Source organism: Anomaloglossus baeobatrachus, chromosome 4 (assembly GCF_048569485.1).
Source record: "Anomaloglossus baeobatrachus isolate aAnoBae1 chromosome 4, aAnoBae1.hap1, whole genome shotgun sequence".
Classification (NCBI taxonomy): Eukaryota; Metazoa; Chordata; class Amphibia; order Anura; family Aromobatidae; genus Anomaloglossus; species Anomaloglossus baeobatrachus.
This window is the reverse complement of record NC_134356.1, coordinates 195,100,868-195,172,956: the sequence shown is the minus strand read 5'-3', so window position 1 is coordinate 195,172,956 and position 72,089 is coordinate 195,100,868.

Here is a 72,089-nt window from a genome sequence, read left to right as displayed (position 1 = left end):
ACGATGGGCTCCAGACGATTCTGGATAGTCGGCGGTCACTGCCGGTGCCAGTGAAAGTCTTTCTAGAGAAATGTCCCTCGGTTGCTATCCGGAACCCGGGCTGAGCCTTCAGCTCCAAGCCACAGGCTCAAGTAGAGAGAGGAGCGCACAACTTCCATTGTCTGTGTCAGATGTTGCCCAAGCTGTGCCCGGGAAAGACTGCTCTAGTGAGATGGTTGCGCCTTCTTCTCACCCCAAGTGGTGCCCACCCCCAGTGGTTGTCCTAGCGACTGGGGATGTCCCATGCTTCGTGATGGCCAACTACCCTATCTGCCCTAGTCCACCACCCTGTGGGAAGCACCTTATTGTTTTGTGTGTGGTTTTGTGAAGGCATCGACAGTTAACCCCCTCCTAACTCGGGATGGATATTACCCCTTAAAAGTGGTGTAACACTCTGTGGCGCCTGAAGCCCAGGGGTGCCACACTCTGACTCTAAGGTCGCTGCTGGGAACAATGTTATCAGAGTTTTAGGGTACATGCTCATGTTGAAGATTTGGATGTAGAAATTTTTGCACCATTTCTGCGTCTCTTAGCAGACAAAACACAGTGGAAGCAACACGCGTTTTGCCATGTTTTAGATAGATAGACAGATAGATAGAGACATACAGACATGTAGACTGACATAATTCTACAACCCCCAACACATAATAAGCTTATTGGGCAGCTTTTTATATTTAATAAATAAATAAAAACATAAATGAATGGAAAAAAAATAGGTGTTGCCCCCCTTATCTTTAACCCCTTTACGACCGCCGATACGCCTTTTAACGGCGGTAAATAAGGGTACTTTTTCCGATCCGCCGCTTTTTAACGGCGGTCGGAAAAAAGGGTCTAGCGCCCCCCAGAGTCAGAAAATTTCCGGGGTCTCAGCTGCCGGGGGTAGCTGAGACCCTGGAGATCATGATTCGGGCCGGTTTTTCCGGTCCCCGCTCACCTGATGACCGGTATACACCGTATACCGATCATCAAGTTATAGTAAATGACCGCGCCGGTAAAAAATGATTTATCTCCCATCTGGCATGATCAAACATGCCAGATGGGAGATAAATCTTTTTCCCGGTTCCCTCCGGTCCCCCGGTATCCCCAAAGTGCCCCCCCCGACCCCCAACCCCCTCCCGAAAATCCAAGATGGCCGCGCGCACCGGCGATCACAGCAGCGCGCCGGCCGCATTTCCACTGTTCCTATGGTTTCTGTCGTATGTGCCATAACACATACGACAGAAACCTGCTCCCTAGGCCCTGCCGGGTCCCCCCCTACCCCCCCTGGTGTTCCCCGGTGTCCCCCGGTGTCATACATACCTGTCGCAGCTCTGATCCCCCGCGGCCCCCTCCTCCGGCTCCTTCTCTGCAGACTCCGGTCACATGAGCAGAGCGCAGCTGTCAGCTTCCTGTGCTCAGTGTGAGCTGTGCTGGCTGCTCGCACTCTGCAGCTGTGACCCAGGGAGGGTGGGTGGGTGCAGATTCTTTGCACCCACTCTCCTAAAATGGAGGGTCTGCCCTCCTAGAAAATGGGGGATACGTTCCCTGAACGTGTCCCCCATATTCTAGAAGGTCCAGAGGCGACGTGGGACATCCAAATGGATTATTGTGGATTTTTTTTTTCTTTTCAATAAATTGGTCAATCAGGGAATGTTTGGGGGAGTGTTTTTTCAAATAAATTTTTTTTTGTTGTCAATTTTTTTTTTATTACTGTCAATTAGTTATGTCGGGTATCTGATAGACGCCGTGACATAACTAATTGCTGGGCTTGATGCCAGGTGACATTACACACCTGGTATCAACCCCATTCATTACCCCGTTAGCCAACGCACCAGGGCGCGGGATGAGCTGGGGCGAAGCGCCAGAATTGGCGCATCTAATGGATGCGCCACTTCTGGGGCGGCTGCGGCCTGCTATTTTTAGGCTGGGAAGAGTCCAATAACCGTGGCTCTTCCCATCCTGAGAATACCAGACCCCAGCTGTCAGCTTCACCTTGGCTGGTGATCTAATTTGGGGGGACCCCACGTTTGTTTTTTTTTTTTAATTATTTATTTATAAATAATTAAAAAAAAAAAACAGCTTGGGGAGCCCTCCAAATTGATCACCAGACAAGATGAAGCTGTCAGCTGTGGTTTGCAGGCTACAGCTGTCTGCTTTACCCTAGCTGGCTATCAAAAATAGGGGGGACCCCACGTCATTTATTTTAATTCTTTTTTTTTTTTTTTTGGGCTAAATACAAGGCTAGGCATCCTTTAGTGTCACATGAAAGGCAGGTAAGGGGAGCTTCCTCGTTCCTGCGGCGTCACACATAGCGATGTGTGCTGCCGCAGGAGCGACGAACTACATCGTTACTGCTGCAGTAACGATAATCGAGAATGGACCCCCATGTCACCGATGAGCGATTTTGCACGTTTTTGCAACGATGCAAAATCGCTCATCGGTGTCACACGCAGCAACATCGCTAATGCGGCCGGATGTGCGTCACCAATTCCGTGACCCTAACGACTCCGCATTAGCGATGTCGCAGCGTGTAAAGCCCCCTTAACAGTGAGAAATTTTTTGATACAGCAACAGTTTTGTGAAGTACCTGTGGATTCAAAATGTTTACTATACTCCTGAATAAAATCCTTGAGGGGTCCAGTTTCCAAAATGAGGTCACTTGTGGGGGGTTTCTGATGTATAGGTGCCCAAGGGGCCCTGCTAATGTGACATGGTGCGCGCAATTTACTTCAACTTTTCCAAAATTCAAATGGTGCTCCTTCCATTCCAAGCCCTCCCATTTATCCAAACAAAGGTTTTTGGCCACATGTGTGGTATCCCTGCGCTCACAAGAAATTAGATAACAACCTGTGGGGTACACGTTTTGTTGTTGCCTCTTGAAAAAGTGAAAAATGTGTCGCTAAATCAACATTTTTGTGAAAAAAATGAAAATTTCAATATGGCAACCTAAGCTTATCAAATTCTGTGAAGTATTCGTGGATTCAAAATGCTCAATATACACCTAGATTAAAGCCTTGAGGGGTCTTATTTCCAGAATGGGGTCACTTGTGGGGGACCTCCACTGCTTAGGCACCTCAGGGGTTCTCCTAATGCAACATGGCGTCCGCTATTGATTCCAGCCAATTTTGCAGTCAAATTGCACTCCTTCTCTTCTGAGCCCTGTAGTGTGCCCAAACAGTTGATTTCCACCACATACAAGATATCAACAAACTCAGGAGAAATTGCGCAATAAATTTCATGGTGATTTTTTTCCTGTTACCCTTGTGAAAAAAAAAGCTACCTGGTTGAAGTAACAATTTTGTGGTAAAATTTTATTTTTTTATTTTCATGGCTCAACGTTATAAACTTCTGTAAAGCACCTGAGGGTTCAGGGTACTCACCAAACATCAAGATAAATTCCTTGAGGGGCCTAGTTTCCAATATGGGGTCACTTGTGGTGTTTTTTTGCTGTTTACGTACCTTAGGGGTCCTCCAAATGCGACATGGTGCCCGCAATCTTTTTCAGCCAAATTTCCTTTCCAAAATTCAAATATTGCTCCTTCCGTTCCAAGCCCTCCCATTTCTCCAAACAAAGGTTTCAGACCACAAGTGAGGTATCACCGCGCTCATAAAAAAGTGGGTAACAAACATTGGGGTCACATTTTTGGAATTACCTCTTGAAAAAGTGAAAAAATTGATGCTAAACAACATTTTTGAGAAAAAAATGAAAATTTTCAATGTGACAACGTAACGTTATCAAAATCTGTGAAGTACCTGTGGATCCAAAATGCTCACTATACCCCTAGATAGAAGCCTTAAGGGGTCTAGTTTCCAAAATGGTGTCACTTGTAAGGGGTTTCTGCTGTTTAGGTACCTTGGCGGACATGTAAATGCAACATGGTGCCCGCAATCTATTTCAGCCAAATTTGCTTTCCAAAATTCAAATATTGCTCCTTCTGTTCCGAGCCCTCCCATTTGTCCAAACAAAGGTTTCTGACCACATGTGGGGTATCGGCGCGTTCATAAGAAAGTGGGTAACAAGTTTTGGGGTTCATTTTGTTGTGTTATTTCTTCTAAAAGTGAACAAATTTGGGGTAGAGCAACATTTTAGGTAAAATTTTATTTTTTGCTTTTTTTCATTCCACTTTGCTTTAGTTCCTGTGAAGCACCTGAAGGGTTAATAAACTTCTTGGATGTGGTTTTGAGTACTTTGAGGCGTGCTGTTTTGAGAATGGTGTCACTTTTAGGTATTTTCTGTCACTTAGGCCTCTCAAAGTCACTTCAAATGTGATGTGGTCCCTAAAAAAATGGTTTTGTGAATTTTGTTGAAAAAATGGGAAATTGCTGATGAACTTTGACCCCTTCTAACTTCCTAACCCCAAAACATTTTGTTTCAGAAATTGCGCTAATGTAAAGTAGACATGTGGGAAATGTTATTTATTAACTGTTTTGTGTGACATAACTCTCTGGGTTAAGGGCATAAAAATTAAAAGTTTGAAAATTGCAAAATTTTCAAAATTTTCATCAAATTTCCGATTTTTTCACAAATAAAAGCAAAAAATATCGTTCTAAATTTATAACTATCATGAAGTACAATATGTCACGAAAAAACAATGTCAGAATCACCGGGATCCGTTGAAGCGTTCCAGAGTTATGACCTCATAAAGTGACACTGGTCAGAATTGCAAAAAATGGCCTGGTCATTAAGTACAAAACTGGCTTCGTCCTTAAGGGGTTAATAACCAGAAAAGGTAAAGAAGACAGCAGTGTGTGGGTTGATATTATCAGGCTGGGATTATCCATGGTTATTGGGTCCTTACCAGCCTAAAAAAAAGCAACATCCCCATAAGTGGCACATCATATTATATGTGTCAATTCTGGGGTTTCGCCTCAGCTCTACTTGATTGCCCTGGGGCGTTGGCAATCAGGGTAATACAACCCCTGGCAAAAATTATGGAATCTCCAGGCTCTGAGGATGTTCATTCAGTTGTTTACTTTTGTTTAAAAAAAGCAGATCACAGACATTGCACAAAACTAAAGTCATTTCAAATGGCAACTTTCTGGCTTTAAGAAACACTAAAAAAAAAATCATGAAAACATAATGTGCTAGCCAGTAACGGTTACTTTTCAAGACCAAACAGGGGGAAAAAAATTATGGAATCACTTAATTATGAGGAAAGAATTATGGAATCACCCTGTAAATTTTCATTCCCAAATGTAACACCTACATCAAATAAGATCTGCTCGTTAGTCTGCATCTAAAAAGGAGTGATCACACCTTGGAGAGCTGTTGCACCAAGTGGACTGTCATGAATCATGGCTCCAACACAAGAGATGTCAATTGAAACAAAGGAGAGGATTATCAAACTCTTAAAAAGATGGTAAATCATCAGACAATGTTGCAACAGATGTTGGTTATTCACCTTCAGCTGTGTCTAAAATCTGGACCAAATACAAACAACATGGGAAGGTTGTTAATGGCAAACATACTGGTAAACCAAGGTAGACATCAAAGCGTCAAGACAGGAAACTTAAAGCAATATGTCTCTAAAACAGGAAATGCACATCAAAACAAATGAGGAACGAATGGAAGGAAACTGGAGTCAATGTCTGTGACCGGACTGTAAGAAACTGCCTAAAGAAAATGGGATTTACATACAGAAAAGCTAAACAATAAAAAAATGACTGCTTGAAGAGAACATGTAAATTTCCACAGTCATTGATGATATGGGGCTGCATGTCAGGTGAAGGTATTGGGGAGATGGCTGTCATTACATCTTAAATAAATGCCCAAGTTTACATTGACATTTTTGACACTTTTCTTATCCCATCAATTGAAAGGATGTTTGGGGATGATGAAATAATTTATCAAGATGATAATGCATCCTGCCATAGAGCAAAAACTGTGAAAAAATTCCTCGAAAAATGACACCATATAAGGTCAATGACATGGCCTGCAAATAGTCCGGATCTCAATCCAATTGAAAATCTTTGGTGGAAGTTGAAGAAAATGGTCCATGACAAGGCTTCAACCTGCAAAGCTGATCTAACAACAGCAATCAGAGAACGTTGGAGCCAGATGGATGAAGAGTACTGTTTGTCACTCATTAAGTCCATGCCTCAGAGACTGCAAGCTGTTATTGAAGCCAGAAGTTGTGCAACAAAATACTGGTGATGTATTGGAGTATTCTTTTGTTTGTTTGATTTTCATGATTCCATAATTCTTTCTTTATAATTGAGTGATTCCATATTTTTTTCCCCTGTTTGGTCTTGAAAAGGAACCGTTACTGGCTAGCACATTATGTTTTCATGATTTTTTTTCAGTGTTTCTTAAAGCCAGAAAGATGCCATTTGAAATAACTTTAGTTTTGTGCCATGTCTGTGATCTGCTTTTTTTAAACAAAAGTAAACAACTGAATGAACATCCTCAGAACCAGGTGAGTCCATAATTTTTGCCAGGGGTTGTAGTTTCTGAGGTTTAAGTCAACACTCAACAGTGTAGTGTCAGCTGGCATTAAGCCCTTGTGTTAGCAATTAAGAAGCGTCTACCTGACACCCCCATTACTAATCCAGTAAGTAAAAAAAAACACACAGAAATACTTTCTTTTCAAAAACACATCCAGACTCTAGCACTGGTTCACCAATTTATTAAAGAACAACAAAAAAAGCAATGCATATCCTAAGTAGTCCACCAAATCAGACATAATACAGAAATGGAAACCTGTAAAACATAAAAAGAGAGAAAGACAAGACACTGTAACTGTTCACCAATTTATTATTAAAAAATTAATCCCTGCAGCTCCAATGTAGTTCATGGCATTGCCACAACATCCATTGATTCTGTAGTACCACCTATGGAGTCACATTATGATAGTGACACTTCATAGGTCACTCCCAGTCAGGCTGCGATACCCTGTGACTGTGATGAGTGGTGATTACGTCAGTAAAGTTACTGCTCATCAGTGGTCTCGCCAGGCCATACAGAAAGCAATACGAGACCCGGAAGTCGCGTGAGCGGTGATGTTACTGAGCTACTGATGTCACAGCTTCTGAGACAGTCTCGTGCTGCCCTGTGTGTGACCTGGCAAGAGCAGTAATGTAACATTCCTGTCATGATGACTCCTTTTAGGATACCCCTAATGTTGGGGATGCCTGAGTCTCCTTCCTTCCGCTGCTCCTGATCAGTTCTGAAATGTTTCCCCCTCTGCCTCTCCTCAGGGATGGGACAAGAGTGTATTGAAAGTCACAGATATAGATAGACAAGGGAAAACCAACACTCTGTCGCAGAGCAAGTACACAGATAGGTAAAGACAATAAGAGAGTCAGAAGGAAACACAAGAGAAGAAAGCTACAAAAAACAGGGTTAAACCTCCACAACCGCAACAAGCAAATAGCACAATTTTCCCCAGAATAAACTGATATACCACATCTCACAGACCAATATAGAAACTATAGCTTGCATGAGTAGAAGATTTCATCTAGCTTAAATAGAAGGGGAGCAGATGTGACAGGCCTCCCCACCATATGTGATCAAATGAATCTGATAAGCAAACTAGCAGAAATTAACTCTTGTTAGTCTGCTTATGATTCAGCACACAGCAGGCCGAAGCCCAAATCTTTCTGTGTTGATCCCAGACATCACAGAAACCATTGGGCGAAGTGTCAGAATCTGCAATCTGAACAGAGCCCGATGCCACCATGACAGTCAGCAAAGATTGTGCAAGACTCTGTTTGGCAGTTACTGACATCATCACTGCTCATCACAGATTTGAGGGACAACATGGGTATGCTATGGATTGTGAGGTTTATTTTTTTTTATAATAAATCGGTGAGCGAGGTACTGTCTCTTGTTTTTATTTTTGTATCTTTCTCTTTTTATGTTTTTTAGGTTTCCACTTATGGACTATGTCGAATTTGGGGCAATACTTGGGATCTTCATGGTTTGGTTTTTATTGATAAATTGGTGAACCAGGGCAAGAGTTAGTCAAGGAGTTTTTTTAAATAATATATTTTTGTGTGTGTTTTAATATCTTTATTCTTACTGGGTTAGTAATGGGGGTGTCTGATTTATGTCTCTCCATTATTAACAAAAGAGCTTGATGTCAGCTAACACTACACAGCTGATATGAGCCCCAAGCATCATTACCCCGATTGTCACTGCACCAAGATCTAATGTGATGTGTCACTTCTGAGGCAGCTGCGGGCTGCTATGCTTAGGCTGAAAAGGGTCAAGTAACCATAGATCTTCCCAGCCTAATAATATCAGCCCGCAGCTGTCTGCTGGTTATCAAAAATAGGGGGGAACCCATGTGTTTTTTTTTTTATTTTTAAATGTATTATTTACTATCCCTCCTCTACTAGTTATACCTACACTCAATACAGGTAACAGCAGTTTTATTAGAGAAAGGTCAGTATTTAGCCCTGAAAAGTACTTTTGTTTTAATAAAGCAGCAGTGGTATACAATTAAACACTGCCAATATGCCTTCTCTAATCAAAGCTTCCAGGGGACAGTGTGCCAAGCATTGTGTTACTGGCTCCCTTATAGGGACCCGATGATGCTATGTGGCCAGAGATTCACAGTAATGCCAATGTGGCAACAGCATTACCGTTTATAACATGCAATCCCAGCATGTTGATTGGCTGTCGAAGAGCTGCAAAACTTGAGTGATGGGGACTCGAGCATGGTGCTTGATACTAGATAAAGTAACGAGCATACACAAGCACCTCGATGCTTGATAGAGTATTGAGAAGTGGCAAGCGCCTTCACTCATCACTAGCTTCAATATGTTCTATACTATATAACTGAGCCAAAAATCTTCATGGATTTTTTTCTGTGAAGAAATAAAACAAGGCTTAATCTTTTTGGGCCAGGATCAGCAGTATTTCTGCATTCGGAAGAATGAAGATTGAAACATATGCTGCATGTGAAGCATGGTTGGGACTTGGTCATGATCTAGGCTTGCTTTGGGGTTTCTGGCATTGGAAACCTGCAGCAAATGGAGACCAGTATGGATTTAATCAAGTATTAAAAAATCCTAGAAAACATCATGCCTTCTGTAAGGATGCTGTAGTTTGGTGTCATTGGACTTTACAACAGGACAACGATCTTAAGCATAACTCAAATTTCACAAAGACTTGTTTTCAGAAGAAGGCCTGGAAGATTTTGGAGTGGCCGTCAGATTCCTGACTTAACTCCATAGGAAATTTTTGGTGGGATTTAAAGAAGGCCATTTCAGCAGATGAATCCCAAGAATATTTGTGAACTAGAGGCCATTGTCCTTTAGGAATAGGCTAAAATTCTGCAGAAAGTTTGCTATCATGTTTGCCCCAGGTCTTAACAGCCAATGGGTGCTCTGCAATAGAGATGCTTGTTTATGGAGGGGATTAATATTTTGTGTCTTATTGGTTATTAAAGTAGCATTTGGTGTGGAATTTAGAAAAACTTTAAATGCAGCTATAATCCTATTTTAATGCAAATAATTTGGCTGCATTTAATAACATTTAACAATAGTTTTTGTGATAATTTATGATTATTTCAATTTCCTGTAATCCGAATACTGATTATTGAACCACGGCAGTTCAGATTTCATAGCTTACAGTCAATCGCTGCTGCCCAGTAGCACAAGTTTATACTGTGTATACAGGGATTTAGCAAATTATAAATTGACACTTTGTATGTTATGCTAATATGATGCAACAAGCAGTTTCAATACCTTTCCTTTGTTAAATGGCAAATTAATGTTTTTTGTATTTCGGTATTTTGTTGCATCATAGTAGGCCATACAAAATGCAAGAAACATTAATTTGCCATTTAACAATGGCTATTGAAACAACTTATTGCATCATTGTAACACCAGCGCCAATGCCGACATATTCACCGCCACGGCTGGCCTGCGCTCTCCCCCGCTTCTCCTGCTGTCTCCTGCTCCCAGGGCCTGTGCATACTGCTGCACAGGTCGCCTGGGAGTGCGCTTTCGGCACGCATGTGCCTTCCCAGCTCTTAAAGGGCCAGTGCACTATTACCTGAAAATGTCTCTCAGCCTATTGCTGTAGCGCACTAGGTTAGTGGAAGTGCCTGAGCAACGTATTTAGTTAGTCAGTTACCCGCTTGCTAGCTAGTTGTCAGGTACCATTCCCCGGTGTCCGTTACTGCTTCCTGTGCTCGCCTTCATATACCTGTCAACATCTGCCATACTCTTCGAACCTGCCTGTGTCAGCCATCTTGTCTGCTTCAGCTGTCCTGGGTGCATATATCTGCACGAGAGACTGTACCTGTCTGCTCCTGAGCCTGTCCCTGCATGCGTTACTGCAGGGGTCAGCTGCCACAGCCCCAGACACTGCCCTGGAAGTGGCACCTGGCGTCCATTGGCAGACAAGCCCATTCTCATCATCAGAGGCTCTTGCAAATACCCGGTGGGTTAATATTGACCATTGGCTGTATCTTTGTACACTTAGATTTCTCTAAAATCTCTGAATCTTTTGATAAATTATGTACTGTACATGCTAGGATATTCTAGGATAAGTCTTTGCAATTTCTGAAAATTTTTCTGAAATTGTTCCATGATGTTATGACCATGTTGTTCACAGATTGGTAAACATCTGACTATCTTTGCTTCTTAGAGACTCTGCCTTTATAACATGCTCTCTTAATACAGTCATGTGGTTTAGTTCAAATTTACCTTACAGATCTTTTTCGTTAGTACCACTAGCCTTCTGTTAACTTAATTCCAACTTTTTGAGATGTATTGCTGCCATCAGTTTTTAAACTAGTTAATTTTGTTTTTTTGTATTTACATTTAATTCATCCAGATTGCAAAGTTTCAGTTTGCATAATGAAACCTTTTCCCACTTAGTATACTTTTATATTTCTCCATTTACAGTACATGTGATGTAACTGGTAGTCTTATGTCTCTCCAAAAACTTAGTAACAGCAATAAATACCACTATTTTTCCAATTAATTTGACAGCATCCTTATGCAGTTGATACAATTCCTTTGTGCAAAACATTCTGTATTGTTCTGCTATGCTCTCTAGCATAATCGGTATATGTTGCCTATGGTGCAGAGCGTTTTGCAAGATGAATGCTCTGCTGGTTGTTTCACAGCATTGGGTTCCACGCTGGTCTTGGGAGGTGCTCACGTTGATGCTTCTCAATCCCGGTGATTACTCTGCTTCATTAGGGAGCATGTTAAATCAGGACATCACCAGTCGTACTTCCTATTTACAGTATTGCTTTTGGCTCCCATGGTGCTCAGTGTTCAGAGCTTGGCCTTTCAACTCTGAACTGTTGTTGACCCATCTCTGCCTGTCTCCCCCTGGTTCTGTTGTGACTTGCCGGCTTCTGACCTCGGACTTCTTCCTGACCACGTTCCCACCTGCTCTCTGTATTTTGTACATACTCTCCTTGAACCCTGACCTTAGACTTGTATTTTGACCTCATCTCTGTGTGCCCCCATGTATTGTCATGCCCTCCTGGTTTATGACCTTGGCGTGTCTGACTACCTCTCCATTTACTGCATGCAAGTAGTGTCTAGCGTCTCCTTGTGATAGTCATCACATTATCCCTATTGATCTGTAAAAAAAATATTTAGAGCTTTTGAGTAAGCACAATAGTGATAAGAAATAATAGAAATGAAGGCTTTTCTTTTTTTTTAAAAAACACATATACGGAATGTTGACCTATTAGTGAAAAATGTAAATATTCCATTAAACTAAAGTCTTTAATATGTTCCATTTAAAAATTCTAATCTCACTTTATTCAGTTTCATAAACATTTCCAATGGTTATGTTTCTTACTTCTCAGTTTCCTGGATTTTCTCATACTATGGTTAGAAGGAGGAATGCAGGAGGTGACCAGATATCAAGATTGTGTCTTATGAGGCCTTGCTTCTGTGTGGACAGTTCGATGTCTGGCAGCCAGGAAAAACAACAAATAGCAACAGATTGCATCCGTAGCACATTAGAATTCTCAGAAAGGCCAATAAACAAACTGTATCACACTACACTCCCTGGTCAGAAACTAGAGACTCTCTCTGGGAGGTTCAATGCATGAATGGTAAGTGGACTGTACATCAGATATTTTAGAATGGAATGTACGCTCACCATTCACTTACTCATCATGTTTTCTGCTTGTATGTTTCTGTGACCTTTGGCTGCACTACTATTATGCTGAAGCTTTGCCGTAGAAGATAAAGATAAGTCAGTAACAGTAGTTAACCGTGGATGAAGATGGTGTTATTATTTTAGTAATTATTATTCTTTTTAAGTATTGACTTGGAATATTTGCATTAATAAGAAACATTAAAACCTTCTCAATAAGCCTCTATGTCCCCTGTTAAATACAGTTATACAAGTTTTGAGTTTTGAGAGAAAACTCAATTTCAAATCACTAAAGAGGTGTTCTGAATAGTGGTGGGTGCACCTGCAGATATTCATAGGAGGAGTTCATAAGAGTCCAACTGATTTTTTTTTTTAAAGAAAAAAACTTGGTTTGGACCCAGTATTCATCCAGGATATCTGCCCGAATGCTAATCCCCGTGTAAGTCTATGTGGACCTGAAACAGGCACTTGGTGATAGAAGGGATAGGGGGATTAGTGCAGAAGCATTATACTTACCAGTCTCCCGAATGATGGTAACACTACTTCTGGGGCCACTCATTAACTTCATGCATATGCACTGCTTTCCCTGCCCACCGGCAGTCCCAGCATTTCTGATTGGTTGCAGTCAGGTGACAGCGTGTCTGACAACTTGCAATCACACATGCTGTCTGTGTATCTACATTGGTGTAAAAATAAATAAATACATTTAAAAAATTGGCGAAGACTCCCCCATATTATGATACTCAGCACAGATAAAGCATATGGCTACAGGCTGCAGCCTCCAGCCATGTATTTATCTTGGCTATGTATCAAGATAAGAGGGACCCAATGCTGTTTTTTTTTTTAAATAATTCAACTACTCATTTTTAAAAATGGCATGTGGTTCTCCCATTTTGACAACCAGCCATGATAAAGTGACAGCTGGGGGCTGGTATTTTCCGGCTGTGGAGACCCATGGTTATTTGCCTCTAAGCCCTAGATTAGTAATGGGAGGTGTCTATGAGATTGCCCTCATTACTAATCTGTAAGTGAAAAGAAATAAACACAAAGAACAAAACAAAAAAATTGGCATACACTCCCTCCATATTATGATACTCAGCACTTATAAAGCATATGGCTATAGGCTGCAGCCCCCAGGCATGTGCTTTCTTGGCTGTGTATCAAAATAAAAAGAAACACCTTTATATTTAAATTATTTAAATAAATAATTTTAAAAAACCGTGTGCCATCCCCCTCAATTTTGACTCCCATCCATAATTATTGAGCCCCCCCATCTTAAAATAGCAGCCTGCAGCCGCCCAGAATTGCCCCATCCATTGGATGTGACAATTCTGGCACTTTACCCGGCTCTTCCCTATTGCCCTGGTGCAGTGGCAATAAGGGTAATAAGGGGTTAATGTGAGCTCACAGCAACCAACCAATCACAAACGTTGTCTGGGAGTAGGCTTTGACTGCATCCAATCAGAGATGGCAGTGAGAGGGTAAAGCAGTAAATATTTATGAGGAATAATGAGTGGCTCCAGAAGCAGCATTACAGCTGTGGGAGATGGTACAGCCGCACCGGAAACTCGGTAAGTATGTCCTGCTTTATTCCTTCCTTCCTTTCTTTCTTTTACATCCCTCCTACACCCTTTTACAACACATAAGTTAGGCCTCCCATTAAATTCAATGGGTTTGGTATGTTTGCCAATCTGTTCGTCGAACAGTTCAGCAAACACCGGGAAGCTCGGTAAAAATCGTCGAACCAAACGCTGAAAGATTCGTTCATCTCTAATGATGGTGCTGATGCTTGCAGCTCTATCATGCTTATTGCCATTTCCCAGGGTATGATGTTTTGCTTTCTTTTCCATAAAAACTACAATTGCTTTTGCCATGCTTTATTCTTACCATACATTTGTCATACACTATAATAAACATTTGTCAATGTATTCAACCACAATTCCACCAAAAAGGAGTGAACAAATGTTTGTCATCTGTCCAAAAAACAGCTGTGACGGGCCACAATTTTCAAAAAATATATATGCACTAGCGGCCCTTATAATTTAGTAAAAAAAAGGTTCAAAGCAGATCGCAGCAAGATGAGCCAAGGACACTGCAGTATTTATTCAAAACAACCATTTAGCTACCAAATTCTGCCAAAAGCCGGTAAACTCCAATAGTTTTTTGAGTCAATAGCTGTCATCTCCTAATTTGATGTCCTAATATACTAACGAGACAGTATATGCGAATACAGCGTAATTGTACCAATGTAGAAGTCTTCATGGACAAGGCAACATTTCTGAAGGAACAATTTAAAAAATGGGAATTCTTGAACAAGACTGTGAAAACAACTTTGCCCATGCAAAGGGACCCCTGATTAATAAGCATGCAATACAGAAAACAATGGATCCTAGTGCCCATGAAATGTGGCCTAATTCTTCAATATAACTCCCAAATGGGACTTTTTAAAAGATTATTTCAGAAATTCTGGCCCATAATTAAACATGACCCAGTGGTGGGAAATACCTACTGAACCAGACTAGGTTTCTACTCTGGAGAGCACATAATCTTGGGCTGGCTATTGCCCTCTCAGTAAAAAATGTTCACTGATCAGGTACCGTGCAAATAGCAGGGTCATTTCAAGTAACACCATATTTTGCGACTGTCTAGGGACCCTCTAAAAGAGTTCTCTAGATGTGGAATATGTTATGGGTGTAAATTAACATCTAATATCATTAGATATATATAATAATATAAGAAAATTTAATTCCATTGAAAACCCTAATGGTGAGGGTTCAATTCCTCTCTTAGGATATACACTGGAGATCAAAATTAGGGAACAACACACAATTTCCTAAATGATGGTGATTGTGTAGTCCTATGTGATTATATCCTAAAGCCAGCTTTACACCTTACAATTAGGTGTGCGATCTCGTATGCGATGTGACACGCCCAGGTTGCATATGCGATTGAATGAGATTGCATGTAGGTCGTTCATTTGCTGTCACACGAGCGTTAGTAGTCTATGTTAAATTGATCAATTTTGTGTGCGATCCTTTAGATCATGTGTTCTGTGACGTATGCATTGGGCACCCTTTTTTTTTTTATTTATTGACTTGCCAAGCGTGTGTAATGTGTAGGGATGCGTTTTTACTATGTCATCTGCCATTCAGCTCTGCTACATGACCGCTGACAGCAGACACAGACAGCCATGCAGCAGCGGTGAATGGCAGATGACAGCAGACACAGACAGAGCCGCACTGTCAGAATGAACTCGGGTGAACCTCACCCGACTTCATTGTCATGCTGCGGCTCTGTCTGTGCCGCGTCCTGATTAGCGGTCACCTGTGAAGGGCTCACCGGTGACCGCTAATCTCCTGAGTAACTGAATTGAGCAGCCCTCTCTCATACTCACCGATCCCCGATCCCCGGCGCTGCACGGCATTCACACTGCTCCGACGGCTTGTACTGTTTTGAAAAAGCCGGCCGCCCATTAAACAATCTCGTATTCCCTGCTTTCCCCGCCCACCGGCGCCTATGATTGGTTACAGTGAGACACGCCCCCACGCTGAGTGACAGGTGTCACACTGCACCCAATCACAGCAGCCGGTGGGCGTGTCTATACTGTGCAGTGAAATAAATAATTAAATAATTAAAAAAAACGGCGTGCAGTCCCCCCCAATTTTAATGCCAGCCAGATAAAGCCATACGGCTGAAGGCTGGTATTCTCAGGATGGGGAGCTCCACGTTATGGGGAGCCCCCCAGCCTAACAATATCAGTCAGCAGCCGCCCAGAATTGCCGCATACATTAGATGCGACAGTTCTGGGACTGTACCCGGCTGTTCCCGATTTGCCCTGGTGCGTTGGCAAATCGGGGTAATAAGGAGTTATTGGCAGCCCATAGCTGCCACTAAAACCTAGATTAATCATGTCAGGCGTCTCCTTGAGAAACCTTCCATGATTAATCTGTAAATTACAGTAAATAAACACACACACCAGAAAAAATCCTTTATTAGAAATAAAAACACAAACATATACCCTGGTTCACCACTTTAATCAGCCCCAAAAAGCCCTCCTTGTCCGGCGTACTCCAGGATGATGCAGCGTCGCTTCCAGCGCTGCTGCATGGAGGTGACCGGAGCCGCAGCAGACACAGCCTCTCCGGTCACCTCCACACAGCAAATGAAGACAGCCGCGCGATCAGCTGAGCTGTCAGTGAGGTTACCCGCTGTCACTGGATCCAGCGGTGGATGCAGCGGTGGCCGCGGGTAACCTCAGTGACAGCTCAGCTGATCGCGCTACTCACCGCTGCTCTTCTCACCTCCACGCAGCAACTGAGGTGAGTAGCGCGATCAGCTGAGCTGTCACTGAGGTTACCCGCGGCCACCGCTGGATCCAGTGACAGCGGGTAACCTCAGTGACAGCTCAGCTGATCGCACGGCTGTCTTCAGTTGCTGTGTGGAGGTGACCGGAGCGGCTGTGTCTGCTGCAGCTCCGGTCACCTCCATGCAGCAGCGCTGGATGCGACGCTGGACCATCCTGGATTCCGCCGGACATGGAGGGCTTTTTGGGGCTGATTAAAGTGGTGAACCAGGGTATATGTGTGTGTTTTTTATTTCTAATAAAGGATTTTTTCGGGTGTGTGTGTTTATTTACTGTAATTTACAGATTAATCATGGAGGGTGTCTCATAGACGCCTGACATGATTAATCTAGGACTTATTGGCAGCTATGGGCTGCCAATAACTCCTTATTACCCCGATTTGCCAACGCACCAGGGCAAATCAGGAAGAGCCGGGTACAGTCCCAGAACTGTCGCATCTAATGTATGCGGCAATTCTGGGCGGCTGTTGGCTGATATTGTTAGGCTGGGGGGCTCCCCATAACGTGGAGCTCCCCATCCTGAGAATACCAGCCTTCAGCCGTATGGCTTTTTCTGGCTGGTTTTAAAATTGGGGGGGACCGCACGCCGTTTGTTTTAATTATTTAATTATTTATTTCACTGCACAGTATAGACACGCCCACCAGCTGCTGTGATTGGGTGCAGTGTGACACCTGTCACTCAGCGTGGGGGCGTGTCTCACTGTAACCAATCATAGGCGCCGGTGGGCGGGGAAAGCAGGGAATACGAGATTGTTTAATGGGCGGCCGGCTTTTTCAAAACAGTAAAAGCCACCGGAGCAGTGTGAATGCCGTGCAGAGCCGGGCCGGGGATCGGAGATCGGTGAGTATGAGAGAGGGGGTAAGAGGGATAGACTGACATGGACAGAGAGAGAGGGACAGAGATAGTGACGGACTGACAGAGATTAGTGAATGACAGACATTGTGAGGCGCTTCAGAACGCAGCTTTTCAGCTGCGCTCTGAAGCAGACCTTTTTTAAGCTACGGTGCAGAGCGCACACCTGCGCACATAGCATCAGACACCAAAATCGTATGAGGGATGTCACACGTTACAATTGACTAGGTTCATACAACAAAACGTCCAATGTATGAGGAATAAACGACATGTATGCGATCACCGTATTTTCGTTCAATCTTGATCGCACGTAGGTGTCACACGCAAATACGTCACGTACGATGCAGGATGTGCGTCACTTACAACTTGACCCCGATGACGGATTGAAAGATTTATTGAAGCGTGTAAAGCAGGCATAACATGAGTAAATTATCAGTATTTTAAGCTTATTTCATAAATTGAATTTGTCAAGTACATAATAAAAATGTAAATGAGATAAATGAAAAAGAACACTGATCAAAATTAGAGAACCCTTTCAGATACCTGCATGTTATTGGTATTAATTTGGCAACTGGCACTAATTTCCTTAATTATCTGACAAACCCTATGTAACTGGTAGCCCTAGGGGTACTTTGCACACTACAACATCGCAAGCCGATGCTTGCGATGCCAAGCGCGATAGTCCCCGCACCCGTCGCAGCAGTGATATCTTGTGATTGCTGCCGTAGCGAACATTATCGCTACTGCACCTTCACATGCACATACCTGCCCTGCGACGTCGCTCTGGCCGGCAAACCGCCTCCTTACTAAGGGGGCGGGTCATGCGGTATTACAGCGACGTCACACGGCAAGCGGCCAATAGAAGCGGAGGGGCGGAGATGAGCGGGACGTAAACATCCCGCCCACCTTTGTCCTTCTGCATAGCCGGCGTGAGCCATGGTGTCGCAGGTAGGAGATGTTCCTCGCTCCTGCGGCTTCTCACACAGCGATGTGTGCTGCCGCAGGGGAACGAGGAACAACATTGTACCGTCGCTGCAGCGACATTATAGATATGTCAGACACTACACCGATGATACGATTACGACGCTTTTGCGCTCGTTAATCGTATCATAAAGTATTTACACACTACGATATCGACAGCGACGCCGGATGTGCGTCACTTTCGATTTGACCCCACCGACATCGCACCTGCGATATCGTAGTGTGCAAAGTACTCCTAAGTTTCCAGTTTGCACCGACTTTGCAAAAATGGTGTGCCGTTACAAAGTGACTGAAACCCTCTGGCAGCAGGTTGTCCAGATGAAGACGAAAAGGGTGACCCTATTAGCCATAGCAAGAGATGTTGGTCATTCCAAGTCTGTAATTTCGAGAATATTGCTTCTTTACAACATCACAACCTCCTTCAAGTCCCCCAAGAAGGCTGGTTACCCTCAAAAGACAAATGCAAGAGAGGACAGGATATTTCAGAGAATTTCCATGGCTAATTGTTTCAACACTGCAGCTGGAATTGCTCCGCAGTTCAGCACTGAACAGGGTAAGGATCTGTCTCGTCATACAGTGTCACAACGTTTAAGAGCATTTGGATTGAAAGCCCACTCTGCAATGACCAAACCTTTCATTAGCAGAAAGAATCAAAAGGAGCATGTTATGTGGACAGAGAAGAAGTGGTCCACAGTTCATTTTGGTGATGAAAGCAGGTTTATTTTTTTGGAGTCTGATGGAAAACATTATGTTCAATGACTAACTGGGGAAAGACTGAACCTAAAGTGTGTGAAGAAGTCGGTGAAAGGCGGTGGAGGAAGTGTTATAGTTTGGGGAATGTTTTCTGCAACACGAGTTGGACCTCTCATACAGATACATGGCAGAGTGAATACAAGTGTGTATCAGAATCTTCTTTAACAAAACATAGTTCTTTACTTACATTCATCACTCAACCAGCCAGTAATTTTCATGCAGGACAATGCCCTCTGTCACACAGCAAAATGAATAAAGCAGTTACTTGAAACAGAAAACATTGAAACAATGAAATGACCAGCCCTGAGTCCTGATCTGAACCCAATAGAAAACCTCTGGAAATCCTTGGTGACAAAGTTATGGCCAAAACACCCCACAACTAGTGATGGGCGAACCCCCGATGTTCGTGTTCCGGAGACTCACCTGAGATATTTGTAAAGTTTTAGTTCGGGTTCTGAGATAACATGAACTTGCGCCCGAACCCTGAACTTGAACTTTATAGTTATGTGATGGGGTGGGGGGGCTGTAAAGTAAAGAATATATTTTATAATAAACATTGTCATTATGCTTAAAGGTCCCGCGACGCGTCCTGCTTCCGCGTCCGATCATTGCTTTGCCCCCGGGTAACTACAACTGAAGACAGGACTTTCTATGACATCATAGCCATGTCACAAGTCTGGTGTGAATGTTGTACTGACATTGGCTTAAAGACTGGTCACATGGCTATGACATCATGGAAGGTCCTGTTAATTTCCAGTGGTATTCATGCACTGGCATCAGGAACACGGTCGAAAACAGCCAAAGACTGCTGAGTGACGAGCAGTACAGTGAATACCAATTGAACTTTTACTATCACTGTCAGTGTTAGCCTGCTTCTTGCTCTGTATAGACTCTTGTCTTTACAGAGCGATGATGCAGAGCTGACATTGCTGTCCCTGTGGAGTATGTCAGACAAAGGATTTTTTATAATAAAGATGGAGTCTCTAAATGTTTTTTTGCTTTATTTTTAATAAAAAAAATATTTCTATCTGTTGTGTTTTTATTTTCACTGTTTACTAGAAGTTCAGGATGGCAATGTCTAATTTGGCATGTCACCATGAATTTCGGGCTTAGTAACTGCTGAGAATAAAAAGCTGGTATTAAGCCCTTTATTACCCAGCATGCCACTGCCATAAGGGCTGCTGGATGAGTCGGGGAAAACACCTGGAAATGGCGCTGAAAAACATTTTGTTTTATTATTTTTTTAAATAATTTAAAAAAAAAAAAAAAAAGGGCTTCCCTGTACTTTGACAGCCAAGGTAAAGCCAGGCAGATGGGAATGGCAGTAGATAGCTGTCTGCTTTATCTGTGCTGAGAATAAAAAAAAAACACGATGCGTTACATCATTTTTTAAAATTATTTATTTATATTATTTATTTCTAAACAACTATATAATGTGTTTTGGTGCATGTTTTTGTCAGAAGATGTAGATTAGGTATAGGAATGTGGTGTATACATTTCACCATCTCTTGGCAAAAAAATATGGTTTTCTGACAGGAAATGAAGGTCTGTGAACTCAGTGACCTCACCTGAGTTCACAGACCAGCATCACTGAGTAACTGAGTTTAATCAGGTCACCTGAGATCAGGTTACCTGTGGTCCCAGATGGAGGACTGTGGGAACCTCCAACTGTGAATGCATATAAACTGAGTGACGTCACCGCTCATCGCTGTGACTCAATCATTTTCTGTCTGAAGCCCACAGCATGTGTTCTGTTCTGTGTCAGCATTGACGCTTCAGTATGTAGCAGAGCTGAAATCATCGTGGGACCTCATGTAGATTATGTTGGAACTGGGTGGTTTTTAAGGTTAATAAAGGGAAGAAAGATGATTTTTTTTTATTTTATTTCAATTAATGGATTTTTTTCTGTTTTGTGTTTAATTTCTTTTCACTTACAGATTAGTAATGGGGGGTCTCATAGATGCCTCCCATTACTAATCTAAGGCTTAATGGCAGCTGTGAGCTGTGATTTACCCCTTATTACCCCAATTGCCACCGCATCAGGGCAATCGGGATGAGCTGGGTAAAGTTCCAGGATCATTGCATCTAATGGATGCAACAATTCTGGGCGGCTGTTTTCAGGCTGTGGGGTCCAATAACCATAGGTCCCCCAAGCTTGAGAGTACCAGAATCCAGCTGTCTGCTTTATCATGGCTGGGTATCAAAATTGGGGGACCACATGCCATTTTTTAAAAATTATTTATTTAAATAATTAAAATAAAGCCGCATTGGGTCCTTTTTATTTTGATACACAGCCTAGATAAGCACATGGCTGGGGGCTGCAGCCTGTAGCCACATGCTTTTTGTGCTGGACATCATAATATGGGATAGCATACGCCAATTTTTTTTATTTATTTTTACAAAGCGATAGGGACACACACAGCGTCTGCGATTGCAAGCAGTCAGAGACACTGCCACACAGGGTGGAGGCACAGACTGACTGCAACCAATCACAGATGTCGGGGCTGCCAATGGGTGGGGGAAGCAGTGAATATGCAAGAGATTAATGAGCGGCCCCGGAAGTAGTGTTACAGCAGCACGGGAAACTGGCAAGTATAATGTGCTTGCTCTAATCCCCCTATCCCTTTTGCCACCATTTTAAAGTTACAGATTCAAGTCCCCATAGACATTTAGGGGGACTGGTGTCCAGGCAGATATTGGGGATGAATTTGGGGTCGGAATCATTTTATTTTAAACCTGGTTGGAGTCACCGTTCCCGTTTATCTGCAGGTCTGCTGATCACTAATTACAAACATTGTGAGGTAGACAATCATGCATACAGAATTCAAGATACCATATCTTTCGGACTATAAGACGCACCGGACCGTAAGATGCACCCTGGTTTTAGAGGAGGAGAATAGGAAAAGAATATTTTAGGCAAAGAATGTGGTCATGACACACTGTTATGGGGCGAGGGTCTGCTGCTGACACTATTATGGGGTAATTTCCCAAATTCTTTACTAAGGTACCCCATCCTGGTAATGATCTTCCAGCCTTGTATATGAACCCAATCCTTGTATATATTTTCCTCATCCTGATATAGCCCACATCCTGATAAATACCCCCATCCTGCTATATACCACCATCCTGATAAATACCCCCATTCTGATAAATACCCTCATCCTGCTATATCCCCCCATCCTGGTATATACCACCATCCTGCTATATAACCTCATCCTGCTCTATACCCTCATCCTGCTATATACCCCCATCCTGCTATATACCCTCATCTTGTTATATACAATCATCCTGGTATATGGCCTGCATCCTGTGGTAGGGAAAAAAATAAACGTTTATACTCACCTTTCCTCACTCCCTGCAGCATCGCTTGTCTTCCTGTCTGTGCCAGCAGCAGCGTCGCAGACCTGTGTGGAGCTGGTCACCGTTCCCTGCAGCATCACGATGTCCTCTTGTCTGCCTGCCCGCTGATGTGTGTGATGCTGTGCGCGCAGGAATGACATCATCGCTGTGCTCCCCGCTCTCTACACAGATCAGCTGGCCGGCAGAAAGGAGGACATCGCGATGCTGCAGGCAACAGTGACTGGTGAGTATACCGTACTTATTCACTGCCCCCTATGCTGATGATGATGCGCGTGGGGCATTGAATATAGCCACACATGATCACTCCAGGCTGTAGTTGTCAGGGGTTATCACGCGGGCTGCCTCTCCCGCCCATCATCCCGTCCACCTGTCAACGCCAGCTTCAGCGCTGAGAGATGATGGGCAGGAGGATGCATACATATGAAATGATCGGGCCCATGTGGTCATGGCAGGTGCTGCTACAGCCTGCTCACACTGCCGATGACCCGCTCCACCGCAGCACCCTCATTCCCTGCAGCCATGCATGCCCTACATTCAGATTATAAGATGCCCCCCCCACTTTCCCCCAACATCTTATTGTCCGAAAAATATGGTATAAGCCAACATTAAAGGGAATCTGTCACCAGGATTTTCCCTTATAAGCTGCGGCCACCATTAATAAACCTTATATACAGTATTCTACAATACTGTATATAAGTGTCTAAGCTGCTCTGTATAACATAAAAAAAACCTTTTATTATACCCATCTATGGGGCATGGCAGTCAAGTCTGATGGGTGTCGAACATCTTGATCTGGTGCCTCTTCTCTTCTTGTGATCACTGTCCTCCTTCCCTGCTTAGTGTGGATGAATAGAAAGTGATCAAAAAATATTTATGTGGCCAAAAATGGTGCCAATAAAAACTCCAACTCATCCTGCAAAAAACAAGCCCTTTCATGTCTCTATCGGCAGAAAAATAAAAACACTACAGTCTTCAAAATTTAGTGATGCAAAAAACCTTTATTTCGTAAAAAGCATTTTTAGTATAATAGTCGCCAAACCCAAAAAACAATATAAATCTGCTTTCGCTGTAATCGTACTGACTCGAAGAATAAAGCCACCCAATTGCTTAGACACTTATACTGCTAGGTGAAAGGTATAAAAAATAAATAAATGAAGCCAATTCTTCAAGTCCTATTGACTTGTTCATTCTGCCTCTAAAAGATTGTGGTACAGCACAACTCAGATTTATCTTGCGCTCTACGATGAGCTCTTGCACCAGCATTATGTGCATGGGAGCGTGCCTACTATCAGGAAGAGGAGCAATTTGGATGCAGCCTGTTTTTGCTGTGTCCAAACCGCTGCATTGTGCAGTACAAGCACAGTAGATAGGACGCAGCATGTGCAAATAGTAAGCATTAAGTTTAACACTAGAAGTCCCAGAGAGTGGTCATTTAACATTTCTACCTTTGGAACCCAGAGATGGGTCGAATGACCTGAAGGATTTTAGCTAACATCCTATAATCACCGTCTTTTGTTCTGTAATTAAGGCCATTAATGTCGCACCACAGAAGGTTGTTGTTTTCCATTGAGTTTAGCCATTTAGTTTCTAGTTAGTTCTATTCAGTTTGGACTAAGAGTCATTTGACCCTCTTTCGGGACTTCAGGGGGGAGCTCAACATTTCTGGGACTTCTAGTGTTTAGTGATGAGCGAGTACGCTTGTCACTACTCGGTACTCGCACGAGTATCACTGTACTCGGGCTACTCGGCGGGTACCGAGTAATTTCGCGATACTCGTGCTGTACTCGTGGTCTTCATCCCTGCATGTTGGCGCTCTTTTGAGAGCCAGCTCTCATGCAGGGATTGGCTGGCAGACCACTGCAATGCCACAGCCCTGTTAGTTGTGGAATTGCAGTGATTGGCCGGCCCGCACAGCGTGACCGAGTCTTTATACCGGCGGGCGCGCTGTGCTCTGCACACAGCCATCTCGTATTCCCTGCTTTCCTCGCCCACAGGCGTCTATGATTGGTTGCAGTGAGACACGCCCCCCCACTGAGTGACAGGTGTCTCACTGCACCCAATCACAGCAGCCGGTGGGTGTGTGTATACTGTGCAGTGAAATAAATAATGAAATAATTAAAGAAACCGGCGTGCGGTCCCTCCAATTTTAATACCAGCCAGATAAAGCCATACGGCTGAAGGCTGGTATTCTCAGGATGGGGAGCCCCACGTTATGGGGAGCCCCCCAGCCTAACAATATCAGTCAGCAGCCGCCCAGAATTGGCGCATACATTAGATGCGACAGTTCTGGGACTGTACCCGGCTCTTCCCGATTTGCCCTGATGCGTTGGCAAATCGGGGTATTAAGGAGTTAATGGCAGCCCATAGATGCCACTAAATCCTAGATTAATCATGTCAGGCATCTCCCCGAGAAACCTTCCATGATTAATCTGTAAATTACAGTAAATAAACACACACAACTGAAAAAATCATTTATTAAAAATAAAAAACACAAACCAATTCCCTCGTAACCAATTTAATAAGCCCCAAAAAGTCCTCCATGTCCGGCGTAATCCACGGACCTCCAGCGTCGCATCCAGCTCTGCTGCATGCAGGTGACAGGAGCTGCAGAAGACACCACCGCTCCTGTCAGCTTCACACAGCAACTGAGGTGAGTAGCGCAATCAGCTGCTGTCAGTCAGGTAACTCACAGCCACCGCTGGATCCAGCGCTGGCCGCGGATAAGCTTAGTGAGAGCTCAGCTGATCGCACTACTCACCTCATTTGCTGCGTGGAGCTCACAGGAGCGGCGGTGTCTGCTGCAGCTCCGGTCACTTCCATGCAGCAGAGCTGGAAGTGACGCTGGAGGTCCGTGGATTACGCCGGACCTGGAGGGCTTTTTGGGGCTTATTAAATTGGTTACGAGGGAATTGGTTTGTGTTTTTTATTTCTAATAAATTATTTTTTCAGGTGTGTGTGTGTTTATTTACTGTAATTTACAGATTAATCATGGAAGGTTTCTCGGGGAGACGCCTGACATGATTAATCTAGGATTTATTGGCAGCTATGGGCTGCCAATAACTCCTTATTACCCCGATTTGCCAACGCACCAGGGCAAATCGGGAAGAGCCGGGTACAGTCCCAGAACTGTCGCATCTAATATATGCGGCAATTCTGGGCGGCTACTGACTGATATTGTTAGGCTGGGGGGCTCCCCATAACGTGGAGCTCCCCATCCTGAGAATACCAGCCTTCAGCCGTATGGCTTTATCTGGCTGGTATTAAAATTGGGGGGGACCGCATCCCGTTTTTTTAATTATTTAATTATTTATTTCACTGCACAGTATACACACGCCCACCGGCTGCTGTGATTGGGTGCAGTGAGACACCTGTCACTCAGCGTGGGGGCGTGTCTCACTGCAACCAATCATAGGCGCCGAAAAGCAGGAAAGCAGGGAATACGAGATTGTTTAATGAGCGGCCGGCTTTTTCAAAAGAGGAAAAGCCGCCGGAGTTTAGTGAACAGCTGTGCAGCGCCGCGGCAGTGATTGGGGAACGGTAAGTATGAGAGAGGGGGAGACTGACCGACAACCTGTGAGAGGGGGACAGACAAGACAGAGAGAGACCGACAGACAGACAGAGAGACCGACCGACGGACTGAGGGAGATAGAATGAAAAAAAAATGACCGACATCGCTAGTAAAAAGCACAAAACGTGCGTTTTGGACATTGGAGTGCCACACAATGTTTTCACGTAAATTCTTTCATGTAATCTCAAAAAGTAACATACACCAGCTCTATCTCACTATTGGGTATGTGCCCTTAACATTTCCGCCATGAAAATTCATTTTGGTGTCATTTTGGAAGGTTTTCTGGTGAGTCTGTAAAAATGGCGTAAAACTCAGACAAAATTGTTCACAGCTGTGACTTTTGAGTGATAAATGCTTCAAGGGGTCTTCCCCATGCTGTTGCCATGTCATTTGAGCACTCTTCTAAGACTTTTGTGACATTTTTAGGGTTTCTACCTGCTGCCGGGCGGTCATTTCATAAAAATACTCGGGTCTCCCATAGGATGATATTGGACTCGGTGCTCGGGCCAAGTACACAAGTATCTTGGGATGCTCGGCCCGAGCCTCGAGCACCCGAGCTTTTTGGTACTCGCTCATCACTAGAGTTGAGCGCGGTTCGTGGTTCGTGGTTCTCCAGTTCGCGGCTCGAGTGATTTTGGGGCATGTTCTAGATCGAACTAGAACTCGAGCTTTTTGCAAAAGCTCGATAGTTCTAGAAACGTTCGAGAACGGTTCTAGCAGCCAAAAAAAGCTAAATCCTAGCTTGGTTTCTGCTGTAATAGTGTAAGTCACTCTGTGAATCAAACTATTATCACATTTCAGTGTATAGTGTGCGTGAACAGCGCCTTCAGATCACTGCTGTTTCTATAATGGCGATCGCCATTTTTTTTTTTTTTTTTCTTGTCTTCCTTCCCTAAGCGCGCGCGTCTTGTGGGGCGGGCCAGCATGTCAGCCAATCACAGACACACACACACCTAAGTGGACTTTGAGCCAGAGAAGCAACGGCATGTGTGATAGGATCTGCATGTCACATGTCCCTGCATTATAAAACCGGACATTTTCTTCACGAACGCCATTATCTGCCTTCTGCGTCTTTGGTGTCAGACATCAGTGTCGCAGCTCCGTCTTCCTGAGTCCTATAGCCGATACAGCTGTATGCGCTGCATACACAGCGTTAGACAGCTTAGGGAGAGCACATTCTAGCAGTCCTTTTAAGGGCTCAAAGCGGCAGGGTCAGAGAGCCATAAGTCCTGCAAACAGCAACAGCGTCTGTGTAGCCCAGGTCAGGGATTTCCTCCCTGCATTTCACCATTAGGAGGGAATAGAAAGGCAGGCTTCCATTCCTCTACCCAGAGCACCACAATCCTGCCACTGTACCCTCTTGTCCTCTGCACACTCCAACTCATTCTAAGTAAGCCATTATACTAGCAAACACTCAGTGTACCTAGTGGCATCCTATCTGTGGCTATTGGACTTTGCTATAGTCCCACTAGTGCAAAGACATTAGCAGAGCACATCTGCCTGCATTGCACACTCCAAGTTTTTTAAACTAAGCAATTTTACTAGCAAACACTCAGTGTACCTAGTGGCATCCTATACGTGGCTATTGGACTTTGCTATAGTCCCACTAGTGCAAAGACATTTGCAGAGCACGTCTGCCTGCATTGCACACTACAACTTTTTTAAACTAAGCAATTTTACTAGCAAACACTCAGTGTACCTAGTGGCATCCTATACGTGGCTATTGGACTTTGCTATAGTCCCACTAGTGCCAAGACATTTGCAGAGCGCATCTGCCTGCGTTGCACACTCCAACTAATTATAACGAAGCCATTATACTAGCAAACACTCAGTGTACCTAGTGGCATCCTATACGTGGCTATTGGACTTTGCTATAGTCCCACTAGTGCCAAGACATTTGCAGAGCGCATCTGCCTGCGTTGCACACTCCAACTAATTATAACGAAGCCATTATACTAGCAAACACTCAGTGTACCTAGTGGCATCCTATACGTGGCTATTGGACTTTGCTATAGTCCCACTAGTGCAAAGACATTTGCAGAGCACGTCTGCCTGCATTGCACACTACAACTTTTTTAAACTAAGCAATTTTACTAGCAAACACTCAGTGTACCTAGTGGCATCCTATACGTGGCTATTGGACTTTGCTATAGTCCCACTAGTGCAAAGACATTTGCAGAGCACGTCTGCCTGCATTGCACACTACAACTTTTTTAAACTAATCAATTTTACTAGCAAACACTCAGTGTACCTAGTGGCATCCTAAACGTGGCTATTGGACTTTGCTATAGTCCCACTAGTGCAAAGACATTAGCAGAGCACATCTGCCTGCATTGCACACTCCAAGTTTTTTAAACTAAGCAATTTTACTAGCAAACACTCAGTGTACCTAGTGGCATCCTATACGTGGCTATTGGACTTTGCTATAGTCCCACTAGTGCAAAGACATTTGCAGAGCACGTCTGCCTGCATTGCACACTACAACTTTTTTAAACTAATCAATTTTACTAGCAAACAGTGTACCTAGTGGCATCCTAAACGTGGCTATTGGACTTTGCTATAGTCCCACTAGTGCAAAGACATTTGCAGAGCACGTCTGCCTGCATTGCACACTACAACTTTTTTAAACTAAGCAATTTTACTAGCAAACACTCAGTGTACCTAGTGGCATCCTATACGTGGCTATTGGACTTTGCTATAGTCCCACTAGTGCAAAGACATTTGCAGAGCACGTCTGCCTGCATTGCACACTACAACTTTTTTAAACTAATCAATTTTACTAGCAAACACTCAGTGTACCTAGTGGCATCCTAAACGTGGCTATTGGACTTTGCTATAGTCCCACTAGTGCAAAGACATTAGCAGAGCACATCTGCCTGCATTGCACACTCCAAGTTTTTTAAACTAAGCAATTTTACTAGCAAACACTCAGTGTACCTAGTGGCATCCTATACGTGGCTATTGGACTTTGCTATAGTCCCACTAGTGCAAAGACATTTGCAGAGCACGTCTGCCTGCATTGCACACTACAACTTTTTTAAACTAAGCAATTTTACTAGCAAACACTCAGTGTACCTAGTGGCATCCTATACGTGGCTATTGGACTTTGCTATAGTCCCACTAGTGCAAAGACATTTGCAGAGCACGTCTGCCTGCATTGCACACTACAACTTTTTTAAACTAAGCAATTTTACTAGCAAACACTCAGTGTACCTAGTGGCATCCTATACGTGGCTATTGGACTTTGCTATAGTCCCACTAGTGCCAAGACATTTGCAGAGCGCATCTGCCTGCGTTGCACACTCCAACTAATTATAACGAAGCCATTATACTAGCAAACACTCAGTGTACCTAGTGGCATCCTATACGTGGCTATTGGACTTTTGTCAATTCACAGTATTGGAACGTTATTTGCATGACATCTGCCTGCATTGCACACTCTAACTTTTTTAAACTCAGCCATTATACTAGCAAACACTCACTGTACCTAGTTGTATCCTAAACGTGGCTATTGTACTTTTGTCAATTCACAGTATTGGAACGTTATTTGCAGGACATCTGCCTGCATTGCACACTCAAACTTTTTTAAACTCAGCCATTATACTAGCAAACACTCACTGTACCTAGTTGTATCCTAAACGTGGCTATTGTACTTTTGTCAATTCACAGTATTGGAACGTTATTTGCAGGACATCTGCCTGCCTTGCACACTCAAACTTTTTTAAACTCAGCCATTATACTAGCAAACACTCACTGTACCTAGTTGTATCCTAAACGTGGCTATTGTACTTTTGTCAATTCACAGTATTGGAACGTTATTTGCAGGACATCTGCCTGCCTTGCACACTCAAACTTTTTTAAACTCAGCCATTATACTAGCAAACACTCACTGTACCTAGTTGTATCCTAAACGTGGCTATTGTACTTTTGTCAATTCACAGTATTGGAACGTTATTTGCAGGACATCTGCCTGCCTTGCACACTCAAACTTTTTTAAACTCAGCCATTATACTAGCAAACACTCACTGTACCTAGTTGTATCCTAAACGTGGCTATTGTACTTTTGTCAATTCACACTACTGCAAATCTATGTGCAGCACCTCTGCATGACAACCTCGTGCTCTGTTTTTAATAAGCTATAATGATAGCACAAAATACTGCCATTTTGTGGCATCATAGAACTGGCTGTTGTATTCCATTAGTGCCCCACTGGTGACAAGCTATTTCTAGCACCTCTACATCACACCCTCATGCACATTTTGCTACGCTAATGTTATAGCAAACTCATGGAATTCATTGCTGCATTTCATAATTCGGAGGGATAGAAAGTCAGGCTTCCTTTAGCTTTTCCTTCTGTTCATAGACAGCATCTCCAAGACAAATTTCCCCTCCACGTCTAAGTGTGGAGAGGCAGCTAGTGCGCATGCGTGTGCCGATGTACCCCAGCTGCAGCATAATTACAGTGTTTCGCCTAGTGAGTATGCTCAGCCTGACTGTGCCATTCCTGACGCTAAGTTTTCATTTCGGGATACAGCGCATGCTCCCACACTAAGTGTGAAAAGCCTCTTTGCACAGGTGCTTGCATTCCGTGCCGGGTATAAGTCCTGTTTTGGGCATAGACACCATGCTAAAGCTGATAGTCTTTTTTCAGAGACTGTATTTCATGCTACTGAGCATGCTCAGGCACTTCCTGCATCAGAGACTAGGTCCGGTAATGAACTCTTTGGCCCTGGCCCTGATGTGGGGGTCCCATATAGACCACAGGGCATCAGGTGTCCTCCCAAATGGCTTGCAGAGGCCCACACCTATGACTTGTCACCGCATTATTGATGCTCAGACGATGACTGGTGAGGTGTTTGGGTCATGGCAGCCATGAGGTCATCATTGAAGTTGCGTTTCCAAATAGGACGCTAGTTATGCCACTCATGACGTGTCACTCTACTTTTGTCTCCAGGAGGTGCATTGTGGTTCACCCTGGTTTGGGGCGGACCCAGGTTATAAAAGGGGCTGGAGCCAACAAGGAGGTGCGCAGTCTTCTATTATGCTCCGAAAGAGCACACCTCCATGTGTTGAACCCATTGCGGCTTTAGGCCAGAGGTAGGCAGGGATCGGGTGGTGGATGCAGGCCACCACCACAGTTGGTAACGCAGAACGGTTAAGACCAGCTCCTGTCCTAACAGTCCTGCTTGTGCAGCCCAGTGGCATTAACAGGCCTGCTGCTGCTGATGCGCCTGCTGTCCACAGGTGTGGCCCCTACGCACACGGTCAGCGTACTCAATGGCCCCTGTGTTGTTAACAGGGAGTTCCTGGGCTGGGTGGGCATGTGGACCCTGTGACGCTAACAGGGCTCACAGTCTCCAGATCCGAATGGCGTCTAACTCGGTTCAGGCTACTATTAGTTTCATAGCCACACAGCTCTGTATCCTCCACCAAACCTTCAAGTTGCCAACCTCTCCTTTTCCAACTGGGAGCACGGTGGACACTGACTGCTGATGGGGATATATACCTTTCTCTTTCTTTTCTTATTAATTTTCGTTATATAGCGGTCACAGATTATATACCACTTTATCCAAATCTGCCAGTCCCACTGTAACAGATGTTGTTTCTTCAGCAAATGTTACAGTTGCTTAACCACCAAATCCACGGACCAAAACTTTTTTCCCCTTTCCAACACACCTGTTCCCCTTTCCAACAGCATCTGTCCTTTTTCAACTCATTTTGGGATATGACCAAAAGTGCAACTGTGCAGGGACACCGTACTCAACGCCATCTCAGCACAGCAGCCATCCCTCGGTCCCTCCGATGTGGACAAGTAAAAGACCATTTCCTCCTATCCATGACAAAGCGTTGAGATTCACTCTGTGCAGCACTGGTGTTTAGTGGACAAGTAGATCTAAGATTGCGTACCACATTCTGCAGATACTCCTGTATACGTGCGTCTATTTCTATGGCAGGAATTAGTTCGCCAAATTTTGTCTTGTACCGGGGATCTAACAGTGTGGCAACCCAGTATTCAGGATTAGTTCAAATTCATACAATCCGAGGGTCATGTAGGTAGTGCAGCAAGAAGGCGCTCATGTGTCTTGTGCATCCAGGAGGACCAAGTCCTTGGTGTGTTGGTGGCAGAGAGGTGAGAATCGTGCATCCTTCCTCTGCCCTCTCCCCCCAACCTCGCACAACCGAAATGTGAGCAAGCTCTCACTCATCTGCTGAGTCTTCCATGCCCATCGCCAGTTCGTCCTCCATTTCTTCATGGGCTCCTGCACTTTCATCAACACTTTTTGCTGATACTATGCGCCCTTGTTAATCCCTCTCCCTCACCATGACTGCCGCATAGGTGCCGCTGACCATCTGGACCTCGTAGATCTTGTTATCCCTTCCGCATATGACTCCTCCTGTACTTCCTCCCCTTCCTCTTGTCCCAACACCTGACTCCGAATAATAATTACAGTGTGCTCCATCATGTAGATGACCAGAATTGTCACGCTGAGAATGACATTGCCAGTGCTAAACATCTTCGTCGACATTTCAAAACTGTGTAGCAGGGTGCATAGGTCCTTGATCTGACACCACTCCAGCAGCGTGATCTGCACCACCTCTGGATCAAGTTATCCCAGGCTATATGTCTTACCGTATTTCAGCAGGGCTCTGCGGTGCTGCCACACACGCTGCAACATGTGCAGATTCCAATTCCTGCGTGTCGAAACATCGCATTTACGGCGTTTAACTGCCAGACCCTAAGACTTCCGGAGTGATGAAAGTTGTTGAGCTGCTGTGTGCGCACGATGGAAGTGAGCACATAGCGAGCGTGCCCACTGCACAAGGCCATGTAGGCCGTGATGGTGTTTTAAAAATTGCTGGCGAATTCGGTTCAACACGTGAGCCCTAAAAGGCACGTGTGTCACATTGCCCTGAGGATGGCCCGCAGCCAGGTTTGCATCATTGCCGCACACGGCTGTTAAGTCACCAACGGAGTCCGCTCCGTCAATTTGTACTCCGGTCGCCAGGTGACAACGTGTTCCTTTCATGAATAGTGCTGATGATGGGAGAGTAGTCGATGCCAGCGGCGCAGGTGGACGCAGGTTATGCTCACCCACTGGGCTGCATTACCTTGACAGATGCAGAATCTCTGGCTGAATGTAGCTGGTGGGTATCTCACAGATGAAATACTATCATTCAGCTACAACCAATGGGAAGACACCACACCCTTTTTTATGCCCATCCTGTCTGCAGACCACTGCCAGACATAGCTATGAACCTCTGGTTAATTTTACCCCCAGTTCAGTTTTATGATTTTGTGTGCTTGTTACCTGACTACTTTTCCTGCTTGCTGTTTATGTACCTTGTTGGCCGATACGCATTTCACCTCTGCTTGTTTTCTGATTCTTTCCTGGCCGTCCCATTCTGTTCCTGTTCCTCAATTAATGTTTTGACCCTGCCTGACTACTATTCTCTGTAATAGCGGTGTGACTCACATTTCCCATACATTTCAAAGTAAAACTTTGACCGCCTGATGGCATTGAGCTCTGCTGCCAGCATAGTAAGGAGGTGTGTGGTAGTCCTTGTGCGCAGTTGCAAGGAAGGGTGGCCTGACCACACAGGGTTTGCGCCAAGGTAGAGGACCCACACGAGGTTGAAGAGGCAGAAGCAGTGTATTAACTTCTACATACAGAACAAGGATTGAAACAACTCGTGGGGACGGCAAGACTTGTACAGCAGACCCTTCTCCATCTCTCACCATAGTTTGCCAGTGCCCAGTCAGTGACATGTAATGACCCTGTCTATGCTTACTGGTCCAAGTATCTGTGTTGAAATGCACCCTGTCACACACAGATTTTCTCAAGGAAGTGGTGATGTTGTGTGCGACATGCTGGTGTAGCGCGGGCATGCTTTTCTTGGAGAAGCAGTGGTGATTGGGCATCTGGTACTGGGGCACAGCGACAGACATAAGGTCTGTAAAATCCTGTGTGTCCACTACGCGTAAAGGCAGCATTTCGGTAGCCAACAGCTTACAGAGGGATAGAGTCAACCACTTAGCTTTGTCATGGGTCGCAGTAAGTGGCCTTTTATTTGACCACATCTGAGGGACAGAGATCTGGCTGCTGTCTGTAGACGGTGTTGAGTAGGGTGTCCCTGGAAAAATGCAGGTTTGTGAGAAAAGTGCAGGCGGAGACATGATGTTGCCTTCATCTTGCCTTCAGATCTGTTCATCTTGTATCATTTTTAAAAAACACAGCAAGCAAGGGTTACTCCAAGCGGAGTCTACCTTTTTTCCCCAAATTGGGCACACAGACACCCCATCAGTGGCAGGACTTGTGCCCTAGTTGCAAACAGGATGTTTTGATTTGCATCAAGCACATTCCAAATCCACAAGCATTTACTCTCCCCAGGATGACACAGGGGTAGTAAATTCCTTCTGGATCCATGACTTGTTCATTTTGATGAACGTCAGTCTGTCCACATTGTCACTGGACAGACGCGTGCGCTTATCTGTCAGCACACACCCAGCAGCACTGAAGACACGTTCAGAGACAACGCTGGCAGCTGGACACGACAAAATCTTCAAGGCGTAACTGGAGAGCTCTTGACATTTTTCTAGATTTGAAGCACAAAAGGAGCAAGGCTCCATTTGCAAAGTCATTGCATCGATGTTCATTTGGAGATACTCCTGTATCATCCTCTCCATCCGTTGACTATGTGACACACTTGATGTCTCTGGTGGCCTTGCAAAGGAGGGTCTAAAAAAATTATGAAAAGATTCCATAAAATTGCTGTTACCAGCACCAGATACGGTCCTACTGGTACGGGTAGACTGTTGAAGATGACAAGGCCGTCCCATGTTTGTCAAGTTACAACTGGGAGAATCACTCCCTTCACCTGCACGGTTGTTTGGTGGAAAAGCCGAGCTAAGATCGAGTAACAGCTTCTGCTGATACTCCTGCATACGTGCGTCCCTTTCTATGGGTGGAATTATGTCACAAAATTTGGACTTGTCCCGGGGATCTAATAGTGTGGCAAGCCAGTAGTCATCATCACTTCTAATTTTGACAATACGAGGGTCATGTTGGAGGTAGTGCAACAAGAAGGCACTCATGTGTCTTGCGCAGCCATGCGGACCAAGTCCACGCTGTGTTTGTGGCATAGAGGTGCTAACCGTTCTTTCTTCCTCTGTCATCTCCCCCCAACCTCTTTCAACTTAAATTTGACCAAGGTCCCCCTCATCAGCTGAGTCTTCCATGTCCATGGACAGTTCGTCCTCCATATCTTCATGTCCTCCTGCACCTTCCTCAACATCTCGCCTGCTACCATGCGCCCTTGTTGATCCCTGTCCCCCATGGTCCCATGTCTGCCGCGTTGGTGATGATGAACGTCTGGACCTTGGTGATGTTGTTGTGTCTTGCGCATATGAATCCTCCTGTAGTTCCTCCCCTTCCTGTTGTCCCACCCCCTGACTCCGAATAGTGTTTAGCGTGTGCTCCAGCATGTAAATGACTGTAATCGTCATGCTGATAATGGCATTGTCAGCGCTAAACATATTCGTCGCCATGTCGAAACTGTGCAGAAGGGTGCATAGGTCCGTGATCTGAGATCACTCCATCAGGGTGATCTGCCCCACCTCTGCATCTCGTTGGCCCAGGCTATACGTCATGACGTATTGCACCAGGGCTCTGCGGTGCTGCCACAGTCGCTGTAACATGTGGAGAGTTGAATTCCAGCGTGTCGCCACATCGCATTTCAGGCGATGAACCGGCAGGCCGAAAGACTTCTGGAGCGATGCAAGTCGCTCAGCTGCGGCGCTTGAACGGCGGAAGTGAGCACTGCAGACAGTTTCCGTGCCCTGGTCAGAAGGCCATCTAGGCCGGGATAGTGTGTTAAAAATTGCTGGACAACAAGGTTCAACACGTGAGCCATACAAGGCACGTGTGTCACCTTGCCCAGGCGAAGGGCCGCACCCAGGTTTGCAGCATTGTCGCACACGGCCTTACCAGGCTGCAGGTTGAGTGGAGACAACCATTTATTAAACTCGGACCGCAGAGCTGACCACAACTCCTCAGCTGTGTGACTCTTATTCCCAAGACATGTCAAGCTAAAGACCGCCTGATGCCGTTGCGCTCTGCTGCCAGCATAGTAATGAGGGGTGCGTGATTCCTTCTGCGCAGTGAGAACGCTGGTGGCCTGACCAGGCAGGCTTGGGGCGGAGGTGGAGGACCCAGATGAGGTGGAGGATGCAGAAGCAGTGGCGGAACTTGGACAGACAGAGGATTGACACACAAGTCGTGGGGACGGCAAGACTTGTGCAGCAGACCCTTCACCATCTATCACCATAGTTACCCAGTGCCCAGTCAGCGACATGTAACGTCCCTGTCCATGCTTACTGGTCCAAGTATCGGTGCTGAAATTCACCCGTTCACACACAGAGTTTCTCAAGGAAGCGGTGATATTGTGTGCGACATGCTGGTGTAGCGCGGGCACACCTTTCTTAGAGAAGTAGTGGCGACTAGGCATCTGGTACTGGGGCACAGCGACAGATATAAGGTATCTAAAATCATGTGTGTCCACTAGGCGGAAAGGCAGCATTTCTGTAGCCAACAGCTTACAGAGGGATAGAGTCAACCTCTTCGCTTTGTCATGGGTCGAAGGAAGTGGCCTTTTATTTGACCACATCTGAGGGACAGAGATCTGGCTGCTGTGTGTAGACGGTGTTGAGTAGGGTGTCCCTGGAAAAATGCAGCTTTGGGAGGAAAGTGCAGGCGGAGACATGATGTTGCCTTCATCCAAAGTTGGTGCTATCGATGTCTGAGAGAGCTGTACACACTCACTTGTTTCCCCTTCCAAACCAACTGACGACCTACCAAGCAAACTGCCTGTTGCGGTTACAGTGGTGGAAGTTGTGGGTGGAAAAACAGGTGTGACAGCTGTCCCCACAGTCCTAGAAGATGACGAGCGCGCGGATGCCCTGGAAGGGGCAGGCGGTGGATGGTTGGCTCCACTAGGCCGCATTGCAGCACGGTGAGCTTCCCACCAGGCCATATGATATTTATTCATGTGACGATTCATGGAAGAAGTTGTCAAACTGCTGAGGTTTTGACCTCTACTAAGATAACCATGGCAAATGTTACAGATCACATAATTTGGCCGATCTTTTTTTATGTCAAAAAAGGACCAGGCTAGGCAAGGCTTAGAGGCCATGCGACCTGTTGATCCACCCCGAATAATGCTCAGAGGCAGAGTGGTGGCTGAGGATGCAGTTGTAGACGTGCTACCAGTGCTCCGACTGTGTCCAGGAAGGCGCCAGGTTACTTCGACGTCGGTTGCATCCTCCTCCACCGCCTCTATTGACCTCCTCGAGTGTCTGACTGTGGGTTGACAGTAGGTGGGATCTAGAACTTCATCATCAATTGTTGTGTTTGCACTCCCCTCCCCCTCAGACCGAGTTTCTTCTTGCCCTGACCGAATATTTAAGTTGTCATCCCAATCGGGTATCTGCGTCTCATCTTCATCAGTATGTTCCTCATTGCCTATAACCACAGTTGTTGGAAAGGCAGCATTTTGGTAGCCAACAGTTTGCATTTTATGAAAGTCAACCTCCAAGCCATGTCATGCCCTTCTAAAAGCATGTATAACACAGCGAGGGGACTCCAACCACAGTCTCCCTCGTTGCCACTCACTGGGCCACACACACCCCACTTGACTGGCATCGGTTGAGCCCCCTTTTGAAAAAGAAAAAGATGCTTTGCATGAAGCACTCTCAAAAATACGCGTGCCTTTCCCGTCCCCTGGCTGACCCCGGGGAAGAAAAGTCCTCTGAGAGCCATGACTTGTTCATCTTGGTTCTTTTAGAAACACAGCGAGGGGACTCCAACCACAATCTCCCTCGTTGCCACTCACTGGGCCACACACACCCCACTTGACTGGCATCGGTTGAGCCCCCTTTTGAAAAAGAAAAAGATGCTTTGCATGAAGCACTCTCAAAAATACGCGTGCCTTTCCCGTCCCCTGGCTGACCCCGGGGAAGAAAAGTCCTCTGAGAGCCATGACTTGTTCATCTTGGTTCTTTTAGAAACACAGCGAGGGGACTCCAACCACAGTCTCCCTCGTTGCCACTCACTGGGCCACACACACCCCACTTGACTGGCATCGGTTGAGCCCCCTTTTGAAAAAGAAAAAGATGCTTTGCATGAAGCACTCTCAAAAATACGCGTGCCTTTCCCGTCCCCTGGCTGACCCCGGGGAAGAAAAGTCCTCTGAGAGCCATGACTTGTTCATCTTGGTTCTTTTAGAAACACAGCGAGAGGACTCCAACCACAGTCTCCCTCGTTGCCACTCACTGGGCCACACACACCCCACTTGACTGGCATCGGTTGAGCCCCCTTTTGAAAAAGAAAAAGATGCTTTGCATGAAGCACTCTCAAAAATACGCGTGCCTTTCCCGTCCCCTGGCTGACCCCGGGGAAGAAAAGTCCTCTGAGAGCCATGACTTGTTCATCTTGGTTCTTTTAGAAACACAGCGAGGGGACTCCAACCACAGTCTCCCTCGTTGCCACTCACTGGGCCACACACACCCCACTTGACTGGCATCGGTTGAGCCCCCTTTTGAAAAAGAAAAAGATGCTTTGCATGAAGCACTCTCAAAAATACGCGTGCCTTTCCCGTCCCCTGGCTGACCCCGGGGAAGAAAAGTCCTCTGAGAGCCATGACTTGTTCATCTTGGTTCTTTTAGAAACACAGCGAGGGGACTCCAACCACAGTCTCCCTCGTTGCCACTCACTGGGCCACACACACCCCACTTGACTGGCATCGGTTGAGCCCCCTTTTGAAAAAGAAAAAGATGCTTTGCATGAAGCACTCTCAAAAATACGCGTGCCTTTCCCGTCCCCTGGCTGACCCCGGGGAAGAAAAGTCCTCTGAGAGCCATGTCCACATTGTCAGTGGACAGACACGTGTGCTTATCTGCCAGCAGACCCACAGCAGCACTGAAGACAGGTTCCGAGAGAACGCTGGCTGCAGGACACGACAAGATCCCCAAGACGTACGTGGCGAGCTCAGGCAATTTATCAAGATTGGAAGCCAAGAATGAGCAGGGCTCAAGTTGCACAATAATGGCATGTTTCCTTGCATATACTCATATATCTGTGTGTCCTCCTCTTTTTCCTTGTCCAGCTCTTTTGTTTTCGCATGAGTATATGTCCTTGTCACTTTCCCATGTGTTGTGAGTTGTTTGTGACCTTTTGGACACCTTTTGAGGGTGTTTTCTAGGTGTTTTTCTGTGTTTGTGATTGCCTGCCATTGTTTCCTATGCAGTTCGAGTTCGGTTCGTCGAACGTTCGACGAACCGAACTCGAACGGGAGGTCCGTTCGGCGAACCAACCTCGAGCCGAACCGCGACCGGTTCGCTCATCTCTACTCATCACTACTAGTGTTAAATCTTTTAAAAACATGATTTCAATAAAATTTCCAATGGAAAATTCACTGTAATGAAGCAGAGGGACTCACTTTGACCTCACATCTGGGATGTGGTCCGGCAATATCCATCTTTTTACGCCTCTTTTTAGGCATGTACACAAGTGCGGTCAACAGTTTTCTTCACTTTTGAAAAGATGGACACCGCCAAATAGAGGCCAAATGGAGACCGGAGCAACTCTGCTGCCTCATTAGTGAATGTATCCATTGCGGGTTTCACCCGAAACACGTAGTTCGGAGATGTAAATGGAAACCCTGATGTAAGCGCTCAGCATAGACCACACAATAAATGTGACCAAATACAAAATGCTCTGTACCAAAATTGTCACCAAATAGCATTCATCTCAAACCACAAAACCAGAAGTCACCACTCAGGTCTGTGATCGGTTAATGGAAATATATGGGGCTTCCACATTACTGGTAGCACAAAGGGCATATGCCTTTGGAAAAAGCCATAGCAAAATTCGTCAGGGTGTCTCATTGGTAAGGTTTTATTAATATGTAGCAATGTGGTACAATCATCTATTGGCATTTGGCAGTTTAATTACTTTTGTATCAGGTTTTTCCTGACATATCTATTATTCTTTTTTCCATCTGCCATCTTATTGATTCTTACATTGTTTCACATTGCTATCATATTATGCCTATGTCATCTTACTATGTAGGTTTTACCATTTATTTTTGTGGCACAGCTAATACCTGATATGTTTATTATTCCCACTGCTGGGTGATTGTGAATATTCTTTGCACACTGTCAACTTTCATATAATAATTACCTAAGATGGTTTAAAATTTACGCTGGCAGCTGTGCGTATTGTATTACTATCAGTTTTTTGATGTGCCACACTCATTTCTACATTTTAAAATGCTGTATATATGTGTATTTCTTTGTATTTTTTTGTAATAAATATTTATTTTGATTTAAAATCATTTGGATTTTCTTCTGGGTAATTTTATAGGCATTAATTTTCCACTGAGCAACTACCTGGTTGTTCTTTTGTTACTATGGTCTCTCTCTTTGATTAATGGTCAAAATTATAGGTTTTCTTTTAACATTTTAGTGGTAAAAATGTAATTATTTTTTGTACATTGCCAATAGTGTAAAATTTTGTGACACATTTGTAGTGAAAATATCATCACTGCACCTCTGGATGAATTAATTGAGGGATGCAGTTTGTAATAAGGGGTCTCCTGTAGGGGGGGTTCTTCTGCTCTGGCACCTCCAGGGCTCTGCCAATGTGACATGGCCCTCATACACCTTTCCTATTAAATCTGCACTCCAGTTTGGCGCTCCTTCCCTTCTTCACTTTGTACTGCGCCTCAGAAGTAGTTTTGACCACAAATGGGATACTAGCATACTCAGGAGAAACTGCACAACAAACTATATGGTTCATTATCTCCTGTTACCATATTGAATTTGAAAAATTTGGCGTTAGCACAACATGTTTGAGGTTAAAAATGTATTTTTTCATTTTCAAAGCTCAACGTTCTAAAATTCTGTGAACTCCCTTGGGGTTCCAGGTGCTCACCAACCATCTATATAAATTCTTTGAGGGGTCTAGTTTCAAAAATGGGGTCACATGTAGGGGAGAGTCACTGTTTACGCACATCAGGGACTCTCCAAACACAACATGGCATCCGCTAATTATTCCAGCCAATTGATTGAAGTCAAATGGCACTCCTTCTCTTCCAATCCCTGCTATGTGCTCAAACAATTGATTTCCACCACATATGAGGTACCAGCGTATTCAGAAGAAATAGTACAATACATTTTATGGTGCATTTTTTCCTAATACTTTTGTGGAAAAATAGATATCTGGTTGAATTAACAATTTTACAGTAAAAATTCAAAAAATATTTTCATGGCTCAACATTATAAACTTCTGTGAAGCCAAACATAGATAAATTACTTGAGCGGTCTAGTTTCCAAAATTGGGTCACTTGTGGGAGAGCGCTACTATTTAGGTACCTCAGGGGGTCTCCAAACGTGACATGGCATTCGCTAATGATTTCAGCTAATTTTGCTTTCAAAAATTCAAATGGCGCTCCTTTCCTTCTGAGCTCTGCCGTGGACATACACAATTGATTTCCACCACATATAAAGTATCAGCGTACTCAACCTGACACTGCAGGGATCACCCAGACACGCTCCACGCTAAGCAGCACATGGATCATATCTCACACCCGGTCCAGCCGGAGGTAGCATACTACTGCTGTTTCCTGCATTAGTGTCCCTAGGCATGGTTCCTTATCCCAATATCCACTTAAATACATAAGGAGAGTTAATTATAATTTAATAACAGTACTGAATTTTTTAACCTGCCTGACCATCTACCATACATGATATCACGGCCATATGTGGAATAAAGCTCTGTATACCTACAATTAAGTATTGCAATTGCTGAAGAGAATCATGCAACAGATATCACATTTGCAGGATTAGGGGGTCTCCCGACGTATATATGTCCTTATTCCTTACGAATATATACATACCAACAGATAACGTACGCCTTACATGTGATAATAGTCCAGTCTGACGAAGGCCCAAAGGCTGAAACATCGTCTTTTTTGGACAATACATGTGTCATCTGTTATCAAGATTTTTTTGATCAATAAAAATACCTGATTACGCAACCTGTTTCTATTCTTGTGGGGTATACAGTGTGCCGGAGTTCTCTCTCCAAATCCTTTTTAAGGGTCTTGCTGCATCCTGTCAGTGGATTAGATTTTTTGGCCTGGGCAGGTAAAAACTGTAGCCCTCTTGTTGCTGTGAAAAATTATGTACAGTATTCTACCACCCACAAATTTTTATATTTATATTTTTAAATACATTTTATTGGGATATTTCAACACAAAGTAGCAAGTGTTTGGGAAGAGTAAAGGAAATTATACACTGTATTCTAAGTACTTTAAAAATCCTAAAAATTGTGAAAAGCATTTGTATTCAGCTCTTCTGAATCATACATATCATACTTTGTAGGACCATCTTTCGCTACAATTACTGCTGCAAGTCTTTTGGGGTATGTCTATTCCAGCTTTACAGATTTTAAGGCTGAAATTTTTGCCCATTCTTATTTGTAAAATAGCTGTAGCTCAGTGAGATTGGATGGAGACATCTGTGAACAGCAATTTTCTTGTCTTGCCACAGATTTTTAATGGGATTTAGGTCTAGACTGTATCTGGGTCATTCACACACATGAATATGCTTTGATCTAAACCAATCCATTGTAGCTCTGGTAGTATGTTTAGGGTCATTGTCCTGCTGGACAGTGAACATATGCCCCAGTCTCAAGTCTTTTGCAGCATTTAACAGGTCTTTCCCAAGATTGCCATGTATTTAGCTCCATCCATCTTCCTATCATCTTTGAGCAGCTTTCCTGTCCCTACTGAAGAAAGCATCCCCACAGCATGATGCTGCCTCCACCATGTTTGACGGTGGGGATGGTGTTTTCAGGGGTTTGTTGGGTGTTAGTTTTCCACCCCACATAGCATTTTGAATTTAGCACAAAAAGTTCTCCTTTTGTCTCATCTGACTAGAGCACCTTCACCCACATGCTAGCTACATACCTTACATGGCATGTGAACTGGTTACTGCATTTTTGATTGCATGATTTAAAGTGATATTTCCTGCTATTGGATTCAAAATGTATGGGTAAAGACAATATATACAAAGAAAGATTTGTACTTTTTCATTTTTCCATAATATCAACATCTATATAAAGTGTCCGTAGTGTTTTAGTATGAACTTTACTTTCTACTTCTAAAACAAAGAAAAAATAATAATGCAATAAAACGGTCTCAGAAAAATCAATCGATAGGAAAATTACACATTATCCTGAGGAGAACATTCACCCTGGCAAGAGCATGGCAGTTAGAGATCTGCCGAATATAAAGACACGCATTGTTGAAAAATATTTCCTGCCATTTAACAGTGAGAACGCAGATGAGAAACGAATGTATCAAAAGAATTTCTCCCTGATCCAGCTAGTAAAGTAAATACATTTTAATGAGGAAATGGTGTCTTCAAAAGCACATTAAGGAATTTAGTACCTACCAGATCTGAAAGAGGAGTGGGCAGTATCTCTAAAGGTTTGGCCACAGTATTTCAACATCTGTGAAAGCTCAAAACTAATTTTAAAGGGAAGAATATTGCAACAAAACAAATTTTATAAAGTGTTCATTGGGAGTTTTATGATTGTGGGTGTGAAGGAGGATACTGGAGGAGTGATTGTTTAGCTTTATAACTTCACCAGTTGCTCCTGAAGTAGCAATTTACAATCCAGAAATAGATTTATTTCTTGTCTTGTAACCAAGGGATCAATCAGCCAATTTAACTGGTTCAAGACCAGATCATTTCTCCCCATTCATGACTTAGCACATTTTCGGGTTTATTCGTACATGTGATTTTAAGAGCTTTAAAAGATGTTTTAATTCAGAGATTCAAAAAAGTGTCCCATTGTTTTTGTAATACTTGGTGTCTAATTTTTCTAAATTGTATATGTGCCGCCCCGCAGTGATCGAACAGCTCAGATCCGGGGTCTGCTGTGGCTCGAGGGTCTCCGGACCCGGGGGCTTGTGGCCACTTCAAGTGAAAAGGGGGTGGTTGTATTTACAGGGGATAAGAGTTCGTGATGCCTGTGGTTCGCGGTAAGGGGAGTACCGCCGCTGCCGATGGGAGTACCCGGGGGAGATGGAGTGGGGGCAGTCAGATGATGTTCCCTTCACGGGTAGGGGAGGCCCCGGGACTCTGGATAGTGGAGTTGTAGCGGAGTGCAAGGCTGGTTGGAAGCAGGGGAGGACAGCGTACTCACTCAGGCTGTGTTGGTAGTGATGCGACCGCAAAGCAGACTCTGACAGAAAGGTAAACCAAGTCTCTGGGTGCCGCTGCTGGGAGAGCTCGTCCGGGAATCCGCTCCTGTTGATGCTGCTGGTGGTCTTGACCTGCATCCTTGCACTAATGTTAGATGTTTCCCAGTGACCCCCTCGGCTTGAAGCTTTCAAAGTCCCACTCCATACACTTAAGTAGAGGAGCTGTGCTCTCGATGGCTGACACTTGAGATTTCAGTGGGCTGCATGGGTTGGAAAGTCCTATCCCCCTCGTAGTGTTGGTGCTTTCAATCTCTGAGCTCTTGGGGACAATTCATAGTGATACTATCCTCCACAGGTTAATTATCAGGTTGCGTGAAGCTACTCCCTGATATAGGGTCCAGTACCCCGCCGTGTTCGGTACCGGTTCAGTTACTAGGTACTCCGGTGCCGACCGTTCTCCAAAACTAAGTCTGGCTCCTTTCTCCAATACCCTGCGAACGGGTCTCCGACTCCTCCGGTCCCAGACCACCATCTGTGACCTAGCCAACGTCTCCCAGGTAGCCCCAACTCCCCTAGCTCCTCACTCTCTGAGGGCTACCACCATTCTCACTAAGTCCCCCCCACCAGTCTGTCTGACCCCTAGGCAGGTGGCCCTATTCCAGCTAGACCACACACTGGTGTGCCTGACAGGGTGTGGTGTAAGGTGATTAGCATTTGAATGCTGATGGAGCAACACCAAAGGTTAGGATACCAGAACCATGGAGGGTGGGTTCTGCACTAAAAGGGCAGGAGTGCAGTTCCCTGTGACATCCTAACTAGTCCAGGGTGTCATATATATATATATATATATATATATATATATATATATATTCTTTTTACAGATATTTGGAGACTATCAAAAAGTGATATATGTATTTTTCATTTTACAACCGGATTACAAAAAAACCCCATCATCTTTGGAATATTTTACTTTTCAATCAGAGCAGGGCTAGAAATAGCAGTTTAGAATGGTAATAGTATTTTTCTATTTACTTTGTTTACCCATCTTTTTCATTGATTTTTTTTTCATTTATTTCAGATAGTATTTCTCCATAATGTTAGAAAAAAAAACTGTTTGTTAACCATTAAAACATTTAAATAGGTGTTTAATAACTCATTTCGCCAGTAACTGGGACTGGCATACCAGCCTTAAGCTTGCTTTACACGTTGCAATCTCACATACGATATCGTATGCGATTTGCAACGCCCCCATCGTATGTGCAGCACATTCAATTTGATGAAAGTGCCGCACATACGATTAACCCCCGTCACATGTACTTACCCGTCCATACAAACTCGCTGTGGGTGTGGCGCCCCTGAGGCTTCCGTCGCCACAGGTCATTGCACCCCATCCAGCGGTGTGATGCCCATTCTGGGAGAGGAAGAGAGTGAACTCCGGTCCCCTGGTAAATCCACACTACACCCATTGCTAGGAACACACTGGGACCAGGGAAAGTGGCAGACAACCCTCCCATGCTGCATGCTGGGAGGGGTCATAAGACCCATCCCTGCTCCTATAGGGTAGAACAGGGCAACTGGGGAGGTGGGAGGAGCCATCTGAGAGCAGACACAGAGAGGAAGGTCAAGTTTAGTCAGTCTACCTCAGGGAGTGAGAGAGTGAGCATGTAGTTGGAGAAGAAGAACGAGAGAAAGGAGGGAGGAGGAGGCCTGCTGGAGGCAGGCAAGGAGGAGAAAAGAAAGAAAGGAAGAAGGAAAGAAAGGCTCCAAGTCAGTCAGGAGCAGAGTAACAGAAGGAGACGCTTCCTGGTGAAGATCCTGGGACCCAGAGGTCCAGGTGACACCACGTAGGAAACAGAAGGAGTCGCAGGGCCACGGGTAGTCTGTATAGCTGTCGGGGCAGTTTAGAGCTACGGTGGCCTGTTCCACAATAACATCGGTGGAGGGATCAAGTTGCGACACGGGACGGTCCCTAGAGACTGGAGGAGTGCAAAATCATCTCCAAACAGTAAAAACCGAGGCCCAGGGAAGGTTGTAAACTCCCAGGGCCAGAACCCATAGCAGACTTCCAGAAAAGGGGTAATCAGCCGACAGGTGACCCCCCAGCCTGGAGGCTGTAGTGGAGGCCAAGCCAGGTTCACCCTAACAAAGGCAAGGCTAAGGAAGACAGCAGGAGAAAGAGACACTAAGAGAAGGGTACCGGCTTTCACTCTCTGAACCACCCAGAAACGGCGGAGGTCCCTGACGGTGGTCCCAGCAGTCCCAGGGTTATTGCCGGCTGTGACAAGAACTGTGAGTAAAGAACTTTAACTGCACCCTTGAAGTGGTCTCTGTTATTTCAGCTGCATAGACATTCACAAGCACCAACTGTGCCCCGGGCATTGCTTCACCTGTGGGGAGCAGTACCACCATTGCTGCCATAACACCATCCCGGAGGCCTCACACAGCAGCGGCGGCTTAATAGCCGCATACCACAGGTGGCGTCACGAACACAACCATTAATAAGCAAGCCACATATTCTACTGACACCCACCAGGGCCATGGAGCCGGGCCCAGCCACCACTGACTACCACCGGACTAGTCCGGCCCGGCACCGGGTGTCCCACAGCCCTGGGGTGGGCGAGTCATGGGCGGCAAACGTCCACTTCCTGGAGTGGGAGGGACATTCGGCGTCACATCGACGTCAGGCGCCAGCCGGCAAATAGATGCAGAGGGGCGGAGCTGAGCGGGACGTAAACATCCCGACCACCTCCTTCCTTCCGCATTGCTGGCCGGGAGCCGCAGGACGCAGGTAGGATCTGTTCATCGTTCCCAGGGTGTCACACACTGCGATGTGTGCTACCCCGGGTACGATGAACAATCTGACATGCAATTCTAGAGAAAGGTACGATGTGCATGCGATGAATGTTTTACCGTTCAGTCGCAATCGCACGTACCTGTCACACAGTACAATGTACCTTACGATGCCAGATGTGCGTCACTTACGACGTGACCCCGCCGACACATTGTAAGATACATTGCAGCGTGTAAAGCGGGCTTTAGTTACAGGACAAATTCATCCTCTTGGATGACCTGGGCTTGTTAAAACAGGTGACATTTTCAGGATTTCCTTAGTATTGCACAGGTAATGGACTTATGAACAAGCCTTCAGAAATTGCCACAGTCTCTGTCTAAAATATAACTACAAAGCATTACCTGTTGCCTGTTTGGAGGCTATGAGAAATTGAGTTGATAAACTACTATTGGCTGGCTGCACAGCATCATAGGGTCTATAAAAGCCCTTCCGCCGACATTTTGCACACATTACATTGCCAGCATCTCTCTCCAAGCACTTCATACTCATTGATCACCAGAGTGATGTGGCTGTCACACTGCTCCCGCTGCCTTTCATTCTTCTTCTTTACCCGCTCATTAGGTTTATACATATTCATTGCACCCGCTCATTAGGCTTATACATATTCACTGCTTCTCCCGACCACTGGTGTCTGTGATTGGCTGCAATCAGACCTGCCCCCCACGCTGATTGACAGCTGTCTGACTGCAACCAATCACAGCCGCCGGTGGGCAGGTCTATATCATACAGTAAAATAAATAATTTAAAAAAAAAACAATGTGCAGTCCCTCCTAATTCTGATGCCCAGCCAAGATAAAGCCTCATAGCTGGAGGCTGGTATTCTCAGGCTGGGGAGACACATGGTATTGGGAGCCCCCTGGCCTAAAAATATGAACCAGCAGCCGCGCAGAATTGCTGCATCCATTAGATGCAACAGTGCCGGCACTCTACCTGGCTCATCCTGATTGCCCTTATGCAGTGTCAATCGGGGTAACGAGGGGTTAATAACAGTGCAGAGCTGTAATCAACCCCAGAATTAAGCGGGCTTTACAAGCTGCGACACCGCTAGCATTTGCTGGCGATGTCGAGCGCGATAGCATCCGCCCCCGTCGTACGGCCGATATGTGGTGATTGCTGCCGTAGCAAACATTATCGCTACGGCAGCATCACACGCACATACCTGTCCTGTGACGTCGCTCTAGCCGGCGATCTGCCTCCTTTCTAAGGGGGCGGTTCGTGCGGCGTCACAGCGACGTCACACGGCAGGCATTCAATAGAAGCGGAGGGGCGGAGATGAGCGGGACGTAACATCCCGCCCATCTTCTTTCTTCCTCATTGCTGGTGGAGGCAGGTAAGGAGATGTTCGTCGTTCCTGTGGTGTCACACATAGCGATGTGTGCTGCCGCAGGAACGACGAACAACATCGCTACTAAGCAGAAAACAAATTTTTGTTTCAGGACGACCTCTCCGCGGCAAACGATTTTGACCGCTTTTGCGATCGTTTAAGGTCGCTCATAAGTGTCACACACTGTGATCTCGTTAATGACGCCGGATGTGCGTCACAAACACCGTGACCCAAACGATAATTCATTAACGATATCGTAGTGTGTAAAGCCCGCTTTAGTGATAGGAAGGGGTCTTCTATGAGACCCCTCCCATCACTAATTCTATAAGTAAAAAGAAATACACATACACCGAGAAAAATCCCTTATTTGGGATTGGGACCCACTTTCACCACTTAATTAACCTCAAAATACCCAGGTCGAACATAATACATACAAGTTCCTAAGACGGTACTTGCTCTGCTAAATCCGAGCCTGGAAAGACCGAAAACATTTCCGATCACCTACAGGCTCTGGTAAACACTGACAAGAAGGACCAGGCTGGCAGCAGTGACGTCACTCAGTTTACTGTCACTGTTAAACTGCAGGTGGAGAGCGGGACACTGCCCTGCACTTTAACATTAACAATGCCGTCCGGAGAATGCGGGGCAGCCCGCACCTCCATGCCGACACTGTCACTGTTAAAATGCTGGTGAGGAGCGGAACACGGCCCCGCACTTCAACAGTGGCAGTGGCGGCATGGAGGTGCGGCTGCTCCACACTCCCCAGATGGCATTGTGAGTGTTAAGGTCGGGGGAGTGTCCCGATCTCCGCCTGCACTTTAACAATGATTGTGCCGGCATGGAGGTGCAGGCTGCCCTGCACTCCCTGAATGGCATTGTCAGTGTTAAAGCGTGGGTCCGTGTTCCGCTCCCTGCCAGCAAAAATTGGGGGGTTCTGTCGCCATTTTCCAAGACCCGTAACATTTTAATTTTTCAGTTAATAGAGCCATGTAATGACTTATTTCTTGTAGGGTGAGACGACATTTTTCTTGATAGCATTCTGGGGTAGATATGACATATTGATCACCTGTTAAAGCATTTTTTTGTTGTATTGCAGCAACCAAAAAGATGTAAACTTGTTGCTCGTGTTAATTATTTTTATATTTTGATAGATTGGACCTTTTTGAATGTGGCAATACCACATATGTGTATTTTTTTAGTTTTTTTATTTTTTTTTCAGAGTTTTTAAAACTTTATTTAAAAGTTTCACTGTTCTTAATAGTCCTTTTAAGGACTTAAAGGTGTGATTGTCTGACTGCTTGTGCTATATACAGTAAAGCCATGGCATTGCTGTATATAATGAAAACTACAGTCTCCTTTGCAGCCCGGTCATGGGTAGAGTATCAAAGAATCGTTGCAATGACAAGCAAGGAGATGTTCAGCAGACCCCCTGATTTCATAGCAAGTGACAATTACGTCATGGGTGTGCCAATAAGAGCTTAAAAAGACGCACACCCCTATGCGAGCACGTTTATAATGCCACTGTCAGAGTTTCACAGCAGGATTTACCAGGGTTACAATCGCGAGCAGAGCTTTAGAACTGTTAGAGGCAGGTCTTAAGGAGGATTTACACGCGGCGACATTGCTAGCGATGTCGCTTGTGAAAGCACCCGCCCCGTCGTTTGTGCGTCACAGGAAAATCGCTGCCCGTGGCGCACAATATTGCTAGTCCCCGTCACACGTACTTACCTGCCTAACGACATCGCTGTGACTGGCAAACTGCCTCTTTTCTAAGGTGGCGGTTCGTGCGGCATCACAGCGACGTCACACGGCAGCCGTCCAATTGAAACGGAGGGATGGAGAGCAGCCACAGGAAAGTGACGCCCACCTCGTTGCCAGAGGACGCAGGTACGATATTGTTCATTGTTTTCCTGGGGTGTCACAGGTAGCAATATGTGCTTCCTCAGGAACGATGAACAACCTGCGTCTAGCAACATCAACGATATTTGTGATTTGAACGACGTGTCACCGATCAACGATTAGTTGAGTATTTGTGATCGTTAGCGTGTCACAAGCAACGACGTTGCTAATGAGGACGGATGTGCATCACGAATTCCGTGACCCCAACGACGACATCTCATTAGTGATGTTGTTGCGTATAACGGGGTCTTTAGATGTAATATACTGCCATTACCTGCTGAGTATGGAGCAAGCTCACCCCATGAGCCGGCTTCAAACATCTGCTTTTGACTTGGTGTGGATGTTGTAAAGGGGTTCACGTGCTTCTTCAGCACTGCAATAGCTCATTATAATCAGATTTAGGCATTTTTCTATTTCTATTGAGCTTTGCTCTCTAACCTCATATCTCTTGCCTGTAAAATCCTATAATTACAGCTGCTTTCCTTGCTCTCCTCTTTTATAGTACCTGGCAATTTTTTTGTTATCCTTGAAAAACTAAATGCAAAATGCTTAAATTTGCCAGGACCTGCAAATATCAGGGAATTTGACTCAAAGTCCACTTTCAGCAGATTGATCCATTCATCTGTAGTCTTCACTAATATCTTTAGTTGTGTGGGAGGTCATACATTGGGGATGAAAGGAATTAGGTGGGTGTGGAGGAGAGACGTCTGAGAGCTGCCAGATAAGATTTGGTAGGTTATGATGTCATCTTGTGGTTCACAGGAAGTCAGGGACTGACATCCTGTCTATACACCAGTGCATGTATGGGATTGGATGTCGGACTGGAGATCACATGATCAAACCCCCACATAATGAAATTGAAATCTATAGATTTAACTGAAGATAGATGAAATAAAGTACAGACCTAGAATAAAGATAGTCAGTAAACAATACACAGTACAGACCAAAAGTTTGGACACACCTTCTCATTCAAAGAGTTTTCTTTATTTTCATGTCTCTGACAATTGTAGATTCACATTGAAGTCATCAAAACAATGAATTAACACATGTGGAATGAAATTCTTAACAAAAAAGTGTGAAACAACTGAAAATATGTCTTATATTCTAGGTTCTTCAAAGTAGCCACCTTTTGCTTTCATTACTACTTTGCACACTCTTGGCATTCTCTTGATGAGCTTCAAGAAGTAGGCACCATAAATGGTCTTCCAGCAGTCTTGAAGGAGTTCCCAGAGATGCTTAGCACTTGCTGGCCCTTTTGCCTTCACTCTGCGGTCCAGCTCACCCCAAACCATCTCGAATGAGTTCAGGTCTGGTGACTATGGAGGCCAGGTCATCTGGGGTAGCAACCCATCCCCTCCTTCTTAGTCAAATAGCCCTTACACAGCCTGGAGGTGTGTTTGGGGTCATTGTCCTGTTGAAAAATAAATGATGGTCCAACTAAACTCAAACCACTATGGAATAGCATGCCGCTGCAAGATGCTATGGTAGCCATGCTGGTTCAGTATACCTTAAATTTTGAATAAATCCCCAAGAGTGTCACCAGCAGAGCACCCCCACACCATCACACCTCATCCTCCATGCTTCACGGTGGGAACCAGGCATGTAGAGTCCATCTGTTCACATTTTCTGCGTTGCACAATGACACGGTGGTTGGATCAAAAGATCTCAAATTTGGAGTCATCAGACCAGATTTCCACTGGTCTAATGTCCATTCCTTGTGTTCTTTAGCCCACACAAGTCTCTTCTGCTTGTTGCCTGTCCTTAGCAGTGGTTTCCTAGCAGCTATTTTACCATGAAGGCCTGCTGCACAAAGTTTCTATTTAACAGTTGTTCTAAAGATGTGTCTCCTGCTAGAACTCTGTGTGGCATTGACCTGGTCTCTAATCTCAGCTGCTGTTAACCTGCAATTTCTGAGGCTGGTGACTCAGATAGACTTATCCTCTGCACCAGAGGTGACTCTTGGTCTTCCTTTCCTGGGGCGGTCCTCATGTGAGCCAGTTTCTTTGTAGCGTTTGATGATTTTTGCCACTGCACTTGGGGACACTTTCAAAGTTTTCCCAATTTTTCAGACTGACTCACCTTCATTTCTTAAAGTAATGATGGCCACTCATTTTTCTTTACTTAGCTGCTTTTTCATGCCATAATACAAATTCTAACAGTCTATTCAGTAGGACTATCAGGTGTATATCCACCAGACTTCTGCACAACACAACTGATGGTCCCAACCCCATTTATAAGGCAAGAAATCCCACTTATTAAACCTGACAGGGCACACCTGTGAAGTGAAAACCATTTCCGGTGACTACCTCTTGAAGCTCATTAAGAGAATGCCAAGAGTGTGCAAAGCAGCAATTAAAGCAAAAGGTGGCTACTTTGAAGAACCTAGAATATAAGACATATTTTCAGTTGTTTCACACTTTTTTTGTTAAGTATTTCATTTCACATGTGTTAATTCATAGTTTTGATGCCTTTAATGTGAATCTACAATTTTCAGAGTCATGAAAATAAAGAAAACTCTTTGAATGAGAAGGTGTGTCCAAACGTTTGGTCTGTACTGTATGTGCAAAAAAAAAAACTGTCCTGCTTCTTAAAAGAATGACAGCTGCATCCTTTTAAAATTCATGAAATATAATTTAGAATCTGAAATGATATAATGCTGCTGCATTGGTATAGTCAATATAGTCAATATAGTCAAAGTCCATCAATATAAGTAATCTTTGTAAATGTTAAAATATCTTTTTTTAAATTTATCATGAATGTTACATTACCTACCTAAATGAATAGGTAATTAGATGCCATAATTAAGATAATGCAGTTTTCCATTTCAGATTATGGTGAGGACAGCTGAACGTTCTCATGGTCACATGTGAGTGGAATCAAGTTCCATTGGCAGAAGGCTGCCGTACATTACTAAAATACCTTATTAGACATAGACCATTTCTGGCATCGGGTCAAGAATTTTTGGTTCCATAGTGTGATGTTCATTTCGAAACTGAAAAGGTTGAAGGATTGAAGCTGCCATGTAGTAATTAACTGCATGACCCCATCACATGCAGAAGAGGTCCCAAATATGGAAGAAATACAGCATGAATGTGAACTAATAGGAAGATAAGTGAAATTGTATTAAAAGAGCTCTGGCTTCTCCTGGATTTCAAAAGTACTACTTTAATATACTAAATCATACATGTTCTACCTTAAAATTATGCTTATCGGTCAGGCTTATATATGACAATTACCTTTTTCTCAATTTAACCCCTTCATTATGACCTATTTCCATTTCAGGTTCTTTTATTTTTCTTCCTATTCTTCCTAGAGCCTTAACATTTTTATTTTACTGTCCACATAGACGTTTGAGAGCTTCTGTTCCGCAAGACAAGTTGAATTTTAGACCAGAATTAAAGGGTGCTTTACATGCTGTGACATCGCTAGCAATTGCTAGCGATGTCGAGCGCGATAGCACCCGCCCCCGTCATTCGTGCGACATTTGGTGATCGCTGCTGTAGCGAACATTATTGCTACGGCAGCGTCACACGCACATACCTTGTCAGCGATGTCGCTGTGATCGCCGAACAATCCCGCCTTCAAGGGGAAGGTGCGTTCGGCGTCATAGCAACGTCACTGCGGAGTCACTAAGCGGCCGGCCAATAGAAGCGGGGGGCGGAGATGAGCGGGACATAACATCCCGCCCACCTCCTTCCTTCCGCATTGCCAGTGGAGGCAGGTAAGGAGATGTTCGTCACTCCTGCGGTGTCATACATAGCAATGTGTGGTGCCGCAGGAACGAGGAACAACATCGCTACATACGAGACAACGATTTTTGGTGTTTGGACGACCTCTCCAAAAACAACGATTTTTGTCTCTTTTGCAATCGTTTAAGGTCACTTGTACGTGTTACATGCTGCGATGTCGCTAACGACACCGGATGTGCGTCACAAACACCGTGACCCCGACGATAAATCGTTAGCGATATCGCAGCGTGTAAAGACCCCTTAAGTTAAATCCTTGTTGGAAATAAATTGGCTTTGCAGACAATATGATCACAATAAATTTTACTAGTTCACAATAAAACATGATAGATATACAAGTTATAAGACATATCAATGCAGTTAGCATGATACACCCATGCAACAGCTAAATTCCACTTGAGACTTATTCCATTCGGCCCGTTGGTATCATATGTTTCAACTTATAAAAATACTAGGAACAATGTAGTAAATTTTTTCTAAAAAATATCCACTGTGGAATTTAGAATTAACACATAGTAGTCTCACTGTGCCCATCTTTTTATAGTAATTTATTACTAGAATGCAAACAGTTCTATTTCGTTGTTTTAGCTCTTAGGCTTTAAAGTATTCAATCCAAAGATCCATTTACTCTCTGCTCTTGACATAATTTTAATGAAATCTCTTACTCGCTGTTTTTTTTATTTTCTGAATTTCCATGTATGTTTCACTCTATAATTTTTTTCCTAAAGGATGCTTTTCACACTGGGTTGTTATATTCCGAACAAGTTCATTGATTCATTTATCAATGAACATCATCCATGTTCATTGCCATCTCTGATCGTGTAACAGTAACCCTTTTCCATGTAACTCGAGGCTTCCCCATATCATTCAGCTCTTCCTGAGGCAAGGCTCGATCCTGCTGACTAGTGTAGCAGTGCATGGGGTGGTAGTCATGGGCAAGGGATTGATTATGGTTGCCTCTGCATGCTACCTGAAGGGTGTGGTCCTGGCTGAGTGTATGAGCTTGTGTAGTTGGGTCGATACAACCATGCAGACCACATGTTGCCAGTAGCATTGGCTTGCCAGGACCAGTTGTTGCTTCACTCCAGAAAGTAAGCCACCACTCCATTAGAAACATAAAGTCTTTACGGAACAGATGGCTGATGATAACACTTGAAAGCAGGCACATTTCTTTTCAGATGTTTCATATGAAGTAAAGAGTAACTCCAGATATATTCCTGCAGTGTGTTCATTCTCATATGTCCTTACATGTCCAGATAGGCCTGAGCAATTCTCCACCACCCAGCTCAACCTGACATCAGTCCTCTAGAGTCACTGTAGTTCTGCGTCATATTCCTCTTCAGTAATATTGTGAATATATTGCTGGACCACGCTAATCACCTCCTGACACTTTCGGATCTGCCACCCAGGACTCTCTCTTCTATTTGTACTGTTTATTCTAGACCTATCCCTTTAAGTGCCAAACTGCTGAGCGTCTCCTTTAGAAATCAGTCTCTATTGGTCCCTCACTTGTTCAGTGAATTCAGAACCGACTCCAGTCACTCTGTTTGTATTGTAGATGGTTCTTTTCTCTGGTCAGAATCTCACTTTCATGGCTTTCGGTCTCCTCTCCTGTCGTAAGTCACCCATAGCATGTGGCTCTGTTACTCTTCAGACGTAAGGTCTGTCTCTGTCATAGCCTGGACCAAAACTGACATTACCACAGAAACCATCTCTCACCCTTGCACTAGCTCCTTACCAATATCAACTATCTGTTGACGAGCAGATTTAACCTTTCACCTACAGTACATAGGTGGCGCCCCTGCGGCTTCAAGCGCCACAGGGTACTCTCACCTGAGGTGCATCTCACCCGAGGTGCAGTATTCATCTTGGATAAAAAGGAGGTCGGCACCAGTAAACAACCAACAACACACTCAACCAACCCATAACACGGGAGTTCTTCCACTGAGACTGGGCTAGGGTCGGTGCTTGGGTAGCCATCACGAGGTATGGGACCTCTGGTCCACTAGTTCAGGAAGCTGGGAGCCAGGGCACCAACAGAGGTAGTTAGGATCCATTTCACACAATAGTCAGTCTGTTCCGGGTGCAGCAAGCGCCAGGTCGCACTCAGGAGGAGAATAGCAGAGATTCGGACAGTTCGGGACCCGTGATCTGGATCTGGAGGCTCGACTCGGGTTCTTAGGAAAGAATGGGGATCCCAGGATTCGAGGAGAGTGCAGAAGGAACATGTGACTTATTTCATAGCCTAGGAGCTGGGGTGGAGGGAAACTATCAACAGGAGATGCACAGAGGGAAACACCGGTCACGACCTCCAATGTATCCGGGATCGGCTGAAGCCCATCGCAGCATAGCTCAGTGCTCCAATGGCAGTGTGCTTCCAGTGAGTAAAGACCTTGAACTGCACCCTCTGCATTGTCCAGTTACTGCCGGTGCTTCCAACATTACTCCCCTTCGCCATAGGCGACTACTACTCCTATCATCCTTCCTGTGGCCGAGCTCTACCTGTGGAGAGCTGCAACACTTGAGCTGCATTACCATCTGCCCTAGAAGAGAGATACCTTCTGCAGCGGAGGCTCGCATTATAGCCGCACACCACAGGTGGCGTCACGAACAACTACTCCCATCATCCCCATCCTTTAGTGACACTGCCGGGGTCACGGAACCGGGCAAGGCCACCGTGGTGACCCAGGAGAAGAACCGCGGCCCGGTGACGGGTAACCTCCGACCTTGTGGGCGCGTCACATACCTCTAACACTTATAATACCTCATTAAGCGTCCTACATTATATACTACATTATACGCCATACCTTATATGTAACACTATGCATCATTATACTTACGGTATTACACTCTATATGGCACAACACATTATGCTGTAAAATATCATGGTTGGTGTTTCCAGGAGCAGGAACTCGATCACCATTTATACAATTTCTTTCATATATGGTAAACACTGTAAGGTAAAAATCAGAGAATTAACGGGTTTTTTTGTCATAATTTTCCTATAAATCATGATAAAAAGCGATTTCTTTTATGTTTGCCACAAAATTGTAGTTATGAAAACTGCACAAAAAGTAAGTCATACAGCTCCATTCACAGAAAAATTAATACAAGTTCTGGCTCTTGGAAGAGAAGAAGGAAAAAACTAAACCACAAAAATGAAAATTGGCTTAAACAAAAAACAATATGCTTCCAGTATTTCCTCTATTCTTTGGCACTTTTTCCTATTAATAAAAATATATACTGTACGTGGCAGCCTATGAGTAGATATATAAATGTATAGGAACTATCTATTTCAAGACTAATCTCTACATTGTCAAAATGGATAACTCTGTAGGTCAGACATAATCTGTTATAAAAGGCCTGAGCCCGGTATGTTTGACTTAAAAATACTGCATTGTTTCAGAGAAAAATATACTTTAAAATAAGCTGGGGACCAAACTGTTCTGGAGACTATTCGGACAAGCTTCTCTCGGCCCAATGCTCTAGATTGACAGGTGTTGTGTGTAGGGAAAAAACATATAAACTGGGCACTCCAGTTTAGCGAAAAGATAGCATATAAGGAATCCATCGCTGCAGTGGACACCGGATGTCTGCACCAGTTCCAGCCTTTCTAGCATCTTTCTCTCAGCAATCCGTGTACGGATGAAGGTCTGAAAGAAATGGAAACATTTTCACTTTGCAATATAGATTCCTTATATACTATCAAATAAATTACCATGGTCTTTTTCACCAAATTGGAGCGCATGGTTTATATCTTTTCAATTATGGGACGGGATCCTACCTGAGCATCCACAACCAGAAGTGGCATGACTTTTCTACTTTGCTATGTGTATAGGGAGAGATCTGTCACTCCAGTGCATCGGGCAGGGATAAGATACTGGAGATCTGCCTGCCTGTCTTAAAAGCTTGCTTTGTAACATCATTTATTTTACGTTTTTTAGTCATTAAAAGCAGTGGTATAACTACAGTCTGCCCTGGTTTGAGCCTGGGCCCCGCTGGTCAGATGTATGGGCCATTGTAGCATTCTAAATCCTACAAAGACAAACAAGTTGCCTCCCCTTCCCCTTTTATTGTTTAGTAATGTTCCTTATCCTGGGCTTCTTCCTGGTAAATATGTCCACATCATGACCCCATCATGGCTATATCCTGCTATATATGTCCACTATCATGGCCCCATCCAGGTATATATATCCCCATCATGACCCCATCATGATATATGTCTCCATCATGGCCCCATCCTGGTGTATGACCCCCATCATGCCCATATCCTGGTATACTGTATATGGTCCCATCCTGGTATATGTCGCCATCATGGCCCCATCCTGGTGTATGACCCTAATCATGGCTATAGCCTGGTATATATGGCCCTACCCTGGTATATATGTGGTATATATGTTCCCATCATTGCCAATCCTACTATATCCTAATCCTACACCTACTATATATGGTTCCATCATGGCCTATCTTTGTATATATGGCCCTATAATGGCCCCATCCTGATCTACAGCCCCTATCCTGGTATATAGCACTCCATCCTGATATATAGCTCCTCATCCTGGTATATAGCCTCCATCCTGGTATATAGCTCCCATAATGCTATATAGCCACCACCGCACCGCACACAGTAAAAAAAAAATAAACTGTACTATGTGTTCACTTTAATAATGAGGCATATGGAATTTTGTATAGAGGACTACGATGGATGTATAGATAGACAGATAGATAGATAGATGTACAGACAGACAGGATGGATGGCTAGATTAGATGTACAGACAGACAGTATACACAGACACTATGGGGAGATAAGGTATGCACACCAGTGACTATGTAAGGGGAATACATGAAATAGCAGAAACTGCTGTGTGAATACTGACTTGAAAAATCCAATAGCTATATGTAAGAGTGAAAATGTGAAAAATGGAATCTGCATTACTGCCATGAACATATGAATCAAGAGAAATTTAGCTACTGAATTGATCAATGCAATAGAGCCCCAACACTACGCCAAAGTATTTCTCTACGTTGGGGTCCCTAGCTTGTGTGTGTCCTCTCATGCAGTTAAAAAACTTACCGTGTATGGGAAGCTGAGTCCCAGGCTATTTATGCGTATGATATGGATTGGCAATAGGTGTGGTTGGGGAGGGTTCACAAACGAAAAACTACTAACAAATAAGGAATAACGTTTGGAACACCATTCTAAGTCTGAACTGGGTGCAAAAACCTAAAAAAACATTACTATGGGGAGATAAGGTATGCACACCAGTGACTATGTAAGGGGAATACATGAAATAGCAGAAACTGCTGTGTGAATACTGACTTGAAAAATCCAATAGCTATATGCAAGAGTGAAAATGTGAAAAATGGAATCTGCATTACTGCCATGAACATATGAATCAAGAGAAATTTAGCTACTGAATTGATCAATGCAATAGAGCCCCAACACTACGCCAAAGTATTTCTCTACGTTGGGGTCCCTAGCTTGTGTGTGTCCTCTCATGCAGTTATTCCCCTTACATAGTCCCTGGTGTGCATACCTTATCTCCCCATAGTGATGTTTTTTAGGTTTTTGCACCCAGTTCAGACTTAGAATGGTGTTCCAAACGTTATTCCTATTTGTTAGTAGTTTTTCGTTTGTGAACCCTCCCCAACCACACCTATTGCCAATCCATATCATACGCATAAATAGCCTGGGTCTCAGCTTCCCATACACGGTAAGTTTTTTAACTGCATGAGAGGACACACACAAGCTAGGGACCCCAACGTAAAGAAATACTTTGGCGTAGTGTTGGGGCTCTATTGCCTTGATCAATTCAGTAGCTAAATTTCTCTTGATTCATATGTTCATGGCAGTAATGCAGATTCCAGTTCAGACTTAGAATGGTGTTCCAAACGTTATTCCTTATTTGTTAGTATACACAGACAGACAGATAGTATATATAGACATATAGAATAGACAGACAGACAGTATACACAGTCAGACACATAGTATACACAGACAGACACATAGTATACACAGACAGACAGTACACACAGACAGACAGTACACACAGAATGACAGACAGTACACACAGACTGACAGACAGTATACATAGACAGATAGTACACACAGACAGCTACGTATTGCACACTATACAGGACAAACATATCTTATACATAACACAGACAGCACATAACACATGATTCACATTATACTCACCATCTTCATGGTCTCCTAGAGTTCAGAGTGTCTTTGGAAGCAGCTTCTCCGGCCGCAGCAGTGCAGGTGCCCCTCCCCTGCAACTGGCCATGGTGCTCACCTACACTGCGCTCCCCCGGCGTCCTCCTGCGACGCTGGTAACTGACCACTGTGCAAGTGGTGCAGCGCATGACGTCAGTGTCATGCGTGGCCACTCACGGCAGCATCAGCTATCAGCATATTCTCTGCTCCCGGTGCCCAGGATCATGTGCGTGGAGAGCAATATTCATGGCCTTAATCGGTGTCTGGCACATCGCAGTACAGGGACCCGATGGATCTTTGTGCTCCGATGTATTTTAGCTAGATTCACAGCCTCTAACACACCTCTATCTGAATCAGGGACTGGGGCCGGCAGGCCACCTGCACACCCAGGCCCGATCGCAGTGGCGCCCTCTACGACCGTTGTAGTTACGCCCCTGATTAAAAGATATTATAACTGAAATATTATTATTTTGTTTCTCACTGAGAGAAATCAACCTTTTCTCTGAAATGACACAGCATTTCAAAATCAAACATACATGGCTGAGATCATACAGACAATGCCTGATACATGATGCCCATGGAAAGGACAGTATGTATCAGCTATCAGGTTCCCTTTAATCACATCAATTAGGATGTGTGAAATTTTAAAATAGGTTCTAAACAAAAATAAGTTCAAAATAAAATCAAGAACTCCAAGCTCAAAAACGTTTTTTGAAGCTGTCTGTGGTCATCTTTAAAATTGATACTAATAGCACTTTGAGATAGTATTTCATTAGTATCTATATGTCTGGAATTTTTCAACTATACCATAAATGTTTAGAAAAATTACCACTCTAATGTTAATCTTCTTAATTTTTTAAGACAGTTTTACTTAAATTCACTTTTCACTTCAACATAAATTACTCAAAATCATAAAAAGTTCATTCTACAGTGATATTTTATCATTACAGTAGAAAATTTTTTAGAAACAAAAGACAACAACAGTGGTGATTATATTCCCTCACACCCCCCATCCCCTCAAATGACAATGTCACAATAACTTGTCATGTGTCCTTGAGCATCAATTGCAGCTTGACAACGACGTCTCATGCTGTTCACAAATTGAGTTATAGTCTACTGAGGCAGGACTGCCACCAGGGGGGGACAAACAGGACTCTAGTCTGGGGCCCCAACAGAAGGGGGGCCCCTTCACGCTTCATTTATTGACTTACAAAAAGGGGTGGAGGGGGAGCAGGAATGGAGGCGGAGCTGGGGTGGAGTCTCAAGGGGGCACTAAAATTATGACAGTCAGGGGCCCTGAAATTCCTAGTGGCAGCCCTGAGTGAGGCATGGCATCCCATTCCTCCTGAATGGTGGCTCTCAGGTCATTGAGGTTCTGGGTTACAACAATGCTCTGCACAACAAGTCAGCACATCTCATATGGGATTCAGGTCTGAAGAAAGTGGAGGCCACTCCATTGAGGTACCCCAGTCCCCAGAAGCCATTCCATAATGGTGCAGCCTTGACGAGCTGGTGCATTGTTGTCCATGAAGATGAAATTAGGCCTATGTTGTTCATGCAGAGGCACAATAACTGGAATAATTATGTTATTCAAGTAGTATAGCCTTGTCATTGTCATTCACAAAGTGTAAGGCAGTTCTGTATTGACTAGCAGCCACACTATCCCAAACTGTAACATCACCCCACCAAAGGCTTGTCTGGTGACAACAAGGGATGATGCATAGCGCTCTCTTTGACACCTCCAACATTGTTGGTGGCTATCACTTCTTTTCAGCATGAATCAACTTTCATCAGTGAAAAGCACTGAGGCCCATTGGTCCCTTGTTTAGCAAGGTGATGATGCCTGTGCCTGGTGGTGTGATGAGATACCCTTAAAGGTTGTCTAAAGGCCCCGTCACACTAAGCAACATCGCTAGCAACATTGCTGCTGATGGACAACTTTTGTGACGTAGCAGCGATGTTGCTAGTGATGTCACTGTGTGTGACATCCAGCAACAACCTGGCCCCTGCTGTGAGGTTGCTGGTTGTTGCTGAATGGCCTGGACCATTTTTCAGTTGTTGCTGTCCCGCTGTGCAGCACACATCGCTGTGTGTGACAGCGAGAGAGTAACAACTAAATGTGCAGGCAGCAGGAGATGGCTTCTGCGGACACTGGTAACAACAGTAAACATCAGGTAACCAAGAAGCCCTGTCCTTGGTTACCCGATATTTACCTTCGTTACCAGCCTCCGCCGCTCTCACTGTCAGTGCCGGTCCTGCTCCTTGCACGTGTAGCAGAGTACACATCGGGTAATTAACCCGATGTGTACTGTAGCTAGGAGAGCAGGGAGCCAGCGCTAAGCAGTTTGCGCGGCTCCCTGCTCTCTGCACATGTAGCTGCAGCACACATCGGGTAATTAACCCGATGTGTGCTGTAGCTAGGAGAGCAGTGAGCCAGCGCTAAGCAGTGTGCGCGGCTCCTGCTCTGTGCACATGTAGCTGTAGCACACATCGGGTAATTAACCCGATGTGTACTGTAGCTAGGAGAGCAGGGAGCCAGCGCTAAGCGGTGTGCACTGCTCCCAGCTCTCTGCACGTGTAGCTACAGCACACATCGGGTAATTAACCCGATGTGTGCTGTAGCTAGGAGAGCAGGGAGCCAGCGCTAAACGGTGTGCGCTGCTCCCTGCTCTCTGCACGTGTAGCTGCGTGCGCTGGTAACCAAGGTAAATATCGGGTTGGTAACCCGATATTTACCTTAGTTACCAAGCGCAGCATCGCTTCAGTGCGTCGCTGCTGGCTGGGGGCTGGTCACTGGTTGCTGGTGACAGCTCACCAGCAACCCGTGTAGCGATGCTCCAGCGATCCCTGCCAGGTCAGGTTGCTGGTGGGATCGCTGGAGCGTCTGACTGTGTGACCTCTCACCAGCAACCTCCTAGCAACTTACCAGCGATCCCTATCAGGTTGTATCGTTGTTGGGATCACTGGTAAGTTGTTTAGTGTGACGGTATCTTAACACGCAGATAATCCTGAGGTAAACAGTTGTAAACGGTCTAATGTGACACTTGAGTGCCTCTCACGTCCCTTAACCCCTTAATGACCGTGGGCCGTACTGGTACGTCCTAAGCCATCAATGAGTAATTATTACCTGCGGCTGCTAAGGGCAGCTGGTTGTGATTCCCGCATATGTCTGCTGATTTGTACAGCAGACGTGTGCCTTGAAGATGCAGGTGGATCCGCTATCCACCTGCGCTTGTTAACCTCTTAAATCATGCTATCAAAATGTGACAGTGCGATTTAAATCCCCACCGAGCTATATGTTCACTCATCTACCGCCATCGGAAGTTATTTGTCGTGATCACGTGGAGCCATTGTAGCACAGGATCATATGGTGACTCCTGTATCTCACATGACTCACTTCCTGTAACAGCTGGCAGAGAAGCCTCTGTTACAAGACATGAGCATTTTTAGTGATCTCAACTGTTTAGTAGAGATGAGCGAAGTTGAACCAGTCGCCAATTTCAAATTCGAGTTGTTTTGGGCGATGTTCGAGTCGTTCGACGAACTCGAACGATTTGCTTACTGTTCGACTGTTCGAGTTACCATTCGATAATGGTTCGATCACGAAAAGTGTAGCTAGTTACTAGCTGGCTTTTCACTGTAATACTGTCAGTCACTGTTAATAATGATATTATCAATATTCAGCGTATAGTGTGCGGGGGGGGGACGGGACGGGGTTTAGATCAGTGCTGCTGAGTGTTGAAAGAATGGCGATCGCCATTTTTTGTTTCCGCATCTAGTGGGGCGGGTCAGGCTGTCAGCCAATCACAGACACACACACAGCAAAGTAGATTTTTGCCAGACAAGCAAGGGCATATTTCATTGGCTGTGCATGTCACATGTCCTTGCCCTATAAGACCCAGCAATTTTCCCCATCGCCACCATTATCTCAGTGCTGCGTGTGTGTGTCAGTCACCGCTCCCGCTGCTGCTGCTGTGGGCGCTATACACTTATACAGTGCAATCGAGACATCGGTTTAGGGATTAGGGACTACTTGTTATTTTCAACCCTTTTCAGGACTAGATTAGAGCAGTTCATAGCCATTTTTGCTAGGCAGGTCTGTGCCAGCGTTGTGCAAGGGTTTTTCACAGTGCCTGTCTAAATCAGCTCAGGCAATTCTTTGGGGCATAGTATCAGTGTCTGTGATAGTCAGTAACGTACCACTGCTGTTAAGAAAGCTACACCACCTCTCCATTTCTACTAGCCAAATTGTAACTGCAGGTAGTCCAGGCAATTCTTTGGGGTATAGTATCAGTGTCTGTGATAATCAGTGACCTACCACTGCTGTCAAGAAACCTACACCACCTCTCTATTAGCCATATTTTAACAGTAGTCCAGGCAATTCTTTGGGTCATAGTATCAGTGTCTGTGATAGTCAGTGACATACCACTGCTGTCAAGAAAGCTACACCACCTCTCCATTTCTGCTAGACAATTTTTAATTGCAACAGTGTCCAATTTGTTCACAAAAAAAATAGCAGCAAAAGGCCAGATGCTGGTGGAAAGGGGAACAAGCCTGTTGGAAAAGGAAAAAAAGTTTGTGTCCGTGGGTTTGGTGGTAAAGCAACAGTAACATCTGTTGAAGAAAGACCATCTTCCAGCCAAAGTAAGATGTCTACTACTTTTCATGGACAATCTGATATGATCCCTTTGTTACAGAAACGACAATTGCTACCAAAGGAAGATGAGGCACAAAAACAGCAGATGCTTGAATGGATCTCAAGTGCTCCAACAAGTGGCCTCTCCTCCACCTCAACTTCAACATCCCAAAGACTCCAGTCCTCTGAGTTGTCACCCCAATCGAACTTGCTTTCTACTAGCTCTCAAGTCTCCACCCGCCCTGCAGAGTATGGGGTAACAGAGATGGTTGAGTCTGCAGAGCTGTTCAGTCACACTATAGCCTGGAAATCAGAGCTCTGTTCCAAAGCTGCAGTGAGTCCAGACAAGGAAATGATCTGCACTGATGCCCAGAAGCTTTGCGAGTCAGATTCAGGCCCAGATGAAGAAGGTTCTGAGCATAATGTAGACCCTCATTCCCAAACTGTAACTCCTCTTGGTGGAGACAATGAGGAACATGCTGATGATGATGAGACTCAGATACCTGATTGGAATGACAACTTAAGTATTTGGTCAGAGCAGGAAGAGGTTGACTCTGAGGGCGAGGGGAGTGCAAACACACAGGGTGATGATGAGGCGTTAGATCCCATTTACTGTCAACCCACAGTCAGGCAGTCGATGAGGTCAGCAGAGGAGGTGGAGGAGGATGCTACTGACGACGAGGTTAGGTTGCGCCTTCCTGGACAGAGATTGAGTACTGGAAGCATGTCGACAACTGCATCCACAGCCACCACTCTGCCTGTGAGCAGAAGTCGGGGTGGCTCTGCAGGTCACGTGGGCTCTAAGTCTTGCCTAGCCTGGTCCTTTTTTGACATCACAAAGGATCACCCAACTCATGTCATCTGTAAGATTTGTCGCCAATCTCTAAGTAGAGGTCAAAAACTCACTAGTTTGCATACTTCGTCCATGAACCGTCACATGGATATGAAGCATAAGTCGCAGTGGGAAGCTCACTGTGCTACAATGCGGCCTAGCGGAGCAGACCAACCACCATCTGCCCCTTTAAGTGCATCCGTGTGCTCTTCATCCTCTGTGACTGTGGGGACAGCAGTCACAAATGCTTTTGGACGCAGACCTTCCACCTCTTTACCCGCAACAGGCAGTGTGATTGGCAGGTCGTCAGTTGTTTTGGAAGTGGAAACAGCTGCTTGTGTTGAGCTCTCTCAGACATCGAGAGCACCACCTTTGGATGAAGGCAACATTATGTCTCCGCCTGCTCTTTCCTCACAGACCAGCAGTTTGCCAGAGATACCCTACTCAATGCCGTCTCAGCACAGCAGCCAGCCCTCGGTCCCTCAGATGTGGATAAGTAAAAGACCATTTCCTTCTAGCCATGACAAAGCTAAGAGATTGACTTTCAGCATCTGCAAGCTGTTGGCTACAGAAATGCTGCCTTTCCGCATGGTGGACACACAGGATTTTTGAGACCTTATGTCCGTCGCTCTGCCCCAGTACCAGATGCCCAGTCGCCATTACTTCTCCAAGAAAGGTGTGCCTGCGCTACACCAGCATGTTGCACACAACATTACCACTTCCTTGAGAAACTCTGTGTGTGACAGGGTGCATTTCACCACAGATATTTGGACCAGTAAGCATGGACAGAGGCGTTACATGTTGCTGACTGGGCACTGGGTAGCTATGGTGAGAGATACAGAAGGGTCTGCTGTACAAGTCTTGCCGTCCCCACGAGTTGTGCGTCAATCCTTTGTATGTAGAAGTTCCTCAACTGCTTCTGCCTCTTCCACCTCGTCTGGGTGCTCCACCTCCGCCCAAAGTCTGTCTGGTCAGGCCACCCGCATTGTAAGGAATCCCGTACACCGCCTTACTATGCTAGCAGCAGAGCTCAACGGCATCAGGTGGTCTTTACGTTGAAATGACTGGGAAATGTGAGTCACACAGCTGACGAGTTGTGGTCAGCTCTGGAGACCGAGTTTCAGCAATGGTTGTCTCCACTCAACCTGTAGCCAGGGAAGGCCGTGTGCGACAATGCTGCAAACCTGGGTGCGGCCCTTCGCCGGGGCAATGTGACACACGTGCCTTGTATGGCTCAAGTGTTGAACCTTGTATTTTTAACCCACTATCCCGGCCTACATGGGCTTCTGCAGAGGGCATGGTCACTATGTGCTCACTTCCGCCATTCACACCCTGCAGCTGAAGGACTTGCATTGCTCCAGAAGTCTTTCGGCCTGCCGGTTTACCGGCTGAAATGCGATGTGCCGACACGCTGGAATTTGACTTTCCACATGTTGCAGCGACTGTGGCAGCACCGCCGAGCCCTGGTGCAATACGTTATGACGTATAGCCTGGGACAACGAGATACAGAGGTAGGGCAGATCATGCTGCTGGAGTGGTCTCAGATCAAGGATCTATGCACTCTTCTGCACAGTTTCGACATGGCGACAAAGATGTTTAGCGCTGACGATGCCATTATCAGCATGACAATTCCAGTCATTTACATGCTGGAGCACACTCTAAACAGTATTCGGAGTCAGGTGGTGGGACAAGAGGAAGGGGAGGAAGTACAGGAGGATTCATATGCGGAAGGGATACCAAGATCTACAAGGTCCAGGCGGTCAGCAGCACCAAGGTGGCAGGCATGGGAAAGTGGGGGAGAGGGATTAACAAGGACGCATGGTAGCAGCCAAACTGTTGAGGAAGTTGCAGGAGCCCAGGAAGAAATGGAGGACGAACTGGCGATGGGCATGAAAGACTCAACAGATGAGGGAGACCTTGCTTACATTTCTGTTGTGTGAGGTTGAGGGGGAGAGGGGAGAGGAAGGAAGCAAGATTCTCACCTCGCCGCCACCAACACAGCAAGCACTTAGTCCTCCTGGATGCGCAAGACACATGAGCGCCTTCTTGCTGCACTACCTACAACATGACCCTCGGATTGTCAGAATTCGAAGTAATGCTGACTACTGGGTTGCCACACTCTTAGATCCCCGATACAAGTCAAAATTTGGCAAAATTATTCCTGCCATAGAAAGGGACGCACATATGCAGGAATATCAGCAGGAGATGTTACACAATATGAGATTGGCTTTTCCACTAAACAGTGGTGCACAGAGTGAATCTCACAGTTCTAATTTGCCAACCATGGGACTGTTGAGTCATCATCACTCAAGCCGTACCAGCAACACCGTATCTGGTCGTAACAGCAATTTTATGGAATCAATTGATGAATTTTTTAGACCATCCTTTGCAAGGCCACAAGACACAAGAAGTCTGACACATAGTCAATGCCTGGAGAGGATGATACAGGAGTATCTCCAAGTGAATATCGATGCAATGACTCTGCAACTGGAGCCTTGCTCATTTTGGGCTTCCAATCTGGAAAAATGGCCTGAGCATACCACTTACGCCATGGAGATCTTGTCGTGTCCTGCAGCCAGCGTTCTCTAGGAATGTGTCTTCAGTTTTGCTAGGTGTGTGCTGACAGATAAGCGCACGCGTCTGTCCAGTGACAATGTGGACAGACTAACGTTCATCAAGATGAACAAGTCATGGATCCGCATAGACTTTTCTACCCCTGTGTCATCCTGGGGAGAGTATAGGCTTGTGTATTTTTGATTGTGCTTCATGCAAATCAACATGTTAAGTTTGCAACTGTGGGACAATTGATGCCACTTAAGTGGTGTCTGTGGCCCAATTTTTTGAAAAAATGGAGACTCTTCTTGGAGTCCCCTTGCTGTGTTTTACATGGTTTTAGAAGGGCATGACATACCTATATCTGTGTCTCCTCCTCCTTTGACTCGACCAGCTCTTTTCTTTCAGCATGAGTATATGTCACTTTTCCATGTGTTTGTGGTGTCTTCTGAGTTGTTTGTCACCTTTTGGACACCTTAGAAGGTGTTTTCTAGGTGTTTGTGTGTGTTTGTGTTTGCCTGCCATTGTTTTCAATGGGGTTCGAAGGTGGTCGTCGAACGTTCGACGAACACACCTGCCGTTCGATGAACTGAACCGAACTCGAACACTAGGGGGGTGGCTCATCTCTACTGTTTAGCTGTGATCAACAGAAATAAATGAGCGATCAGACTGCTGATCCTTATAGTCTCCTAGGGGATTTAGTAAAATAAAAAAGTAAAAAAAGTTTGAAAAAAAATCAAAAAACCTGAAAGTTCAAATCACCCCCCTTTCGCCCAATTGAAAATTAAAAAGTTAAAAAAATAAAAAATATACACACATTTGGTATTGCCGCATTCAGAAATGCCCGATCTATCAAAATATAAAATCAATTAATCTTATCGGTAAATGGCATAGCGGCAAAAAAATTCCAAACACCTAAATTATGTTTTTTGGTTGCTGCAAATTTTGTGCAAAATGCAACAACAGGTGATCAAGAGATAGCATCTGTGCAAAAATTGTACTATTAACACTAGAAGTCCCAGAGAGGGGTCATTTAACATTTCTACCTTTGGAACCCAGAGACAGGTTGAATGACCTGAAGGATTTTAGCTAACATCCTATAATCACCGTCTTTTGTTCTGTAATTAAGGCCATTACTGTCACATCACAGGAGGTTGTTGTTTTCCATTGAGTTTAGTCATTTAGTTTCTAGTCAGTTCTATTCAGTTTATCATTAGTCATTTGACCCTCTTTCGGGACTTCAGGGGGGAGCTCGAAATTTCTGGGACTTCTAGTGTTAAAAATGTCAGCTTGAAATGCAAAAAATAAGCCACCACTGAGCCATAGATCCTAAAAATTCAGAACGCTACAGGTTGCAGAAAATGGTGCAAAAAGTGTTCCACTTTTTTTGGACAAACTTCTGAATTTTTTTAACACCCTGGTTAATAGTAAACCTATACATCTTTGGAGTCTACGAACTCGTACTGACCTATTGCATCACGCTGATACATCAGTTTTACCATAGAGTGAACATGATGAATGACATATCCCAAAACCAATCATGCAATCACACTTTTTTTGCAATTTTTCCACAATTGTAATTTTTTTCCAGTATACTATGTAAGGAGAAACTTATGGTTTCATTTAAAAGTACAACTGATCTAAAAATAAAAACAAGCCTTAACATGTCAAGATTGATGGAAAAATAAAAAAGTTATGGCTCTCGTTAAAAGGGAGCAAGAAACCAAACAAAATGGAAAATCGGCCAGGGGTGAAGGGGTTAAATCGACACGGAGTTGTGTGGCATTTATCATCTGGTTCCGAAGGGCATTGTTCAAAATGATGTGGTCATCAGTGTAGGATGTGGTGAAAGGACATCCACTTCTATAGCTTTCTGTAACTCTTCAAGTCTTCTATGTATCTCTGTAGCAACCTGCTGATGACACTCTGTGACACTCTAAGCTCAGTGGCCACTTCCGTCTGAGAACATCCTGCTAGAAGTCTTGCAATGGCAAAGTTCTTTAGATCAGTCTTTAGTAGAGATGATCGAATACCAAAATATCTGCTTTGACGAATATCCAACGAATAGGTTGCCATTATTCGCGTTTTCGCGAATATTCGACGCCCAATGTAAGTCTATGGGAAACCCGAATAATTTCACATTGGACCTAATGGGGAAATGTGGTGACTGAGGAAAAGGCTGAAATGGATGGGAAAAGGCAGAAACAGAATGGACACAGCCTGTAGAAGGTGCGTGACTGCATTTCTGGTGTCTTGGAATAACGTGGTCAGAGCAGCACGTGGCGGCTTTTCATAGTCACCAGAACAGCTCTCAAACCAAATCGCTTTTTTGACAAACAGAACGCAGGTCTTTTGGTCTCTCTCTCTCTGTCAGTCTCTCCCTCTCCCCCCCTCTCTCATAGTCACCAATCCCTGACCGATCACCGGCATGGCGCTGCACGGCTGTCACACTGCTCTGGCGACTTCTCCAGCTTTTGAAAATACCGTCCGCTTATTATTCCATCTCATATTCCCTGCCTCCCCCGTCACCAACGCCTATGATTGGTTTCATTCAGACGCGCCCCACATTGAGTGACAGCTGTCTCACTGCAACCAATCACAGCCGCCGGTGGGCGGGTCTATGTAGTGCAGTAAAATAAATAAATAAATAATTTTAAAAAAACGACATGAGGTTCCCTCCCAATTTTGAAAAAAATGCATCCAAAATGCATTCAAAAGGCATCCAAAACTCAGCGTTTTGGATGCATTTTGAATGCAGAATAGATGCAGAATAGATACATTTTTGACAGTGCGGTCCCACTCGGCTCTGCTACATCACCATAGAACATGGCTGGCTGTGAGACAGAGCCGCACGATCAGAATGAACTCGGATGAACTTCGCTCGACTTCATTGTCATCGCGCGGCTCTGTGTGTGTGCCGCGGCCTGAATTGCGATCACAGGTGAAGGACTCTCTGGTGACCACAAATCCCCTGAGTGACTGAAGTGAGCCACGTGATCAGTGGTGCCATCACTCAGGTTACCTGCAGCCAGCTGGAGTCCTCCACCTGAGAGCTGTGGTAGCGGGTAACCTGAGTGACATCACCGCTGATCGCGCGGCTCACTTCAGTTGCTACGTGGAGCTCACAGGAGCAGCAGTGTGCCACGGCCGCTCCTGTCAGTTTCATGTAGCAAAGTTGGATGTATTGTGGGACCTCGTGTAGATTACATTGGACCTGGAGGGGTATTTGGGGATTTTAATAAAGTGGTGAAAGAGGGTGCTTTTTTTTTGTCTTTTATTCCAAATAAAGCATTTTTTGGGTGTAGTCGCCAGAGCAGTGTGACAGCTGTGCAGCTCCGTGACGGTGATCGGTCAGTGATTGGTGAGTATGAGAGAGGGGGGAGAGGGAGAGACCGACAGACAGAGAGAGAGAGAGAGAGAGACCGAAAGACCTGAGTTCTGTTTGTCAAAAAAGCGATTTATGGAGCTGCTAGCAGCTACTGGACACTGTTCAGCCCTTACAAGGACTACTTATTAGTTGGATCTAAGAACGCTGTCCCACACACAATACGGTCTATCTACCCTGCCAGCTCCATATCACTGCGTATGCTGTATTCGCAAAATGGCCGCTGGCTTATATAGCCCCTATGACGCTGTGCAGCCAAGCCAATCACAGTAACACCACAAAAAAGATGGCTGCGGCATTACTGTGAGGGCAAGCAACATCAAACGTGTTCATTGGCTGGAAAACAGGCACCAGGAAGTCAGAAATGAAAATGAAAGTACAGAGCAGATATTGTTTTAT